The following is a 72,089-nucleotide window of genomic DNA, read 5'->3' as shown; positions in this document are numbered from 1 at the left end:
ATATAAGCATATACATACTGTATATATGTAGAGGGAGACATACATTTATAGTGTACATGCTCACATATTTTACATAACTATATTTTCCACATATATATGAAACAAAAAGTTGATTTCCCTGTACTTATAGTTGAATGTACAAAACTTCTTTGAATCTCTTATGTAATGTCACATTTGTGTGAAATAAATATTTGGGTAGTCAAGACTAATGTAAAAGGATCAGATCAATCAGTCAAAAAGAATAAGGGTGGATCAATACTGTTTTCTCATCGACCTTTACCATCTTTGACCACAAGGTGGCAATCTCTAGATATGTGTAACTCCAAGATTTTTTTTTCTTTTTCTTTTTCTTATTAATAATGATGCTTCAAAATAAAATCCTTCCCCAACCAATCTCTATGGTTAACAGGCCTTCTCAGAATCCATGTGAACTTACAGACACAGCTCGAAAACTGGAGTGGTCAATTTGTCACAGAGATCGCTAACGAGGTGCCACACTTTGTGTTGTAAATGTGTACAGTTCTCAAAGCTGGTTTAGTCAATTTAGGTTGTATTTTGTTCACAGGTGCGTGCATGAGAGCAGATTGTTCATAGAGAGTCCAATTAGTCTCAAAATTCAGTTTCTCTGCTCAGGATTGCTTCATAGGAATCCCTCACCATGTCCCAAAGGATGGAGTTTGTGCACAGAGAAAAGTTACTTGGAACCGTGACTGCTGTGCCCATGGCTCTCAAATTAAACTGGACTTAAAAAAACTATAAATAGGCTACATCAAACATCATCTGAACATCCCTCAATACTGTGCTCCAATTTTTGGAGAAGAAACTTGAATTTGAAGATAATTGCTATTTCTCTCGCATCCAAGTGTTGGTGTAGTCTCTGTCAGACAGCACGCTCAGGACTGACCTGGGGACTTCCTATTCACGGCCGAAGGATGACACCAAAGTGCTTCTCTGGCAGCTGGATGGTAGGGACATATCACCATAACAGGTTCCACTGCTGCCTTTATAGCTGTCTCGGGCAAGGGATAGGCCTTTTGGACAAGACATTCCCATTGAAATCTCAAAAGTACAGTCCCATAAGTCTTTATTTGGCTTCTTCCAGAAGGAATTTTATAAATTCTCTTTTCATCTAGAGGATATTATGAGCTAAACAGTGTGTTTTTTTTTTTTTTCATTTTAGTGAAGGAAGAGTATATGTACACACAGAGACAAACAAACATACACACACACACCACACCCATGCACACATGCACATACATACACACAGGCACACACACACACACACACACACACACACACACACACCACTCTAACACAACTGGCAAAGTGGATGATGATGTTTGAGTAATGCCTACAAATAGCCCCATTGGAATTCTCTAGACATCTTTCATCTGCAATGTTCATAATAGGGAAATAACTGATGGTCACTGTGGCAGGCAAGTATAAGGTAGTTGATTGCATTCTCTGCTTTTTATTTAAGTACAGATAAAGCTTCAATAAAGTCTTCTATTAATATGGATGACACAGCTTGCTCATATTTTAAAACATTCCCTCAGCACATGGAGCCACTGATTAAAATGTCCATACAGAGCCCATGTGTAAAACAAATGTGATGGACCTAAAAGAGGGGGAGCCTATAGACAACCCAAATACAGCAGAGTATGAAAATGAGTGGTGAATGGCACGGCCTAGAAAAATATTAAATAAAATGAAGCTATTGACTTAAAAATATACTAGGCAGAGAAGCATTCTTTAACATGATCAGACAGCTAGTTGTTCCCCTTGTTGTTACTATAGAAATGATGATTGGGAGGGATTATGGGCTTGCAAAGTTGAGTGGATGCAATAAAAAGGGAAGAATTTCTCACTGGGAAGCATCTTTAATACATATGGTATTGTGGAAAGCATTACAACCCCTGCATAAATAACTAAGGACAAGAACACCTGATAGACATTTGCAGGCAGTCATGTAAGTGGAAAGTAAACAGAGGGACTTGATTTGATTTAAAATGAGGAAAGAATCTGATAAAGCAGAGACTATGATGGAAAGGTCAAATTGGAGAACACAAGTTACAGAGCAGGAGGAAATGAGAATGAAGAGACGGAGATGGGTATAGAGAGGAATAAACACAAAATCACCCAGATACTAAATGCATTACATATCAGCTCCTGCTGTGATGAGGAAGATGTGCTACATGATCTCAGGGGATAAGGAACAGCATAAAACACAGCTGTCCTTTAACAAAGATCTTACATTCTTCCTGGGAAGAAAAAGCAGATGCATATTAAAGAGATTAACACAGATACTAACAAGAAAACACAACACAACAAAAAGCTAGAAAATCTACCAAGATAGATCATATTGTAACAAAGGATCTGTCCAGACATTAAAAGGAAACAAATAATTCACCTCAACTTCTTGGACAAAGATTATCTTTATACAACTATTTGACTTCTTATAAGATGTGAATTAATACAATTTAAGGTAAAATGACATGGACATATAGGTGATTTAGCTTTGATAAGTGTAGTTTCCTAAAATTAAACTTCTGTCTTTGAGCTCAGAGATTCAAGAGAACAGCAGCTATGTTTAATGGCTCAGCCAATTAAGCTTTCTAAGTCCTTTGCTTGTAAATGTTTTTGCTGATTAACAAAGAAGAAAGCCTCGCAGGACAAAACACCAGTCTTCACGCATTAATGAATTTATTTTAAATATCAAAGTATTTTAAATTGATCTTGGGTTTCCCAAGGGAAAAATAATTCATTAGATTAAAAAAAATCTCTTTCCAGTGGTCATTAAATATGTAAAATAATTAGTGACCCTTAAAAAACATTTTTAAAAATCCCTTTACATATATCCCTTCAATTTATTTATTAATTTAGGCTTAGAAATTTTGTTCACCAAAGATACAAACTTCTTAAAATTCATTTATTAAAGAATTTCTAACAGCTTGTAGTGATGGTAATGATGATGGTGATTCTTTTATTTGAGTACCAAGGTCATATTTTAATTGATTAATTTGACATTTTAAATAGTCATTCAAGCCATCACATCTTTACAGTTAAGAGTCCATCCATCAAATGAGTATAACATTCCCAAATCTTCATAATTCCAAAATCATTGCTCTTTCTTCAGTGTTACATAATATCTTTAGAGAGCTATGTGGAATGCTGTCACATTATTGATTCCTCTGTGTGTGGTTGTGTGTGTACACATGCATACACATGTGCATGTGCTAGCACACATGTGCATGCAATGTGTGTGCACAAGCCTTCCTGAAAATATTCACTTACTAGAAAATCAAAATCGGTTTCAAGATTTTATAAAAGCTTAAAGTTAGAATCATATTTTTTTACTGCTCCCTAACTATCTTCATCTCAACCAATGAAAGCAGTTTTGTTTGGTGCCTTCTAATTTGTTGTTAGCCACACAGGGGCACCTTCATTTTTGTTGTTTTAGTGGCTACAGCAGTTGATCTAGAGCCAATAGTAAAAAAAAACCTATATTTGAAAACTTCATTCTACAAAATTCTCAAAGAACTAATAAAGATGAGGAAAGGGTATGTGATGAACTGAATGCTGTTAATCTATATGCATAGCTAACTGCTCCACAAATCATACTTGCTCTGTCCCATGTCCTGCTATATGTCTTGCTCCAGACTCCATAGAGGGTTTCATCAATGACATCCTCCCTTTATCAACATGTTTTCAGGTGCCAGTAACACTAGATCATATTTATACTGATTGTGACAGTAAACACATTTAATTGACTCAGACAAATAACATTTCTAAAAGTCAGATTGAGTTTCACAGGAATCTTGCTTCCCAGATTGTTGCTGTATTCCATAGATCTGATTTCTCTCCATCAGACTGTCTGGCTTTCCAAACGTATCAGCTTCATTTCAGGGGTGATTTCCCTCATTGCTTCAAGATAACTCCTGGAAGCTTCCTCATATTTGTATGTGATATGAGAGATTTTTTTTTAATTAATATTCACCCAGACTTGATCAGCTATGTTCCATGTCTATGTCTGTAACAATCATGATGACAGGATAAATTAAAGATGCTGATGGGATTAGATTTGGTTGTGGATTTTTGCTTTAAACGTGGTAATGGCATTACCTTTGTATATCGGTATTCCCTCCAGTAAAAAATTTAAAGCTATTGGGACTGAGAAACATATAGGCAGTTATAAGATAGTGACTAAAACTAGTGCTTTCGCACACACAACTATGGTAAAAATACTGAGACTCTCTCTCTCTCTCTCTCTCTCTCTCTCTCTCTCTCTCCCCTTCCCTCCTTCTCCCTCCCCACATGGGTGCTGATGATGCTGTTATTAGCACCTTCTTTTCTATGCTAGGAGTATCTCATGAGGTTCTTCCTCTTAGTGTTTAACCAAACAAGAACCTCTGTGCGAAATAGTCAAAGTCAATTTTGCTTTCCCTTGGTGCTCAGTGTTAGTTATGTCTTTGCATGCTGGCAGATATATATATATATATATATATATATATATATATATAGATAGATAGGGAAGCTAAGAAAGTCTCCTACACACAGGCTAGACAGTTTAAGGGCTCTTCTGGGTGAGATTTGACACTAATTGAAATAGCTGTGGTCTCTCTGCCACTACACATAAGATTAAAGGGAAGATATATATATATATATATATATATATATATGCTCAAGATATATATATATATATATGTATATGCTCAAGAAAATTTTATTTTAACAACACACACACACACACACACACACACACACACACACACACACACACACGGGACTCTTCTACAATCTATAAGCCTTATGAATTGTGTCTGCCACAAAAGAAAACAGAATTTCAGAGAATAGAGAATAGTCCAACTTAAACACATGAGCAGACTGCTGCTGTCAGGCATTGCACAGTCCTGAAATGGAGCAGTGACAATCTTGACTTACAAGCCATCAGTTATCATGCATCTAAGGATAGAATTCCTAAACCCGGGTTTCAGTAGCCACCACCAAATTCCTAAAATTAAGGAAGAAACAGACGTTTAAAGTAGAAAATGAAAAAAAAAAAAAAACAGGAGAAAATGATGTTTGGAGAAAGTTATAAGAAATGATGCAGAACATGTCTTTGTAAGTAAGAAGGCAGATTTCAGATGTGGAAAAGCAAAGGCCAGACGCAAAGCTAGACTCCATGAAATGGAAGAACTTAACAAAATGCATTAATCAACCAATATGCGATTTGACTTCAGGACCATTCCACCAGAAAGAAGCCATACCTGCACTTTGAGTGACCAAGAACCAAAGACCAGATAGCTCAGGATACTAGGGTAAAACCAAATACTATTGGTCTAAAAAGAAAAGAAAAATAAAATGATTCATAATAACATTCTGCTACACTAATAGATCAGTGCCTTGCTCAGCCATTACCAGAGAAGCTTCCTCCAACAGCAAGCGTGAACAAATACAGAGATTCACAGAAAGACATTATGTAAAGATTGAGAGACCTTGGAACACTCAACCTTAAATAGGATGTCTCCATCAACCCCCCCCCCTTGGTGATAAGGGAACCATTTGAAGAGGAGGCAGAAAGAGTGTAAGAGGCAGAGAAGATGTAGGACACCAGGAAAACAAGGCCCTCTAAATCAACATGATCAAAGCTCATGTGAACTCAGAGACTGAGTTAGCATCCAGAGTGCTTTCATAGATCTACAACCAGGTTTTTTGTGTATATATTATGGCTTCTGGTTTAGCATTTTTTTTTTTAGTTAAGGTTTATTTTCTTCTTTAATTAAGAAAAAATTTTCATTCATTTTAGACACCAAATCAAAGATCCCCTTCTTCCCTACTCCCGCACCCAGTCTCCCCCCAGCCCTCTTCCCCTCCCCCTCATAAGAAGGCACATCAAGTAGAGGCAGATCCAAGCCCTTCCCCTGCCTCAAGGCTGCATGAGGTGCCCCATCATAAACAGTGAGCTACAAAAAAAACCCCTCACGCACCAGGGATGGATTCTGATTCTACCGCCAGGGGGCCCCTGAAGCAGATCAAGCTACACAATTGTCTTACCATGCAGAGGGCCTAGTCCTGTCCTATGCAGGCTTCACAGCCATTGATCCAACTTTCATGAGCTCCCACTAGTTTGGTTTGGTCGTCTCTGCAGGTTTCTCCATCATGATCCTGATGCACTTACTCATAGAATCCCTCCTCTCTTTCTCCTACTGGATTCCTGGAGCTCTGTCTGGTGTTTGGCTGTGGATCTCTGCATCTGCCTCCATCAGTCATTGGAGAAAAGCTCTGTGATGACAGTTAGGGTATTCACCGATCTGATCACTGGGGCAAGCCAGTTCATTTCAGGCACCCTCTCCACTATTTCTAGTAGTCCAAGCTGGGATCATCCTTGGGGATTCCTGGTAACTTCCCTAGCACCGGGTTTCTCTCTATCTCCATCATGGTATCTCTTTCATTGCTTTACAACTCCATCCCTGTTCCAGTTGGACCATCCCATTTCCTTATGTTCTCATCCCACATCCCATACCCTACATTGCCCACCCTTCACTCCCAGTTCACTCATGGAGATCTCATCTATTTCTCCTTCCAGGGCTATCCATGCATCCCTCTTTGGGTCTTGTTAGCTAGCTTCTCTGGAGTTGTGGGTTGCTGTCTGGTCATCCTTAGTCTTCACAGACCTGGTTTAGCATTCTTATGGAATTCCTGAGCATGCAAACCAGTAGATCTCTGTTTCTTGTGCCTTCTCTTAGACACCTTTTCTTCCTTTTGCCTGTTTCGTCCAATTCAAATTTATTTTATTTTATCTTATTTCATTATCCTTAGAAGCCCATTCATTTCCTAGTAAGAGACAGGAAGGGAGTGGATCCAGATGACAGTGGAGTTGGAACAAGGAGATGTCACATAGCTGAGATCCATGAGTTTCTTTTGAGGAGCCATATAGACTGTGGCTTAGTTCCTGAAGCCCAGCTAGCTCAAGTTGTTTTAATCTTAATATTGAGAGATATATTCAAGTGTTTCAGTGTGCATCATATCTAAAACAAAGCTTTAAATATGACTTAAGGTTGGTTTAATATGTTTTGTTAATAGCTTTTAGGTGAAAAACCTTGAAACAATCTAAACTTTAGAAAGGCACATAGTTGAATGAGGGACTTGTTGAGGTCAAGGAACAAGAACAAAACAGCCTGGTTCTTATTTGCTGATGTACCTTTCTTGCTAGGATGGGTTGATTACCAACGGTGATGATTAATTCCTTTTTACCTGTGTCTGCCCTCAGCTTCTGGATGTTATTTAATTAAAAAAAACTGTTGATGTAAGTAAAAACAATGATGTAGCATTGTAAGTTAATGCTGAGACATAGGGATTGACAAACAAAGGGTTAATAAAGCAGAGCAATAATTTGGGGCACTGTGAAATGGCTAGGACAAGTCTTTACTCCACAAATATTTGGCACAAAGCTTTGAGAATTTGATCCTATCTGATTTTTATAAAAAAAATGTGTGCAATGGATATCTGATTAAATAACATATCGTGATTACATCAGATTAAGGTAGCAAATTAAGTGTGAACAAGAAAGGTAATTTAAGAAGTAGTTTGAACTGGTGGTTGATAGTATGTATTACTTGACATTTATATATATAAAATCCCAAAGTATTACTTCATTATTCAGTTTCTACACTGTCACTTGATTACATAGGTATGGCGTAGTGGCACAACTCAATGAGTTAGTGCATGTAAAATTTCAGAGAAAGATTTAAAAGGCCACAACATAAAAGATATTGACTTACATGCAATTATTGGGATAAAGAAAAATTACTGAAATACTTCAGAGCAAGAGACATCAGATTTTTTTTTTGGAACTCAAAGGAAACCATATGTGAAAAGCAACCAAGGGGTTAATTTCAGCACACTGAAAAGAAAAATGTCCTACCAATAAGAAGGGTTCAGACAGGAAGGATTCATCAGATACAGCATGACTGTGGGCACCTTGACCCCATCCATCCAAAGAGATTCTTTTTTTTTTTTTTTTTTTGGTTTTTCGAGACAGGGTTTCTCTGTGTAGCTTTGCGCCTTTCCTGGAACTCACTTGGTAGCCCAGGCTGGCCTCGAACTCACAGAGATCCGCCTGCCTCTGCCTCCCGAGTGCTGGGATTAAAGGCGTGCGCCACCACCGCCCGGCCCCAAAGAGATTCTTAAGCATGTAATTCAGAGTTGAACCATACAACTCAGGGAGAAACCAAAAGTTTTGGCGGGAATCATTTTCTCTTTCACCTACTGCAAGTATTTCCTTGGAAATTCGGAAATGAAGAAGGAATTTATGGAACATTTGAGAAGCAAATGCAAGATGTGAAACCAAGGGACTCTAGTTCCCAGTATTGCTGAATTGTGGGATTGTTTGCTTTGATGTATTTGGAAATAAATCTCCCCCCAAGTGTTTTTATGTATGTCTGTGGTGTGTGTGTGTATGTATCATGTGTGGTGTGTTTGTATATTTATGAAGGTGAAACTGAGAAACAAAACAATAAATATGCTAGGAAGAGAAAGTTGAAACAAAAGTTGATATTACAGACATGTTGGAAGGCTGAATACGATCGCACTTATTATAAAGGGATAGTCCAAAGCATTGGTTACTCTTCTCTTCATAGAAATTCCATGTGGAATTCTTATTGACAGGTGGTGGGAAGTAGAAATTCTAAAATCCTCTAATTTGATGATAATAACCTGGACTTCTGAAAGCCATTTGTCGCAAGGCGACAGTCCTTTCTTCTTATTTGCTTAAGGGCCCATATTATTTATGAGCTCCTACAACCGAGTGCCTAGAGTCACTCTTCCCTTAATTGTGGTTGTGTTGGGAAAAACCTTGGCAAATTCTATCTAAAGCACAGCAGATAAAAAATTCTTCCCACATCCAACCCCCAATTACTAAAATGACTGTATTTCCCAAAGCACCATAAGAAGTAATAGAAGTCATTCTATTCTAGTGAGGTTATTGACACTTAATAAAGGAGGTTCCTATACAGGAGCTTCCCATACAGGTCTCTGTTACTTGCCAGCTGCAAGATAACAGAGAACAGACTATGCAACTCTGGTTGTATTAGATGTCAAGGCATATAGACAGAGCAAGTTCAGAAATGTGCATATGGGGCTCTCAACTAGAAAACATGAACTTCTGAAATATATGCTGGAGACAAATCTTATACATAAAGCTAAAAGAAGGTAAAATGTATGCTTTGAGGGAATCTGCCCCTAGGGCTGGGCTTATAGTCAAGTGGCAGAGTCTGGGTTCTTATTGGGCCTACTAACTCTGGGGTTGTCAGGAATCCTTCAGATGTTTCCTTGAGTGATTAAAGTGTTTCAGCATCTTGCTTTTGCTTAGCCACCAGACCCAGAGTTCTAGAAGTCTCAGCTATCATACAGCCAGTGACAAAGGAAAAACTACCACTCTGTAACTCAGCTGTCATCTCTTTCAGTCCTGCTATTAGTATACACACTATATCCACCTATTACACCACCCAACAATATAGTATAATAATTATTACTTCAAATATTGTATGCTCATTAAATAATCTGAAGAAAGGAAATCAACTATAAATTTATGGTTTGCCATATAACCATTCTAACTTTCTAGTTCTTCTTGTTTTCCTCTGTTTCTCTGGATTCAGTACCACCCATGTCATTTTCATACTTCAGCACAATTTCCCTATCACCTCCCAGTTTTGTGCTTCTGTTGTGAAATATATTAATATCAAGTTTCTGAGTTTCATACACCCCAGGTAAATAATGCAATTTTATACATATTGCATTATATAATTACTTTTTAATCAAGAGGAAAAATGGAATAAATGTGCATTAATATTATCTTATAATTGCCTAATTACCTTTACTAGTGCTCATAATTTTTCTTATAAATTGAGTTTAAAGTCTGGATCCCTTATTTTCAACCCAAAGAAATTACTTTAGTATTTTTTACAAGATGGGTCTGGTAGCAATAAATTTTCATCATTTGTCATATGAGACTACATTCATTTCACCTTCAGCTGGCAAAAATAGTCTACTATGTACAAAATTCCTGGCTTGCATAATCTTTTTTTATTCAAATTTGCTGACTCTATCATATATCAATTTAAATAAAGTCACCAGTTTATGATTTTCTGACTTGCAATCCTTGGATATCAATATACATTATACAGGAATCATATTTTGAGCTTGAAATTTTGGTATTTTTCTGCACATATGTTATAAAATATGATTGCCTTTGGTACAGAGCAGTGGCAGTGAACCCCAGCTCTTTGTCACATGGCCATGATAGTAAACAGGCAAACTATGCATGGACTCGTTGCTAAGTTACAGTGTCTGCCAGGTGAGCTGAATTAAATGCATTTTAAACTTAGAGTATTTTCCATTTATTCTGAGTTCATCAGAACTCCATTTAATCATAAATCATGGAATATCTACAGATTATTGAGTCTCCCTGATTAATTTTATAAATCAGTGGTTGAACTTTTCACTACTAAATTTCCATGTGGGACTAATTGAATTTAATCTCTATCTCTTCACAATTTTTTTATGTTTGATGAAATATTGTCACCATAGCTTCTTTTTATACATTTAAATTTGGATTCCTTAAGCTAGTTGAATGTCTCTATAATGAATGCTTTGAACTTTTATTCACTCCTAAATCTGACATGTGATGTCTCTCATGGGCAGATTTTCTTTTTCCTGATTATTCTTGTATATGACACATTCCTGACTTTTATTTTGTGTTCCTCCTGAGTTTTTATCAAACTGGGTATTGTAGGTAAAGTACTGTACACACTCATCCTTTTTACCCCTTGGAACTTGTAATTTGCATGTTCATTTGATGGCATGTCTGGATGAATTTGAGAAACCTATTCCCCAGAGCATGACTGCTGATGCTATTTCTCAGAATGTGCAGTTCAAACACTGAGGACGGTCAAATTCTATGGTTATACCTAGTTGTGAGTATTCACTAATTGCAACATTTTTATTTTCTTAAATAGAACTCTAAGAAGAAGTGGTTCAGTGGTGAGATCCTATTTAAAGTAAGGGTCATTCATGGTCTCATTAGCCTTGGAAGATGTTTTGATCCTAGGAACTTGCTTCTTGGTGGTGTCCCTGGTTCTTTGTTATTGCACTTCCATGTCATATATGGGTTTCTGGTTTTGTATTGGAATTCAAATATTCAATTCTCCTCTTAAATGTGTATTTTTAATCTCCATTATATCCACCAGTATCTGTATACATGAAATTTCTCAGTTAATTTGACATTAAGTATGCAGTAGCAGAGATCTGAATTCTTTGTTCATAAGGATTGTATTTCCTCTGGATGGAACCTCTGTGCTGCAGTATCTGGGATAAATGATGAAGACAGCAGCTGACTTTTCTTTGACTGCCATCATTGCTAACCCACTAAGGCAATAGGGAAGGAGGTGGTTCTTTGTCTTCCCAAGTTATCCATTTTGCGCTGCACATCCAGTGAACAAGGACACAATGTATACATGTTTGCGTCCAGGATTTCTTGACCCATTTTACTTAGAATACCTTTTCTATTTGGGTGAAAACTAAAAGAAGAAAGGATGATCAATTTTCCTGTCTGTGGCTTATCAGAAGAGTTTCTGTGATTCCAAGCTCAAAGGGTATGGGAGATATTGACACTTCTCTTGTGGTAAATCTGTAGCCTTAGACTGAGACAGGGGGTGTAGAGTAAGATTCATCTGTTTGGTTTGAAGAACAGCTATAATAATCCTCTCATCACACTGAGCTGGAAAAGGACAAAGATAATGTGTCATCACTTAGATACCAAACAGCTTTGATTTTTTTTTTACTTAGATAGAACTGTTTTCCTTAAAGAAAACTACACATTTTATGTAGCCTATGGGAGAACTTCTAAACACTTAAAGGATAATTAACTTATGGAATGTTTTCATTAGTGAAATGACTTTTGATTTTTCTTAGAGAGGGACCACCATACTCCATCATCATAATGCCATTCAATAGTCAAGCTTACTGGTTGTCTTTTATATAAATGCTGTCTTCAAGAAATGAAGTTTCATCACAACGTGTATATTTTGCTTGCTTTCATTTATCTAACTTGTGGAAATTTCTTTCTTAACATGAACATTCTCTTTTGTTTTCAATTTAATGTTCTTAGTATGGTTGACAATGTTATTTGTTCTAAATAATTCCTATTTACTTCGTCTTGAATTTTTGAAGTATGTCATTCAACTCTTACGTCTACATATCTCTCTTATTATATTTTCCTATTAATGAGTACCGCTCTTTTCAAATTTAGCAAATGTGGTGGTTTGAATGTGAAATGTCTCCCATTGGCTCATGGATTTGACTAAGTCTCTAGTTGTTGATATGCTTGGGGGGAGGTTATGGAATCTTCAGGAAGTGGATCCTTTCTGAAGTAAGTATGTCATCGAGGTGGTATTTGAGAGTTTATGGTTTCATTCTACTTCTGTCCACTCTCACTTTTGCTGTTAAAAATGTGTCCTCTAAGCTTCCTGCTCTTGCTGCCATGCCTTGCAGCCCACTGGGAACTCTGTCTCTCTATCTCTGGAACTATAAACTCACATATACTGTTTCTTATAAATGTTGCTTTTGGCATAGTGCTTTATTATAGCATATAAGAGTAATTGATACTTGAGTTGGTTCCAGAAATGGGGATTTTCTGTGAACAACCTGACCAGGTTGCTTTGTTTGATGAACAAGGAAGACTTTGAAACTTAGGACAAAATATAAGCAGAACTTAAGAGTACATCATAGTAACAGCCTGTAAAGGTAGTGCGGAGAGTAATGCAGACAATGAAAGTCTAGTTCCTGATCTTTCAGAGTGAAACAAGGTCCCTATTAACAACTGGACGTAAAGTCATTCATGGTAGTATTTTAGCAATGAGTATGGCTGTTTTTTACCCATGTCCAGAGAATTGATGCAAAGCTAAATTGAAAAACAATGGACTACTTTTTTAAGCAGAGGGGATTTCAAGACACTATGATGTTGAGTTTGTGGTTGACAATAACTCTTATGTAGATCTACAATGAAGAAAGAGCAAACTGAACAGAAAGAAATTCAAATTTTATAGTTTGCGAGGAAAAAGAACACCAAGAATTTTAATATCAAAGCCAAAGCATACTCTGAAACAGGAGATGTAATTTTCATTTAGGAGAGACCTTCTGCTCTTCATTGGAACAATGGGAAGGGTTCCCCTGGGAAAAGATCCCATCTTGATGAGCTTTCAGCTTGTAAAAGGAAAGGGAGTAAAGAGTTTTTGTTCTTAAAAATTAAATGCATGAGCAGGCTTTTTGGAGCCTACCTATGATGGGACACCTCACACAGCCTTGAGGCAAGACAGGGAGAGGGGGCACTGGGACCTGCCTGTACCAAATGTACCTCCCCATGGGAAGCCTCACCTTCTTGTAGGAGAGAATGGGGGGTAGGTTGGAAGGGGGAAGGGGGAGGGTTGGGAGGAGGGAAGAGGAAGATTTTTGATTGGTATGTAAAATAAATACAAAAACTTTTTTAATTAAAAATAAAGAAAAAAAATTAAATGGATGCACCAACCCTGCCCACCCCAATCTACCCAGGAGATCTCTTTTATTTCTCCTTCCCAGGGAAATCTATGCATCTCTGTCCTGCTTTGAGCCCTCCTTGTTATCTAGCCTCTCTAAGGCTGTAGATTGTAGCATGGCTATCCTTTACTTTACAACTTATAACCGCTTGAGTGAGTACATACTTTCTGGGTCTGGATGACCTCACTCAGAATGATTTTTTTTTTCTAGTTCCATCCATTTGCCTTCAAGTTTCCTGATGTCATTGTTTTTAACATCTGAGTAACACTTCATTGTGTAAATATACCACATTTTCTTTAACCATTCCTCTGTTGAGGGACACTAGGTTGCTTCCAGGTTCTGGCTATTATGAATAATGCTGCTATGAACATACTTGAGCAAGTGTCCTTGTGGAATGATTAAGCATCCTTTGGGTATATGCCCAAGAGTGATATAGCTGGGTCTTGAGATAGATTGATTCCCAATTATCTGAGAAACCTCCATATTGATTTCCAAAGTGGCTGTACAAGTTTGCACTTTCACATGCAGTGGAGAAGTTGTTCCCCTTGCTCCACATCCTCTCCAGCATAAGCTCTCATTAGTGTGTTTGATCTTAGCTATTCTGACTGGTATAAGATGGAATCTCAGAGCCATTTTGATTTGCATTTCTCTGGTGGCTATGGATGTTGAACAACTCTTTAGTGTCTCTTGGCTCTTTGAGATTGGATCAGGTAGAAACCTGGTACAAGGGAAACTCCCATGAATCTACAAGAATGATCACAGCTGAGACTCCTAACAATAGCAGAGAGGGTGTCTGAACTGGCCCTTTCCTGTAATCAAATTGGTATCTGTCCCAATTGTCATCACAGAGACTTCATCCAGTGACTGATGGAAACAGATGCAGAGACCCATAGCCAAGCACTGGTCCGAGCTTGGAGGATCCTGTTGAAGAGAGGGAAGAAGGGTTATATGAGCCAGGGGTATCAATGTCATCACAAGGGAACCCACAAAACAACTAACCTGAGCTCATAGACACTCACAGACATCTGGAAAGTACAGTGGCATACAGGAATGGAACCCACCCAAGAGAGAGATGTAAGTCAGAGAAACTGGAGTGATTGAGCCGTATATGCCCTTTGAAACTAAAGATACTGATGAGAAGATAGAGGATTTGAAGTTTTTCTTGTTTGTGTTGCTTTGATCCAGTCTCTCATCACTATTCTCAAAGATTCGCATATTTGATCACTTGGTTCATAGTTATTGACACTATGGGAGGTGATGGAAACTTTAGGAGGTGGAGCTTTGCTGAAGGCAATTCTGTTTCTAGTTCACTCTCTGCTTTGAGTTGCTATTTGAAGAATGATCTTTCAGCTTTTGCTCCAGCATTCTAGTGTCATGCTTCCTCTACCATCATGGACTCCCCATCTTGAACTCTAAGTCAAAATAAAATGCCCCACATGCCACTTTTGGTCATGAGAAAGTAACTAATGCAGCATGTATGATCATCATCTGGAGTGTTGCTTTAAAAATTAATTATTGACCCTCCTCAGAATCTGTGATTTTATAAACCTCATCTTTAGAAAATTTTCTGGTGCTGATGATAGTATCATTTGAATACTGCATTTTGAAATTAATTATTTGATTTTATATCTCTGTCCTCAATTTTAGGCAAGTTTCTTAAATTTGCCCTACAGCTGACAAATCTTTCTTTTTCAACTATGTCTGGTTTACTGTTTATAATCTTCTGTGTTTTAAATTTCAGTGTCTGCTATTCATTTCTAGAAATTCTCTTTCTGTTAAAGCTACCTGTTATCTTTTAATTGAGTTTCATTTTCTTTATCTTTGTGTCCTTGTTTACATTATTTTAGTATACTCATTTTTCAGATACTCTGTCAGGAAATCCAAGTATATCAAGCTCTTTAATTCTATTTCTTCTCATTTGGCTTATCAGTTTTCCATTGGTGGTATTATTTCCTCATGTGTTTAGTTACTTTTTATATAAAATTATTCTTGGCAAAAAAGTATTTGTTCATATGAGTTTTATATATATTGAGTTAGAGTTATTTCTTTATAATGAATGGAATGTGGAATATTTCATTTGTAAAGAGCTTGAAATGCCTAATAAACCTCAGCTTATTGCACTAAGATCTCACTAGATAATTCATACATATATTGTAATGTAGTATAAGCTTAGATAAGGCATTACTACTTAAAGGGGGCTAATTATAATAATTTTATGCTCCACTTTCTGGATAAGTCGCAAATGGAAAGTTTTCTAGACCTCATTTTATTGAATAGAGTATGTGTGTATGTAGATGTCATATATGTTTGTGTGGATAAATGTGTATGCATGTGTGTATATGAATGTGTATCTTTGTATATATGTATATACATGTGTATGTATGTGTGCATGGCTATATGTGTGTATGTGTATTAGTATATCTTTTTCTATTTACCTACTATGTAAAGTCGTCGTTTTAAAGCCAGAGCATCCTATGTAGAGTTGACAACTAAATCATGTTAAAGTACATTGCTACAGTGACAGCGCATTGGATTCCTGATTATTCTCAGAATTCTTGTGATTTGTTGTCTTGAAATTCTCTTACTATTTGTCTTTTAAATATGTAATTAATTAATATGAAAGTTACCTTTATTAATTTTTGTTTATGAAATATTAAGAAGTATATAAAATCCAAGTAAGCCGGGCGGTGGTGGCGCACGCCTTTAATCCCAGCACTCAGGAGGCAGAGGCAGGCAGATCTCTGTGAGTTCGAGGCCAGCCTGGACTACCAAGTGAGTTCCAGGAAAGGCGCAAAGCTACACAGAGAAACCCTGTCTCAAAAAACCAAAAAAAAAAAAAAAATCCAAGTAAAATAACTCTTGAAAGTCTATTTGTGCAACAGGAAAATGAAATCACAAAATAATTAAAAACATAGCATTAATCTTTATAATATAAACTTCTAATTATGTATTATATATTAAACTTTCAGTTATAATATATAATATATACATACATTATATTTACATGCATAAAATATAGATGCACACATGTAATTTTTACATAAGTAGATAGTACAGTTACTATTTTCAATGATGAATGTCCTGTATACGAACTCTATGTCTTCTAGTTATATTAACTTCTCCTCCTTTTTCACTTGTATTGTTGTTGGACAAATAACCAATTCCAAACTTTTCCTGTTTCCCGAAGGCCAAACAATATTTGAATTTTCTATTAATTTTAAAGCACAATAGATTTGGCATACAATTGTCCAACAAGTTAGGGTTCTGGTGCCAATATGATGAAGTTTCCCACTTCTACAGAAACAATTGATATACTGGCAATCCTTGCTGTTTTATTTACTGATATATTTTGGCATAATGGGGGTGTTCAACAAATGACTGATGCATAATTATATGATCTTGTTTATCTACCCCAAACCAAGGACTTGGCTATGGTTTCTGAAATCAGGATCTAACATTCCATATATCTGCCTGTAGGAAAATTCTTAGCCCTTGAATCTTTCCTCCTAGCTGAAACTCAAATGTTAACCTCTGCTTCCTCTAAGAGTGAGAGGGAATGGCAAGGATGGGGATATTCTGTAGGACTATGGTTAATTGTGAAATTTACCACCACTAAAACCTTTTATTCACTGAGATTTATATGCTTTATAATTCCGCAAATGCCTTGCACATTAAAATTAATAAATATCCCATTGTTTAAGTGTCAAGTAGTTGGATAATTGTTTTAACAAAGCCATAAAAAGGTGAATTTTATGCACAGAGATTGATTAATTTGCTAATTACCGAGCTCATGACCAGGGCTGAAGACAGGATAAGAGCTAGTATTGTAAAATATCCCCTCAAAGCCATGGGCATCCCCACATTTCCTGTCTTTGCCTCATAGGGAGATGAACAAAGACCGGCCCCAAGGAAAATCAGCTTTATTCCAGTGTTCTCTGCAAATTTGGTTATAAGACTATATGAAGGCTTTGATCAAGGAAAATTCTCTTTAGCATTTTAGAAGTTTTTAATGAGTATGCTTAGAATGTAATCATTTTTACCACTTTAATAAGATATTCAATGGAGAGTGAGGCAGGGTTAGATCAGACATTGTCAGTTATCTACTAACTTCAAATCAAAGCTTTCAGATCTCCAGCATTCTTTAATTGAAAGGGTTTTCCTTCCCAGTATGTCCATCAAGCATATCAGCACCTCAGTGATAACATCCCCTTTATCCCTAGTGAAATTTAAACAGTGTTTCTCAGAGTAGTATAGCTCATAGAAGACACTAACTGAATTTCAGGGCTCTGACTTACTGTAATAATGAGACCAAGTCAGTGTCTGCATCTAGACTATATGTTTCTGGTGAGCAAGGCCCGAAAATATTTTCAGATGCTCAATAATTGTTATGGCACTGGTGAAAAGCATTCTCAATATATATTTGTTAAAGGAATGTTGGATTACTAGGGTAGGCCAGTTCAGGCACCCTCACCACTATTGCAAATAGTCTAATCTGGAGTCATACTTGTGGATTCCTGGGAATTTCCCAAGCACCAGAGTTTGCTGTCCCCTCATGCGAGAACTTACCCTTTTGGAGTAGGGGATGAGGGGTCGGTTGGGGAGGGGTTACACAGGGGTGCAGGGAGAGGGAAGACAGATGAAAGAGGGACCTGTGGTTGGTATGTAAAATGAATAATAATAATAAAAATAATGTTTGATATCTCTCTCCAGCCTGGTGGTCATCCACAATAGCTCTGAGGAGTCACCCAGCCAGTGACAGGACTAAACTTTTCCCACATGAGATTGTCCATTCCCATGCTATGGAATGCCTTTGACATGTCTCTGTGTGGAAGGTGGATGAATCAAAATTAATAAAGCTAGAATGAAAATATAGTATAGTTAATAAAAAGTGAAAATTTACATACCCAAAGGAAACTAAATCCCCATGAAAACACTCATATTCATTTTGCTACTTAAAATAGTAAAGTGTTCTGTTACAGACTAACCACTGGAACACTCAATGTGTAATTTTCTAATAATTTTGTTTTTTTTTCTTCCAATTTTCCTCCAAGGGATGACAGAGAGAAAAGTAAATATGCTACATTAAAATTTGTCTCTTTTAATCAGTTACTGATATTGAATCACCCTCTTTTACCAAAACAGGGCCTCGGGTTAATGAATATTTTCTCTTCTACTTCCTGGTTGCCATGACTAAAAGTTCTAGGGAGGTGAGAAAGGCTAGGTCATGAGAAGCATGGAAACAACTTACAGTTCTTGAAAGTCTTCTCTCGGGTAAGGTGGAGTTGATTGCTTTTACTCTTTACTTTTCTGGGGGCCCGTCACCCAGCTCCCAAATAAATCACACATGGAGGCTTATTCTTAATTATAAATGTTCCAGCCTTAGCTTGGCTTGTTTCTAGCCAGCTTTCCTTAATTTAAATTATTCCATCTACCTTTTGCCTCTGGGATTTTTTTCTTTTCTTACTTCTGTATATCTTATTTTCACTCTTACTCCATGGCTGGATGTGTAGCTAGGTGGCTGGCCCCTGGAGTCCTCCTCTCCTTGTTCTCTTGCTCTTTCTTCTTTTTTCTCCTAGATTTCTCCTATTTATTCTCTCTTCCTGCCAGCCCTACCTATCCTTTCTCCTGCCTTGCTATTGGCTGTTCAGCTATTTATTAGCTCTTTATCAGGTGTTTTAGCTAGGCAAAAAAAAAAAAAACACAGCTTAACAGAGTTAATCAAATACAACATTAAAGAATGCAACACATCTTTGCATCATTAAACAATGTTCCAGAGCATAAACAAATGTAATACATCGAAAATAATATTCTACAACAGTCAGGCACACTTCCCTCAGTTTTATTGAACTAACAGATATTATGACTCAAATGGAATTAATACATATCTACAGAATATTCCACCCTAACAAAAAAGAATATAACTTCTCAGCACCCCACGTAACCTTCTTTAAAACTGACCACATACTTGGTCAAAAAGCAAATATCAACAGATTTGAAAAAATGGAATAACCTCCTGTATTCTATCAGACCACCATGGCTTAAAGTTAAATTTCAACAACAAAAATTACAGAAAGCCTATAATCTCATGAAAACTGAATAATGTTCAACTCCTGCAGGCAGGCTCACCCAATAAAACCCACCATTGGACCCTGCAATCTACAAGACCCATGCCTTACCCCAATACCCATCTGCCTGCACCTCCAGTAACTTTCTGAGACAGGGAATCTGCCAGCTCTCATTGGACCATCCCTGGTGCATGAATGGGCTTTTTTGAGCCCACTACCTATGGTGGGACATTTTGTACAGCCTTGAGGCAGGGGGAAGGGCTTGGACTTGACTTTACTGGATGTGTCTCCCCATGGGAGGCCTTGCCTTTTTGTGGGAAGGAGTGGGGGTGAGTTGGGAGGGGGAGGCTAAGGGGGCAGGATGAGGGAAGAGGGAAATCTTTGGTTGGTGTGTAAAATGAATAAAAACATTTTCTTAAAAAAATAAAAGGAGTTAGGATACTTCTCAGAAAAAGAAAAAGAAAGAAGGGAGGGAGGGAGGGAGGGAGGGAGGGAGGGAGGGAGGGAGGGAGGGAGGGAGGAAAGGAAGGAAGGAAGGAAGAAAAAAGAAAGAAAGAAAGAAAGAAAGAAAGAAAGAAAGAAAGAAAGAAAGAAAGAAAGAAAGAAAGAAAGGATGATGCACCACCACCACCCACTTAGTTCGTGACATTTTGACAATGAGCATCTTAACAAATATGAGGTCATATTTTCTTGTGGATCTGATTTGAATTCTTCTGATGATTAGTGGTATAGAACATTTTTCATATACCTACTGGTGACTTATATATCTTCTTTAGAAAACAGTGATTATGGTTATTTACCCATTTTTGATAAGTGTTAACTGTTGAGTTACTTAAGTTCATATGTAACTTGTTACTAAAATATTGGATATTAAGATCCATAACTTTCCTATTTGTTGAGCACTTCTTTTGTCATACAATTGCTTTCAATTTGACATCTTCTACTTATTGTTGCTTCATTTCCTGTGATTTTAGTGTCATATCCCAAAATATCATTGTTAAAACCAATATCAAGTAGATAGTTCTTTAGAACTGTTAGAGGTATTTTATATTTTCAAGCTCTTTTTAGATTTATTTTATTATTTTTATTTCTGTGTGTGTGTGTGTGTGTGTGTGTGTGTGTGTATGTGTATGCGTGTGTGTGTGTGTGTGTATGATGTATGTGTAGTATCCACATATGCCAGAAGAATGTGCTGTATCCCCTGGATCAGGAGTTATAGATTAGATGAAATGGACCCAGTACCATCTTCTGAAAAAGAAATTTGAATACTCTAAGAGTAGTAAATGTTCTTAACCACTGAGTCATCTCTCTATCCCCATGGTATAGCCCAGGCTATCTTCAGACTGATGATTTTCTTGTGTATCCTGATGATGTACTCTACTAAAACTGGTCATCTTAAACTTTTATATTTATGTTTTCATATATTAAAATATTCTATATAATATTTAAAAGTCATAAGCCTATTGATGTAACCATCCGTCTTATTAAATAAGAAACACAGAAACAATGCAAAAGAGAAAGCCGAGAGGTCAGAGCTCAGAGCTAAAATCTCACCCTTCCGCCTGCGGTGTCCCAGCTTCCCGAATGAAGGTTCTATTTCCTGTCTGTTCGTCTATTTAAAGTATTTTGTTCTGCCTTCTCATTGGTTGTAAATCCAAACACGTGACTGCCTCGTCACTGTCTGAATGTACAGCCCCCTAGGTCTTAAAGGCATATGTCTCCAATGCTGGCTATATCCCTGAACACACAGATATCTATGGGATTAAAGGTGTGTGCCACCACCGCCACACTCTTGCTATGGCTCTAATAGCTCTGACCCCCAGGCAACTTTATTTATTAACATACAATCAAAATCACATTTCAGTACAATTAGATTACCACCACATATGCCTATGTTAGGAAAAGGGGAAGTAAGCAAGCACCCCAACCCACACAAGGTACTGATACAAGCTGTAGTTTTCCAAAGAAAGCAAAGCTGGATAACTAAGCAGTCCAGTAGGTCAGGGGCTAATCTATGTATTTATTAACTGAGTTCTTGTTCTACAGGATGACACAGTGAAGTCTCCATTGGAGGGAAGTGTCAGTTTCATGAGATGACTATTAGCTCTTTCTTCAGTTCATCTCATTTTTGGATTATCTGTCTATGGGACTTGGCCATCTCTGGAATCCAGGGGGACTGAGTTTAAGACAATGGCTAGAGAATGTCTAGATCATTCTTTAAAGTCTGGATCAGGACATTTCAAATGTTGTTAGAAAGAGAATTAAGTTAATCTCCTCTTTGTGCCTTCAGCCTTGAAGGGGGTGAGGTGCCCACATGATCTTATGCAGACATTTCTTAAGTGATTAACCTGTATGTGTGACATAAAGTTAGATTTGAAGTAAAGGAGACACTTCTAAAATGAAGGCAGATATACCAACTATTATATATATATATATATATATATATATATATATATATATATATATATGCATGAGATAATATATATGCACAGGTGTGCTCATATGTAGAGACCACTGGTCAACACTGAGTGTTTTTCTGTATCTTGCCATCTTATTTTTAAAGACAAAGTATCTCACTGACCCAGGAGCCCATCATTTAGGCTAGACTTGTTGGACAACATTCTCCCCAACTCCTTCAGCCCTGAGTTCTATGGTCCTGGAAGTCCACAACTGTAATGAGCTTTATATGGTTGTTTATATGAAAATGTACTTAGATTCTCATGCTTCTGCAGCAAGGTTTTTATCCTCTAAGCACTCTTCCTACTGCCAATACTGTCATCTGTTGACTCAGAATATATAATCACAAGGTATGGCAGTTCATCCTTGTAATCCCAATATATAGGAGCTGGAAGCAGGAAGATCTTGAGTCTTAAGCCAGCCTGGATTATATATCAAGTTCCAACTTACACAGTAAGACTTTCTTTTGTTTATAGAAAATAGCATTGGCATGTCATGAAAATTCATATCAAGCTGGAGATAACAAATTTGGAAACAAAATGATGAGTAGAGACAGCCTCTGAAAGGTTACCTATGTCCCATTGGATGCCCTGTATGCATGTGCATGTGGGTAGCACCAATTGGACTCAGAAGTTTGTTTACAGGAATTAGAAAAAGGACATGTAGTTGGGAAGAACACAGAGTACAAAGGGAGTTGGAAAGAGGTAGTAGTGGTGGATTTGATCAAAATACCTTATATAAATGCATAAAATTTTCAAAGAATAAATTAAAATTATAGTTTAAAAAAGAGCAAAATGAAAGGAATTGGTTCCTTCAGTTTGAAAACAAATATGTCATTTAATAGAATGGAAATTACTCTCACAATCCTCAAGGTTTGCAGTCTAAAATAATGGTATCACCCAATCCATGATTATATGAGAATTCTCTGGGAGAATCCATCTGTCTCTTACATCTTGAAGTGGTTGTTGGCATCCTTGAGAAGTCATGAATGGTATTTGTACCTCTCTAACATCTCTTCCATTGGCACAAGGTATTTTCATGCTTCTGTGTCGTCCTGTGATCTTCTAGTGAAACTACAAGTTCTTGGATATAAGATTCACTTTCTCAAATAGAATGTTACCATTAAATATATACATATTCCATCTCCAAGTGGGGTCACAATTATAGGGAACAGAAGTGAGAACTCTAGCTTATCTTTTTCAAACATAACTCATAACACTGATTTCCCAATTTCCTATTTATCCTTGATTCTTGCAAGTTATGTTTAGGTTAGTTCTCTAGATGAATTGCTATGTTTTACAATAGATATAAAGCAGACTAACTCTCCTGCCACCTAATCCAAAGGATTTTAAATAAATTACTTCATGGAACAAAATCTTCCATTGCCACATACTTCCCCAAGGCAAGTCTTTGAGCAAATGTAAGATCTGTTCATTAAACAAGTACTGACAGCTGGGAGAGATTCATTATGTATAAAACCACTCTGGTGAAGAAAGAAAGAAAACGAATTCAAGCACCTTAAGGTATACAGAATTTTGAGAGAATGAGAATCTGTCATGCTTCCTAAGAAAGTGCATAGTGGAAATTCTTAATGATTGTTACATGAGCAAGTACCAGCCTGTCTTTTCAAAGTCTCAGCATGATTTGAAGGGACCTGAGAAATATCTCTCATTCACTATTTATATCAGTATTCATTTATTTATAATTTTCTTTCTCAAACAATGATATAAAATGAGATAAAGTTCAGACCGTATGCTATAATACATGTAAACAAAAAACAAAAATCAAATCATGAAGGCAAAAACATTTGGCAGAAAGATCCCTCAGAACAAATACTACCCTCTACACATGATCATTCTGGTGTCCCATCAATTAGTTGAATTTTTCATGCTTTAAATGTGTACTCTAGTGGTATAACTTGAGTATCTTTTAGCTATTTGGATCCAGGTGCAAGTATTTATGATTTCAAGGATGTGAATAAGTTGAGAAATGTTGATGGATTACTTTTCTCTAGACTTCTCTATGCCTTAAATGTGTGCTGCTTGGAATGAAATCTGGTCCCCATACAGGGAAGATTTTCTGCTCACCTTGCCTGGGCAACATGAGGAAACAGCCAGCCATTTGCTGGAAGTTGCTGTCTGAAGCACTGCTCATCGTGTGGTTATACAAGTTAGCACCCATTTCACTCACTGACCAAGAAGAGTAATACTCCAGTTTTCCACCTCTGTTGTCAATATTGACCACACTTGATCTAGGGTAGTGAACAGTTACTTGTTGAGGATTCTTTTATATGTTCCCAGTTATTTTAAAGAAAATGAGGGAATCCATTGAAGTTTGGCTATTCTTTCTTTATTCCCTGTGATTTTTTTAAACAAAATTTAAATTGCTTAAATAATCTTGATTTATAGAAAAATCACAGTGTCCAAAAAGGCATTATCAGTCATCATTCTCAGACCACAGACAGACACAACCCTAAATTACTCTTACCAGTTCAGGGAACTGCACACACTGTACAAAATGATCTGAAACTTATGCTCATAGCATCATCAGAAACAAGCATGATTCCATACAATCAGTGCTAGAGTGAGTGGGTGCAATCTTAGAAGTTTGTTTCTCTGTAGGCTTAACTAATTGAAAAGGTAGATTTGAAATAGTCCACTGTGCTTAAGAAGCACCACATCCTTCCCATAGTCCTCCATCAGTATTTTCTCTCTGCCTAGATTTGAAAGCTGAACTTCTAAGAGGCTATGATCGAAATTCTTGAAAAATCATTTGCATTGAGGCTGTTTGAAATACACAATTAAATAGTGTCTTATCTTTTAATAATCACATATTGAAATTTAAACATTGGTATTAAGAAAGAAGAAAGAAAGAAGGAAAGAAAGAAAGAAAGAAAGAAAGAAAGAGGGAAGGAGGGAGGGAGGGAGGGAGGAAGGAAGGAAGCTAGGAAGGAAGGAAGGAAGGAAGGAAGGAAGGAAGGAAGGAAGGAAGGAAGGAAGGAAGGAAGGAAGGAAGGAAGGAAGGAAGAAACCTGAAGATCCTACCATGGGAATTTGAAGAGGCTCTGTAAACTCTCATGTGAAGCATGTTTGATCTTGCTTTTTTTTTTCAACATAATTTTTTTATTAACTATTTTGAAATTTCATACAATGCACTCCAATCACACTTGCTTCCTATTCCTCCCAAATCCACCCTCCCACCCATGCATCCTCCCCCCAAAAGAAAAAAATGCACCAAGCCCAATTTGTGTTGTCCATTGACTCACTGGAGCACAGTCCAACTCGCAGGGGCCAGCCCCTTAAAGATAACTAAGAGTCCTTCCCCACACCCTTGTCTGAATCCATCAACTGTGAAGAGTTGTACTTCAGCATCTTTATCAAAACTTTTAAGAACTCTCTTCAATAGCTTCCTGTCCGGATCTTGTTTTAAACAATTGAATGTTTTCGCTTCTTGAAGGTTATTTTCTCTTTAAGTATTTAGTCAGTGCATTTGCCAATGAATAAACTATGTGGGAAGAATGGTATGTATTCTGTAAGGCATGCTAGAAAATTTTGAGAAGTATAATTAAAATGTCCCTGGCAGCTGAGACTCTTAATCACCACTGAAAATTTATCTATGAGAGTTTCTACACTTTGTGTCGATATTGGCTGTCTCTGCTGTGATTTCCAAAGATTGTTGATAATATCAGAATCCATCATTCATAATATCATGAATTTTCTGTTTTGAAAAAAATTCAAAATTCATGGAGTTCACAACTTCTTCATTTTTCAAAAATAAAAAAGTTATAGAAATTGGAGTGCTGATGTTGTAAGCTTTTATTTGCAAAGCCTGAAATAGAATCTAAACATCTACATTATCTCCTGCTTCTGTGAATTTGAGGAGACTCCCCTGAGGGGGGTGGAAACGAAAGCTATTTATCTGTGTGCCTTACTTATTTAAGCATCTTTACATGAGTTACTCTCTTTTATTGAAAAAACAAAACAAAACAAACTTTCAAATATCTATCCAAATCTATCAATTTGGGTGAGTTCAAGTGAGTTTTGTTTTTAAGGTTTTAATTGACTAATAAAGAATTATCCAACTAGATTTGATGTCACTTGAAACACTATAACATTGAAAATTTAAAATGCATCATGCTGTGATCATATAAATAGCATACTGCCACAGAGTTCGTTTAATTTTATAAGCGTTTAGTCTGAGGACCAAAGAGACAAAACTAGGCTGTTCTTTGCTTTTTACTAATAAAGGAGAGGAGCTTGTGGTCAGGATGTATTCTATGAGAGAAGAATAAATAAAAAGAAAAAAGAAAAAAAAGTTTTGTCTGGTGTGCTGGGTTGTTGCTACTTCCACATCTCAGGGTAGAATTAGGTAGATTTGAAAGAGAATATTTGGCCTGCACAGGACACAGTATTTACAATCTGACCCTTTAGGGAAAGTGTTCACCAACTCTTGCTGTAGAGACTATGAACACTGCTCCTTAAAGTAAAAACTCAGTAAATTGGAGCCTGTTCCTTTGTAATGTTAACAAGGAGATGTACTTTAAGAGTTATGCTAAGATTTTTAAATAGACAACTTATTCAATACCTTCCAGAACAATCAGTGATGTTTTTCTTGTTGTTTTTGTGGTACAGATGATTCTTCTTATGTCTTTGAATATTCATCTTTCCTGAGAGCTGACAGGTAATTATAAATCGAAATGACTCATCCCATATAAACATGGATGCATTTCTCCTTTTAAATGTGAGAACCTGGAGATATAAATGTGCCTTTGATTTGCAAATTGACATTTGCAAGCCTTTAATGAATTATCTAGAAGAAAAATAAGAGAGAAATCAACATCTGCTCTGAAATTACTCTTGAGTTTTGTGCCAACTCTTCTTCTGAAGGAAAATAGTGAGGTGATGAATTTGCTTTCCTTTTTTGTGAGTATACTCATAGAATTACTTTTGTCATTAATTTTTAAATTCTAGGAATATTATGGAGAGATTTTCAAAAAATGTAATAAACAAGCAATAAATACCTGTGAATTATACTTTTAGCCTTTTCTTACCAATTCTCTCTAAGAACACTGATTTCACTGAATATGTTCATGAATATTTGTTTGTTAGTAATCATCTTTTATGATTTGCCCAGTATCTAATAACCATCTTGATGAGACAATCCTTCTCCTGTATCATCCATTACTACACATTATAATTATTTGTTTTTGTTTTGTTTTTTCTTAAATCTCTTCCACTTGACTATATATTTTATAAAAATGGCTTAATGGTGATATGCTTTTCACCACTGCTCTGCCTAGCACAGTTCCATATTAGGCCTTTACGGCAGCAGCTGTTGAATCCTAAAAAGTAGGGCAGTATGAAGCATCTTTTGTAATTCCTCCTAGAGTTCATGGTATAGATCCTAGTATAGGCATGGACATGTACAAATTATTTAGAATAAATCACTGAGTAAAGGAATAACTGAAGGATATTAGTACTAAATCAGTCATATTTAAAGGTATTTTTTCCTAATTCAATAGACACAAACACCTTCTCCCACCCAGCAAGACTTGACATTAAAAGGAATAAAATGAGACAGTGTATAGTTTAATACTCACCCATTTATGGAAAATTATATCACAGATAATAATGTGTATTAATGAAAGACTAAAGTTGAATTTCTTATCGTATTGTGATGGTTAAAAATAAATGTAAATAAATTTTTTGAGTCTACATGACAAGATCTTCCCAGCGGTTTACCAAAGCCAATGCAACCTTCTGCTCTGGAACCAGGACTACCACCCCGCATTTACTCCCTTTATTCACTGAAGTTCTTGTTCTTTGATCATGACAGACATTTTTTTGTCCTCTGAAACTGTATGTCTTTTCTTTGCCTAGAGAAGACATGACTTTCTCTAGGAACCACATGCTTCTCCTTCTCCAGAGAACTTACTTCCTATGCTACTATTCTTTGACTCCATTAATACCCAAGCACTTTGTTGATTTTATGCTTGCTTTATTAATTCAGAAATGTATTTACGTGGTGGTATTGTGTTCCCCAAATATTGTGCACCCTAATAAACTTATCTGGGGTCAGAGACAGAACAGCCACTAGATACAAAGCCTAGAAAATGGTGGCACTCACACCTTTAATCCTAGCACTCCAGAGGTAGAAATCCCTCTGGATCTCTGAGTTCATGGCCACATTGGAAACAGCCAGGCATGGTGACTCCGGCCTTTAATCCCAGAAAGCAAACCTTTAATCCCAGGGAGTGGTGGTAGAAAGCAGAAAGGTTTATAAGGCATGAGGATCGAAAACTAGAAGCATTTGGCCTGGTTAAGCATTTGGCCTGATTAAGCATTCAGGCTTTTGAGCAGCAGTTCAGCTGAGACCCATTCTGGATGAGGACTCAGAGGCCTCCAGTCTGAGGAAACAAGACCAGCTGAGGATCCGGCGAGGTGAGGTAGCTGTGGCTTTTTCTGATTCTCTGATCTTCCAGTTCACCCCAATACCTGGCTCAGGTTTGGTTTTATTAATAAGAACTTTTAAGATTCCTGCTACATACTTATTTAATTTTTATTAATTCATCTATACACTAATTTGCTATTTCACATGTATATTATTTTTTACTTCTTTAACAAGTGATTTAAGAAGAGATATTTTCGTGTTGTATGAGAAGCTGAATTCTAACAACATGAAAAAACAATGGAGAATGCTTTAAGAAAATGCTAATTCAATGCTACTAAAACTATGAATATTGCAGGGTATTTCCATGAGATCAGGAAAATAAAGTCCTCAGTTTTTTACTAAAGAACTATTCTTAAGGAAAGCTGCTTTAAATGTTCATACAACCATTGACAAGTATTCTATGAATTATCTTTGTCAAATTGAATGATGTAATGAAAAAAATGATTCATGCTTAGAATTCCCAAAGTCCTAAGCAATGACTTTTTCTTATGATAAAAAAAGTTTAAGTGGCTATGCTCAGTACATTTCTACATAAATATTGTTAAGCACCAAAATAATTAATGAGTACTTGTCTAATTGCAGAAGTGACTCTGGACATTTAAAAAAGAATTTACTAAATCAAGTACCAACACTCTCATTGTACTACTTCAGTGCTGGCCAGTTTTATGTAAACTTGGTTCAAGCTGGAGTTGACTAAAAGGGGAGAATCTCAACTGAGAAAATGCCTCCTTATGATCCAGTTGTAGGCAGGCTTGTAGGGATTTTTTTTAGTGATTGATGGGGAAGGGCCCAGCCCATTATAGGTGGTGCCATCCATGGGCTGAAGATTCTGGATTCTGTAAGAAAGCAGGCTGAGCAAGCAACGGTGAGCAAGCCAGTAAGCAGCACCCCTCCATGACCCCTTCATTACCTTCTGTCTCCAGGTTTCTGTCCTGTTTGAGTACCTGCCCTGGCTTCTTTCCATGATGGTTTACAATGTGAAAGTGTAAGTAAAAAAAAAAGCTGTTTCTCCTCTAACTTGCCTTTGGTCATGTTTTTTTTTTTTTTTCATCACAGCATTAGTAACTCTAATTAAGATACCTCAGAAAATATTCTGAAAGGGATTGACCCAAAGTATCACCTTTGTCAAACCTAAAACCATTAAGTCAGGCATGTAAGTATAAGACAGTGCCCAGGATGTTATTCACATATGGAATTACGTGAGACAAACACACTTTTTTAGACAGATCTTGTTTTCAGTATGGAGTAACATGTAATATTTTGTATATAAAAAGACCACAAGTTCAAAATTGCAACTCACTACTTTTAAAAGGCAAGGAACTAACTCAGAGGAGGCGAGTACAAGCTGGTATTCATCAGGTCAAGAACTGTCTGTAATCTGCAGACCAGAAAAACAGTGTGGCTTTAAGGGGATGAGAAAACATGACATTCAGATGCAGAAGAGAAATTGAACTTCATTGTTAGAAATTAACCACTTAGAAAATAATAGTGATAGTACACATCTTACAAGGCCACAGCCTTTGTCAGGACTGTATTCTGAATAAAAAAAAAAAAAGGTTTTGTCCATAATATTAAAATAGTCAAAACCATTGAAGAGGTTATAAGTTTGATAGGAGGGATTCTCTAGGGGAAAGAATAAAACTTTAACAATTTCTTTGAAGGTAATAATACCTTTGAAAATGTGATTTTTTTATGTAGAAGAATATTTCATTCAGAGCATGTGTGCATATTTATAGCAATATTCAAAACTTCTTACCATTGTTTATTTGTACTGTCATACCATATATTTCTGAAAATGTTATTAAAATGTTTTCTTGTTCAATGCCACTGTTAACTTCCGAAGTATCCCTAGATGTCCCATGTTGAAGCCTCAGGTTGATGCTGAAGGTCAATAGAATTCACTAATCAAAAGATTCATGGTATGTTTGCAAGCAAAACCATCAGAGTTCTCTATGAACTTCTTGCGCAGCTTCATTGGATGCAAGAATTAAAGAATAGAATCCACAGAGATTCTGGTATCAGAATCTGGACTTTCAGATACCCATCCCTGGTTTTGAGAGTAAAACAACTAGAGAACACAGAGGGTATCTAGTTGCTCTTTATAGATTGGTATTTTGGCACAACTGTGAGCTTTCCACTCTTAGTTTAAAGGTTTGACTTTCCTTTCTTGTCATTTTCTTCCTTTGGGAAATTAACTCAGCACTTCATGTTTTACCTTGAGTACAGATCTCTCTTACCAAACAAATATTAATTGTGGATTGGTAAAAGCTGTAAGCTGGATTTTGCCATGGATTATAGAACTAGAAATTGAAGCTATTGTTTTCGAAATTGTACTATGTACTAAAGCCTTTTTTTTTATTTTTAAGCTGCTTAGTCTGAGCACATCTGATCAATGATTAAACCCAGACTTAGGATCCAATTACTTTAACAACCCTATTTGTCTATAAAAGGTAAGGTAAATTCTCATCTTGGAACTGCACCTGGGTATCAGCCCACTGCCTTACTGCCTCTATAAATAGAAGCCATTGATATTTTAACTAACATGCTATAAAACTATTTTCTATGTTTCAGGAAAGTCCACTTTGCTTTTTCTAAGGAGACAGAAATACTCTTCTGTCTATATTGTTATCACAGAGTTGATGTGGAAGTAATTGTAATTATGGATGGAAAACAATGTGGTGTCCACTTGTGGTTAAAATTATTAACAGGATATCAAAGTCTTGGGCTTAGTCTTTAAAAATTCTACACATAGTTTGAAGCTAAACCATCATTAGCTGGGCAACCTTTCTAAAAGTTCATCTGCCCTTCTGCCTGAAGAAGTCAGAGAAAGGTCAGATCCAGCTCCAAATTCCTATGCCTATAACCAAGAATGGAAACAAAAATCTGCAGATTAATAATGTGTCAAAAAAGCATTGTCTCACTTGTGCTCTTGTATCTGTTAAGTAGGAATGATGGTATGTGACATAATAAACAAATGACTGGGGTTACCTTTGCCAAAAGTACTGTGAACGAACAGGTCATGATAACCATAGTAAATGTAAGGGAAGATGTGCTATATCTCAGGGCACAATGTCATTTCCTTCTTCAAACACAGAATTAACAGGGAATTAAAAAAACCACTTCTATTCCAGGAAAAAGGTATTTTATACTCTTATCCACTTCAATAGAATTGTCCAACTAGGGAAATATTAAAACATGGCAATCAATATGGTAGGCACTCAGGGTTTCCTTGTGATCCAGAAGTGTGACATAGGTCTGGAAGAACTATGTACAGGACAAAGAGGATATTTAGATCAAATAAGATTTCTAAGCTCATTAAGAAGTTGGTTCTGTAGTTTAGGATGTATCATATTTCTACTCTTCTATGAACATCAAAGCAGAAAAAGTAAATTTAAACACAACTGTGTAGCTATTACCTTGTACGTCTTATATTAAGTAACTGCTTGTTTTGAATTTGTTGTTGCCTGTGTTTGGTGGGGAGGCAGGTAGAGTGCATGATTGTTGATGTGTGAAGACCAAAAGATGATATTGGCTAAACTGGATCTTCCTCCAATGGGGTTGCAGACACTTAAAGAGAGACCTAATTTTACTTTTTGTCTTATGTGGATGTTGGAGTTCCCAGCTCAGTTTCTCCTGTTCACACAGCAAATCTTGTAAGGGTGGTTTAGCATGTGAAGAGATCATATCCCAGCTCATAGATTCATAGTATTAGTGCTTACCTCACTTTGTTTGAAATAACTTACATGTCAACAGTGGAAAGGGAAGTATTAAAACTGAGTTGAGTTCCCAATGTTTTCTTATTCCCCTCAGAAGAAGGACAGATCCTTATTGACTGTTTATAAATAGAGTTGTGGTCAGTGGCAGGTGGGACACGTGGGGCAGGTAGTGGATCGGTGACGGCTCTGTTTCTTTGTCTAATTGCTGTTAGAAAATGAGTCTTGCCCTTGGTCCTCTCTATTACCTCCTCATCTTGCTTGAGAAAAAGAGAAACCCATGCATAGAAGTACCTTTGTGACTCTCATTTCATCAGGAGGGCATGGTTAGGAAAACATCCATCCTTTGTGGAGGACTGAACCCAGCACTCTTCTCCCTGTTTCTTCCCAATCTGCCCATGCAGCCAGATGGGCAGCTGTGTAGGCAGCCTCCACTGCCCCTGTAGGCAGCTTGTGCCTATGCTCTGGATCTCCCCCAGGCCATTGCCTTTACTCTAAAGTAAGTATGCATGAGTCAGACATTCCTTCTTATCATCTGAAGTGCAGAATTCTTGTTTCAACGATCCCAGATTAAAGCAGAGCTTCCTTCTGTCTCTAGTTCACTTCCTCATTTTAACATGTGACCTAAAAATGAAAACAGTTTACTACATGGTATAGTGTGTGTGAAACATACTATGTGTGAAACACTTTCCTTTGGCATTTGAAACCAAAGCCATAATTTTAAAAATTATTTTTCATTCAATTAAATTCTTTCCTGGAATTTGTGCATGTGTGCTTATAAAGATATATTGAATACCTCTTCATTTAAAATATAGTACTTCCTAGTATATCCATCATGATTTGAAAAGATTACTATGTAAACTTCATTTGTATATACCTAACCAGCTCAGGAACAGAGTCTTCTGTAAAGCATCAATTGATTGCAATTGTGATTGTGAAGGTGACCAAAAATGGCAACTCATGTTACTGTCCAGCAGAGTAGCAGCAGCAAGTCTGCCGTGGGGCTGGAAGGTCAAAACTCAAAATTCTATGTCCAGACTCTCCTGAGTACATCCATTACCACAGTACCTTAAAGTGAAATATTGTTAACTAAACTGCTTTGTTGGAGATTGACATTATTTTCATAGATTAGTGTTAGTATGCCTGAGAAAAAAAAGTAACAAGTTCTATAAAATAAAATAATTTCCAATTAAAATGTTATTTATATAATTTACAAGGTTGCCAGTTACTTTATTTAATCTCAGATGTTAACTACAAATCCTTGACATTTAAAAGGCTGTGAAGTGGTCAACCAGCAAACAAGTATGATTAAATTTTTACTGTAAAGAGCCAGAAGGAGACAAGTGCATAGATTTAGAGGAAACAAATGCATTAGGAAATCAATACATAGTTTTAAGAGCATTTCAGTGAGTTTTCCATCAAACACTGAAACATTTTCTATAAGCATTCTATCAATATGCAGAAAATAATGTTTTGAGATTCATTTACAACTTTTTTCTTAAATTAATAGACTGTTCTTGGAAATTATGCTTTAAAGATAACTTTTGAGGTGTATTGTATTTTAAGTGTGTCTATTGTATTTTCCATGTTTTGGTTTTCAGGATGTTAGTTTTTACTGGTGAAGAGAGCAAGGGAAATGGTTTCGTGCTTGCCATGTAAGCATGAGACCTATGTCTGGATCCTTAGAACCCAAGTAATAGCCAACCTTACCTAACTGTGGAGAATTGCTCTCATAAGGATGCCTGGAACTTCCTGTCCAGCTAGTCATGCCTAAAGAGTGAGCTCCAGGTTCAGTGAGAGACATGATCTCAAAAGTAAGATGGCTGGTTTATGAGATGTCATGTCAAGTGGCACTTGCCACCAAGCCTGACAATCTGAATTAGATTCCCAAGATTCACATAGTAAAAGTAGAGAACTGACTTCTGCAGGTTATCTTCTGATCTCTGTACATATATCTCTGTATATTCCCCACCCCAGTCCCACACACATATATAATAAATAGATGTAATAAAAAAGATAAATAATGCAGAGTTATAGAAGTCATCTGACACGGAGTCCTAGGCCCCACACACGCATATATACACTTTAACACTAGACACATGAACACACAACATGCCCACATATACACAAAGTTATACATGGGTAAGGAAGAAAGGAATTGACTATTGGCTGGGGAAAAAAAGACATTTAAAATTTTTGTTTTAATTAATGTTATTTATTTTGTTATCAACTATCTTACACAGTTGTAAGAGCATTTCAGTGTGTTTCCATCAAATATTGAAATGTTTTCTACATGTATCCATTCTATCACTATGTATAAAATAATGTCTTGAGACTTACATATAGACATTTTTTCTTGAATGAGTAGTCATTTCTGGAAGTTATGCTTTAAAGAGATCACTTTAGGTGTAATATCTATTGTTTTCCCCATATTTTTATTAAATAATTTCTCTGAGGAACATCAGTCATGAGAAATGTTTTCATGAAATGCTCTGGAAGCTATGAATTTGAACTGCATTGAGTGATATTGAACTGCATTGAGTGTAATGAGGAATATTAAAATTATTTGGAGGGATGCAGTCAAATTTGAATAATTTGTCCCCTTTGAGTTGACTGGTATTTGTTTGAAGAGCAACATATCTATTTTCTATATATGTTACATATACACACATTTTCTTTTGAGTCAGTCTTTGCTTTCTGTCGCTACAAAGTGTTCCCAGCTGTCTTTAATATTCCTTGTTTCATGCTGGGAAGGCAGCTCTTTCTCATAAAGCCTCATTTCCTCACTTTAGATGATGAAGTTAGAAATCAAGACTGAAATGCTAATGTTTCCTTCCTGTGACAGGAAGTAAAGCAATCAAAAGAAAAATGATAGAAATGAAATTCAAAGAGATTCCAGATTCTAGAAACGGTGTGCAACTGTCCACCTTCGGCATAGTTCTAATTTGGGCATGGCAAGGACAGACAAGGAATGAGAGAGAGAGCAGAGTTTCCCTTGGCTATCTATGCTCCAGAATTCTTTGTTGAGAACCAAGTACAGATCTTGTGCTCCTGGCTGAGGAGCACCCTCAAGATTTGTTGTGTCCTCTTAAACTGTATAAGCTGAAGTCAGCAGAGCATTCAGAGCATATTACAGACATCATCATGCCTATAAATTGAACAGCTCTAATGAAGTCAACATTTGATTTCCAAATAACGTGTAATTAAAGTGATAGAAGAAAGTTTTAGAAAACTGATGTATAGCTGATAACTGAATGAAGCCATATCTCATCAAAACAAAACACACATACCCCCCCACTCACAGGCACAGACACACACACATGCACATGTACAGACACACACACACACACACACACACACACACACACACACACACACAAAACTTGTGGCTGTAATGGCTTTATGGTAAATTTTACCAAACATTTCAATCACAAAAAAACATTTCTCAAACAAAAGAGAAATTTACTATATAACAATCTAAGAAATATATAGAAAATATTGTCACTTGTGAGCATGAACACAAATTCACAAAGAGAAAACTGAATATTTTATCATCGTCTATAACCAAGTGGAGTTTACCCCTACAGGATAACTCAGTTTGATATTCAAAATATATTAAAGTGATTTTTTTCTCAATAGATAAAGACATAAAATATGATTTTTATGACATATGTGACAATAATTCTTAACATTCATGATAAAATTGTAGGTTAATAAACTTATGATGTGAGGAAAACTTGGTAAATATTAAAATAATGAGACAGTTTTCTTATGTCCTCCCTACTTGCTCTGCCAAACAGGCAGTTCCTTTCCAGCCTTTCTCTACTTTCTGTCACCTTTTAGAACACTGTCTCAAAAAGGTAGAATTTCAGCACAAGGACATCTGATAGCATGAGTCTTTGTGGTTAAATACATACTGAATTGTCCTTAAGTTGGGAATATTAGGAGGTATACCTAACCCTTACTTTTATTTCGATAGAGAGTCTGGCTTCTTTAATTTGTGTAATGTTTGAAGATTCATTCACACTGTTTCATGTGTTTGCAATCCATTACTTTGATTGCTCAGTATTAGTTCAGTGGGCAGAGATGGCATAATTAGGTTATACATTGTTAGTTGATAGGCATTTATAGTGTGTAGCTCCTATGTGCACTACAAGCTGCTTTCAGACGGACATTTGCCATTTCTATTGGATAAATACTTAGGGATGGGACTGCTCACCAATAGAGTGTTCCTTTAAATATGTAGGAAACAGAACTCTTCCAAAATGTCATCTCCATCTTTTTATAAAGATTTATTTATTTATTATGTATACAGAATTCTGCCTACATGCATGCTTGCAGGCCAGAAGAGGGCAACAGATCTCATTACAGATGGTTGTGAGCCACCATGTGGTTGCTGGGAATTGAACTCAGGACCTCTGGAAGAACAACCAGTTCTCTTAACCGCTGAGCCATCATCTCTCCAGCCCCTGTCATCTCCATTTTTAATGTACACCTTTCTTGTTCATTTTGTACTTTCCACTGCAGATTGCTTTAAAGAAAGTGTATACACTATGATTGTATCTTCATTTCCTTCCTGTTAGAAAAACTTCCTTCTTACTTTCTTCTGAATCTTTCTCTCTCAAGCCCTGTGGACTATTTAAAATTTTCCATGGCCTATTTAAGGGTGTGCTGTTTAATTTCCAGGGATTGGAAGATTTACCTGTTGTCTTTCTGCTATCGATTTAGTGTTAATTCAATTGGTTAAAGAATATGTTTGTGTATGCTGACAATTTCTTTTATATTGCTAAGGCTTCTTTTATGAATCATAAACTAGCTCTTGATGAATATTGTATGTGCCTCTAAGAATAATGAGCATATTGCTGTCTGGTGTGAAGAATTCTATAAATACCAAGTAGAATTCATTGTTTAGTTCTTTCATGGCTTTGCTGATTTTTCTGTCTGCTAGCTCTAACTGACTGATCAGGAAACCCACTACTTTGTAATCACAGGATTTTATTTCTATTCTTCACTCCCTTCAATTTCTCTTAATGGTCTGACATTTTCTTTTTCATGTTCATATGTAATTACTACTATTATTGTTTCTGGTGAGTTCACAACTCTTGATTCTATTGATGACAATATAAATTATTCTTATAAATTTTTGGCTAAAACAGTAACAACAAAATCCAGCTTTCATGACCTTGTGCATTCATTGAAGAGTTAATTTAGGGTATGTGATGAGAAATAGGATTAAAGGCTGGTTATCTTCAAGTTTTTTAGATGCATGTTTGTGTATTACTGTCCTTAATGGCTGTACAAATGTACACACCCCTGACTCAGCAGCTTGTAAATTTTAAGGGTAGAGTAGATTATATTACCAGGAGTGTGCTCTCCATTCAATTCCTTGAGATTTTTATAATGTTCTGATACTTTTTTAATGTTTATATGTAATTATATTTGTTTTTATTTCTGGTGGGCATGTGTGTGTGTGTGTGTGTGTGTGTGTCTGTGCGTCTGTGTGTGAGTGTGTATACACACACAGTTAGGCCAAAGGGAAGCCTCAGACACTGTTTGTCCAAATCCATCCTCTTATTTTTCTTTTTTGACACTGGGTTGCTCATTGAGAACTTTGTGGGGCTCATTCATTAGCTAAGCCAGCCTGTGATGAACCACATATCTCTGCTTCTCCAGTGATCCAATTATAATTGTGTGTCACCACATCCACTTCTTTTTTATTTTGCATGGGTTTTGAGAATTGAGCTCATGTTTTCATGCTTGTGTAGCAAATATTTCATAGATTCATCTATGTCTTCAACCCCTAGTTCACTCTATTAGCCAATGTGTAGCTTAGGTTTTTGTTTGGTTATTTGTTTGTTTGTTTGTTTTTTGTCAACTTAACCCAACCTGGAGTTACCTATGAAGAAGAAATATCAACTGAATAATTGCCTTGCTATGGGTCTTTCTGTACGCTTTGAATATGTGTTGGTCTTAGTGGTTGATAAATGAGGCTCTTTGTCCAATAGTGAGGCAGAATAAGGTTAGGCAGTAGATTTGAAGTGGAGAGAGAGAAGAAAAAAGAAGAATGGGGCAGATGCTGCGAACCCCTTCCAGGAGAAGCAAAATGTGAAAGTACTGGTAAGCCATGCAGCCATGTGGCAATGCATAGATTAATAGAAATGGGCTGAGTTAAGTTGTAAAAGCTACCTATTGAGAAACCTGAGCCATTAGGCTATACAGTTTGTAAGTAATATAAGCCTCTGTATATTCACTTGGGTCTGAGTGGCTGTAGGACACAGGAAAACTTCCCACTACATTGCTTTGGTCATATTGGCCTATGAGCATGTCTGAGGAACATTTGTTTTGCTGGTGACCAGTGTGGGGAGGCCCAGCCTACTGTGAGCAGCACCATTCTTAGAAATTTAGGCTTGTGTTATATACAGAGGGTACCTGAACATGATCACAAGATGATACCAAAGAACAAGCCAATATGCATAATTCTCCAATGATTTTTGCTTCAATTTCAGCTTGAATTCCTGCTCTGAATTCCTTCAAACAATGGATTATTACCTGACAACATAAGCTGAAATAATTCTCCTTTCTCCTGTACTATCTTGCTTGAGTTTCTTGTAGCTAGCACCTGTTAGGTTCTATTTCAACATTTCATTGTATCAGCTCCTCTGTTTTAGTGCCTATGCTTAGATCACTCCTCAAGTCAATCGGAAACAGCCAGATGGTTTTGAAAGTCAGTGCTTCCTGCGTTCCCTGCAGTTCCCTGGTGCCTGACTTCTTTGTCCTCTGCTAGAAAGATGGAGCTTTAACTAAGCTGTTCTGAGTCACTTCCCACAACTATGATTGTGCTAACCTTAAAGTCACACATTGAGGGAGACACATTTGTTGTCAGAGACAGCAGATGAGTTGACTACGGTAGCTGAGTAGAGCGTGAGGCTGAGGATAATACAGAGACGGAAGACTAGACAGAGACAGAAAATTAGTGCTGGGAGGGTTTCTGGTCAGAACCAAGCAAGCCCTGAGTTTATTTCACAACTATCCTACACACAAACAGAGAGGCTAAAGTAGAACAAAGCACAGCATAGGCAGTCTAGCCTGTTCTGGAATCAAGGAGCAGGCAGTTTCGTTCTATCACTCATGTGCCACCCGCTGACATCAGCAGCCTGCCTAGAATTGGGCATTTGCTAATAATTAGTTCTTTCCCACGAGCTAATCAGGACTTTCTCACAGCCCCTGTACTTCTAGGAGCCTCATGAGAGGTTTCTCACAGCTTCTGAAGAGACTAGAGCAAGCAAGCTTTGAACTCTTTTGGGTCAGAATGAACTTCAGCTTCAAGATGAGTCACTGCGGGAAACTGAGTCACCATGGGCTCCCACAATTTTCTTACTGGAGAAGGAGATTTTTTCCCTTAAAGTTGATAAATCCATTGTCTTTTTAGTTAACAGTGATTCTAGTTAACAGTGATTGCCGAGAATCACCTGAACAAAGAAGCTCTGGTGAGTTGTTTTCCTTATCAGGTTGGTCATTAGACATGTCTATGCAGGATTGTCTTTTTATTAATTGATGGAGAATGGAATGGCACACTTTGGGCAGCACCATTCCCTGGGAAGGAGATTCTGGGCTATAGAAGGAAATTAGTGTGTGAGCCAGAAAACTAGTCAGTAAGTAGCATTTCTCCATGGTCTCTGTTGTGGGTTCCTGCCTCAATGATGATGACTGCAACATGTGAACAGAAATAAATACTTTCTTCCTTTAAGATGCTTGTGGTCAGGGTATTTTATCACAGTGACAGAAGGAAAACTAGAATGTCATTATGGCAGTTGGGATGATATAGTTCACAAATCATTTCATACATTTTTTTTTATTTTTAAAAATTAAGAAATTTTATTTTTATCAGAATAATAGCTGTCCTCTGACACACATACCTATCACCAATGAGTTCAGAGTGGTTGCTACCTCCACTCACTTGGTCCAGTCAGCATATGTAATCAATACTGTGCACTGGTATGGTATTGTATTCCCCCAAATATTGTGCATGCTAATAAACTTATCTGGGGTCAGAGACAGAACAGCCACAATATTAAACATAAAGGATAGGCAGTGGTAGCACACGCCTTTAATCCTAGCATTCCAGAGGCAGAAATCCATCTGGGATCTCTGTGAGTTCAAGGCCACATTGGAAACAGCCAAGCATGGTGACTCACACTTTTAATCCCAGAAAGCAAGCCTTTAATCCCAGGGAGTGATGGTAGAAGGCAAAAAGATATATAAAGCATGGAGACTAGGAACTAGAAGTATTTGCATTTGGTTAATTAAGCATTTGGCTGGTTAAGCATTCAGGCTTTTGAGCAGCAATTCAGCTCAGACCCATTCTGGATGAGGACTCAGAGGCCTCCAGTCTGAGGAAACAAGACCAGCTGAGAAGTTGGCCAGGTGAGGTTAGCTGTGGCTTGTTCTGTTTCTCTGACCCTTGCAGCATTCACTCTAATAACTTGCCACAGGTTTGATCTTATTAATAAGAACTTTTTAAGATTCATGCTACACACCGGTGTAATATTTTGTAGAAGAGACAGATGATCTAGATCCCTTCAAACTAAGTTATGACACAGTTATCTCTGAGGCAAAACAGTAAAGGTATACTGCTGGCCTTGCCAACTAAGAGCAAATTGCTTCTGGGTACTTATGGGCAGGTACTGAGAAAAGGGCATTTGCAAGATCAATAGGTGCATACCTTGTACCGGGAGATGTGTAGCAGGAATCTTAAAAGTTCTTATTAATATAATCAAACCCGAGGCCAGTTATTGGGGTCCATGCTGGTAGATCAGAGAGACAGAACAAACCACAGCTATCTCACCTCACCAGTTCCTCAGCTGGTCCTGTTTCCTCAGACTGGAAGCCTCTGAGTCCTCATCCAGAATGTATCTCAGCTGAACTGTGTTGCTCCGCCTGAAAGCTTAACCAGCCAAATGCCTAACCAGCCAAAAAGCCTCTAGTTTCTGGTCCTCACGCCTTATATATCTTTCTACTTTCTACTTTCTACCACCACTCCCTGGGATTAAAGGCTGGCTTTCTGGGATTAAAGGCGTGTCACCATGCTTGGCTATTTCCAATGTGGCCTTGAACTCACAGAGATCCAGAGGGATTTCTATCTCTGGAATGCTAGGATTAAAGGCGTGTGCTATCACTGACTAACTAGTGGCTTGTCTGTTCTCTGACCCCAGGTAAGTTTATTAAGGTACACAATATTTTGGTGAACACAATACCACCACAGAGATGTGTTAATTTGCTCAAGTAAGGACACTACATCTGGTATAGCAGCTGCTGTCAGGGTTACTACCAGATTGAGTTTTCCATAGTCAACTATCATTCTCCAAGATCCATCTGTCTTCTGCACTGGGCAGATAGGAGAATTAAAGGGAAATGTAGCAGGCACCAACACTACTGTATCTTTCAAGTCCTTGAGGGTGGCACTAATTCCTGCAATTTCTCCAGGGATGTTATGCTGGTTTTGTTTCAATATTTTCTTTGGCAAAGGCAACTCTAAATGCCTTTCCAACCATAATAGCCTTTACTCCACAGGTCAGGGAATGGATGTGAGAATTCTGCCAAGTTCTAAGTATATCTATCCCAATTATCCCATCTGGAACTGGATAAATAACCACAGGATGAGTTTGGGGACTTACTGAACCTACTGTGAGTCAGATATCAGCCAAAACTCCATTAATCACCTGGCCTCCATAAGCCCCTACTTTCACTGGAGGGTCACAATGTTTCTTGGGATCTCCCAAAATCAGCATTCCTAATTCAGAACCAGTACCTAAGAGACCCTGGAAAGTCTGATTGTTTCCTTTCCCCAGTGTACAGTTACCCTTATAAAAGGCCTTAGGTCCCTCTGGGGAAGAACTGGAAAAAGGCTAACTGTAAAACTTTTAGGTGTCTTATCAGGATCTTTCCTCAGGGGAACTCAAGGAGTTCTCGGTCTGCAAACTGGCTCAAGTCTGGAAATTGATTCACTGGCTGAGACTGCCTTTTGCCATGACCCAATACATCCTTTCTTTCCTTCGTTTGAGCATTTTTCTGCTTATACAAATCAAACAGAAATGCAGTAGGCTTTTTATCTGTTTCATGCCTGGAAACACCAAGATTGATTAGCCAGTGCCAAAGTCCATTCGAGTCATTCCACTATAAAGTTCACTGTGCCTATGCTGACCATTACAGGTTAGGCCACTTTGAACATTGTTTTGCCTACATTGCCCATTATGATAACTATGATCACCTTTCCTCTGGCAATTCAGTGCTGCCACCTGGCCCTTGCTACTTGGGGGCCCAATTAAACCCATTGCATTCAATTTGCCCCGTTGAGCAGCAAGACCTCCAACTCTAAGGATCTGACACAAGGAAAAGGACAACAGAAAAACTTTTCAAATGTGCTGGTGTCCCTCTTACCATTTTGCATATAGGATTCATGAAGGGCTTGTCGTCTGGGCCTTCCCATTGTAGAGGATTAGGTTTCACACAGCACACCCATAGCATTGCAATTCCCCTGAGCCTTAAAACCCCTTCATCAACACTAAGCCAAGGGGTATCAGGCAGCTCCAACTCCTTTTCAGTAGGCCATAAATGCTTCAGTCAACCATTCAAACAAGCTGTTTCACACCTTTTCAACTGTGCAAGCTTCTAAATTAAACCTAGAGTCTCCATTCAAAGGGCTCATATCAATAAATTCAACCTGATCTAGTTTTATGTTCCTCCCACCATTATCCCACACTCTTAAAATCTGTTCTCACACATATTCCCCAGACTTTTGCTTGAATGAATTAGCAAAATCATTTAGATCCTTAGTAGTGTAGAACAATTCCTCATAGACTAAATATACTTTCTACCTCCCCTCTAGAAGCCTGCTTTGTCTTGTGTCTGGCTATAGGTCTAAGGGCAACTATTGGTGGGCCTTGAGAGACATCAGTATTATCTTCAGATGTGGCATTTCCTTCCAAAAAGTCACTACTGGATTAGCAGACACTGCAGGATGAATTTCCCCAGTGAAAGGTGAAAAGGGCAATATTTCAAGGGATGAGGCTGAGGGTACTACTTCCTCAGGTGGGTGTGATAAACCCGTAAGAACCTAAGGGTTCAAAGTCCTTGACTTCAATAGGGTCTTCCCACATATCTCCATCCCAAGCTGTAGGATCCCAATCTTCACCAACTAATGCCCTTACTTTAACACTGAAACCCTATGAGGCTGAGACTTGAATTTTCATTGTAGTTAAGCTAAACTTTATAATGAGGGCTTCAGTTTGATTTTCTGTAACTCAAGCTCTATGGCTGCAAGAGAGAAGATTCTCTTCTAAGACACACTTAGAAACTTTAGACTGCTTTCTTGCATCTGGAGCCTGTCAATTTTATTGCTGATTTCATTGTTGTCCTTCACTCTATTCTGAAGTTTGTTAATTTTGTCATGGAGCTCATTCCTATCCTTTAGCAATTTATCCAGAGATACTAAGAGCAATCAACCAGAGGCACCATTTTCCTTATTTCCCCCTAAAACTGTCAAAAATTTCAAAAATAACATCACTAAATCCATTGCCACTCACTATTGATGAGTCAAGATAATTAAAGGCATATATGTCTTTAAGTTTGAAATATAGTTTACACCATGGGTACATTCAGTACTTTCTGAGCTCCCAGGAAAGGAAGTGACTGGAGAGGCTAAAGGTGCTGGTGAATTAAATAGCCTATTCCAGATACTTAAAAGGTTCATCTTTATACTTCTGTTTCTCTAGAACCACTCTGGCACTAAAAATCTGTATTAGTCAGTGTTCTCTAGAGTCATAGAACTTAGGGAATGAGTGTGTGTGTGTGTGTGTGTGTGTGTGTGTATGTGTGTAAGGGAATTTATTGGGAAGATTTATAGGCTGCAATCCAACAATGGCTATTTGTGAGTGGAAATTCCAAGAATCTAGTAGCTGCTGAGTTCCAGGAGGCTGATTGTACCATCTGGAATTGATGTGCTGACAGGCAAGTGTGAACAGGAGAAGAATGAACCCTTCCTTCTTCCATTGCTCTAATATAGGCTTCAGCAGAAGGGGTGGCCCAGGTTAAAGATGTGCCTTCCAGCCTCAAAGTCTAGATCAAAAGTGTGTTGTCTTTTTGCCACAAGAACATGATTACAAGTGTGCCCTCCTTTCTGGATCATAGTTTTTTTCCAGATATAGTCAACCAAAAATAGCCATCACAGAAGTCAATGAATTTTGATGGATTTACATACTCATATAAGCACCACTGTGCTCAAGATTCAATATATTTTCATTACCCTAAAAAAGTTCCCACATGACCTTGAATTCAATTACCCTCCCCCACAATATCTGGCATTAAAGGATGTATTTTCTATCCATATGGATTTGTATTTCCTTTACTGTCACATGAAGAAAATTATAGTGTGAAGGGTTTGGAGTTTTGATGATGCTCTCATTCAAACCCCTTTTTAGATTTATCATTTTTGTTGCACATAGTAATATTTTCATTCTTTGAATTCATAGTGTTTCTTTTTAAAGACATTATTTATATCTGATACCAATTTTATATATATTTAAGTTAAAATATTTGTAACTTTTCCATTTTCTTTTTTTTTAATTTTATTATAATTAAAATAGTATTGCAATATTTTCCCCTTCCCTCTCCTCCATTTAATCCCTCCTATGTCCTCTCCCTCCAATTCCTCCTATGAGTCCCCTTATTCTATATCTACATGTACATACATACACACACATTAACACATAAATATGTAAATATAACTTGCTGAATCTGCTTAGTGTTGCTTAGGTGCATATAATTACAGGGCTAACCACTGTGTATTGGATAATCAATTAAGGGTCTACCCTAAGACTAATTCTCCCTCTTTCAGTGGTCCTCAGTTGCCTATAGTTCTTTTTCGAAGGGTGAAAGTCCCATGGGAAATTTTTACTTTTATGTTGACAAAGTCACCTCCTCGCTCAGGTCTTGTTAGGGAACCATATTGTTGAGACTTCATGGGTGGCTTCCTTGTCATTTGAAGGAGACAGGAATGCACAGCAGGCTTCTGGTTCCTCCAGCTCTTACAGTCTTTCTTTCTCTTCCTTAATGCTCCCTGGGCCTTAGGAGAAATGTTAATTTTTAAGGATCATCGAGTCAAAGAAGGTGGTTTTTAAGCAGATATGTGCTGGAATTTCATGTGGCATTTGGTTAAAAACATTGGCTACTTTAGATTAAGACTATGTTGTGAATGGAGATGTGAATGGAGGCTTTTTTTGTCATTCCTTTTTCTTTTGTAGACTTCTAGTGTTTATTCAGGCAATGATCTATGGCATTGCCATGTGTTTTACATGTGATAAGTGCAATCTGATGTGACAAAGTGAATCTTATTGTTCAACTGAAATCACTTGTGAACTACAAAGACCCACAATGACATCGTTATGTTTGGGAAATTCATCTGTCCCTTGAGAAAAATTTTTACAGGGCAGAAGGAAGAACCATTAAAAATTTCATAATTAATATTATTACCTTAATCCAAATCATCAATGTCTTTCTGTGACTCTCTTTACCAATGGTCATCTGCCTTTTAGTACGTGAGCCTCACTTCCACATTTTGCAGCAGTATTGCTGTTGTTAGTACTGTGGATAACAGAGTTAACATTAAGTATTAGAAAATGAAAGAGGTATTTCTAAATATTTCCCATGCATTCTCTCACTTAATGATCATTACAGTTCTGAGGTTAACAGGAAAGTTTCCACCATAATTCATGATACCAGTGGGATAACCAATATGACAAGGAAATTAGCTATTATGTTCAAAGTTACCAAAGTAAGAGGAGGTCAAGATGGAATTAGAAGCCACATAGTAATCTTTGTTTAGAGTTTTAGTGTTTCCTTATGCTATAGTATAATATACTATGCAATTTGAAAATAAAAATTCTGAACTAAAAAGTATCCCAGATTCTAGACTGAACTCCATGTCAGCTGTGTGCCTTAGACAAATCATTGAATTTATTTAAGCCTCAGTGTGCTAAGCTGTAAATTAAGATGAGAAAGACACACAATTCTTATAAGTATTTGTAAGGATTAAAGATGTTTATTCGTGGGCATGGAGGACAGGATAAATGATCAGTAATTGTTACCTGTTACCATGACACCCACCACTATTTTTCTGAGAATGTTATAAATGTTTCTACAAATAAACTCGTTGAGTTCCCTGAAGAAGTTCTGCCAAAGTCTTATCTGAAATAATAACAATAAAGAACATACTTAGCAAACTGTAAAAGTTTAGTATGCTTCAAGCCAAAGACAAGAGTTCCTTCAAGAAAACGTTGTTTTAAATCAGTACTGAGTTCTTTCTTTTCCTTTTTTTTTTTTTTAAAGGAGAGAGTTCAATACCATCATCCTAATCTTCACCAACTACCATATGTATGGTCAAAGACAAAGAAGGATATAACACGGGTGCCCCAATCAGCAAAAAAAACAGTATCCTGCCCCTCACACACAGCCACTGACTACACACACAACTCCAGGACTGCACTCTTCAGGGACCCTTCTTTGTCCCAATCACATTCATAATCTGTGTTACAAAACTGAGGAGTTACTTATTCAAGACATGTTCAAATTATTTTTGTAAGGTATTGTATGGATTTTCTTAATATCAGTAACAACAAGAACAACAAAAAAGCTATTTACCCCCTATAAAAGACTCAAGAAGCAATACAGCCTTAAGGAATATGAGGAACTGAAAAATACTTGCTTGAAAGTCTAAACAGTCCTGAGTAAATGTGTTGTGTCTGACATAGATACAAGTATTTCCAGGACCCAATGCCTCAGACCCATGGAAATGGCAAACTCTTTCCTGGATGGATGAGGTTTGGAGGAATGGCAAAGCTGTCCTCTGATTGTTATGTAAGTGTTGGCAGTGTGTGTAAGTATGAGGTATTTAGGGACAATTGATTAGTGTGTCCCCAAAACAGCTGTAGCTAGAGTTTTCCTGCCTTGCCCACAGTCAGAACAAATCTTTGTCACCCGCCAGTCCCACAGCCGCTCAGACCCAACCAAGTAAACACAGAGACTTATATTGCATACAAACTGTATGGCCGTGGCAGGCTTCTTGCTAACTGTTCTTATAGCTTAAATTAATCCATTTCCATAAATCTACACCTTGCCACGTGGCTGGTGGCTTACCGGCATCTTCACATGCTGCTGGTCGTGGCGGTGGCTGCAGTGTCTCTCTGCCTCAGCCTTCTGCTTCCCAGAATTCTCCTCTCTCCTTGTCCCACCTACTTCCTGCCTGGCCACTGGCCAACCAGTGTTTTATTTATTGACCAATCAGAGCAATTTTACATATAGACCGTCCCACAGCACTTCCCCTTTCTTTTTTTTAAAAGGAAGGTTTTAACTTTTACACATCTCCAAAGTCAGCTTGGTATATTTGGGAATTTGGGCATAGCTTCTCTTACTACTTCCTGCTGGAGGGGGGCGCTGTATCTTATGGGGACACAATGAAAATTTTAGGATCATGAAGTAGTCCGTGACTTGAAACGATTCTGGATGTTGGATCATCTGGGCCATGGTGTCATCGGAGACCTTTCAGGGGGTCTTGGCTGGTCAAACCTGATGTGTCTTAATCTGGAACAAATCCATAGTCTCTGGCTTTCTGTGGAAACAAAAGCATAGCCTCCTTTCCAAAGCAACATATCCTTACATCCAAATTTTGAAGTTAAGGTACCTTTAAAATATACATTTTGGCATAACTCAACAGCTTTTGCAATCAAATGTTTCTCTTCAGTTATGAATATCAAAGAGAACATAATCCAGATTCTTTGTGTGGTAGCCATCTTTATGTGGCTTATTTTTTATATTACCTTGAGCCTATTGCTTTAAACTGCAGCCTTCTAAGCCTGAAATGGCGCTGTGGCTGCTGGCTCCTCCCACTTCAGCTTCCCAACATGGCAGTGGTACATTTTCCGCCAGCTCTGGGAGCCATCGTGGGTCTGTTCTTTTATCCAAGCAGCGTGTAGCCCAGAAACCTCTTTTTGTTTTGTACTAGTAAAGGCTAAATCCACCACGTAGCTTAATGTGCCACTTGCAGAGGCCTCATTCCCGCCATACTGCAGGTCAAGCGCACACGCCAGGAACCCGCCAGGAACTCAAACAGGCAGCTGCTGCTCATTTGAGAGAGACAACTAGGAAGCTGTTTTTAGTTCCGTTTTAGAATCTTTTCTCAGGTTTTAGGTAGAAACTTTTGCCAACATGTTGGGCGCCATTTGTAGCTTGAGTTTTTCTGCCTTGCACATAGTCAGGACAAATATTTCTCACCCGCCAATCCCACAGATGCTCAGACCCAACCAAGTAAACACAGAGACTTATATTGCATACAAACTGTATGGCCGTGGCAGGCTTCTTGCTAACTGTTCTTATAGCTTAAATTAATCCATTTCCATAAATCTATACCTTGCCACGTGGCTGGTGGCTTACCGGCATCTTCACATGCTGCTTGTCCTGGCGGTGGCTGCAGTGTCTCCTCCAAACAGCCCCTGCATCTTCTGCCTCCCAGATGCTTATAGGCTGAGGCTACCCTTAACTCCTCCCTCTGTGCTGTGCATAGTAAAAGTTCCTAGGCTCAGGGCTGTTGTTTCTGTGGTGTGGCTCCATCCAAGTGCTCACTGTCCATCTGAGCCCAGTTCTTTCTGTACAAGTATCTCTGTGACTGCTCTTTCTTCCTTCCATCTCCTCCCTGGGCAGGGTTCCAGGTCCCAGCCAGGAAGGGCTTGAAAAAGAAATATAACTTAACTTTAAAATCCATTTTAAAAACTGTTTCTCTTGTTTTTGAGATTATAACATAATTGCATCATCCCTCCTTCCTCCCTTTCCCCTCCAAACCCTCCTACACATCCTTTCTAATTTTCTTTAGAATCTATGGTCTCTTTCTTCTTTAATTGTTTTATGGTGTTTATTGTACTAAAAATGTTCTCCCATTTCAAAGAGGTTCACAAATCTAAACCATTTCTCGCATATTTTATAATTTTGCAGTAAATTAATTTATTCTTTAAAAAATTCCTTATTTTGGGATACTCAGTTAAAATACTTGTCTCAAATCACATTGTTCTGTGGGCTTTGTTAGTTTCACATTTGAGTCTCCCAGGGCAGAATACTGTAGAGAAAATAATATTGTAGTCATGGCATGGTGCCTTTTCTCCCCCAGCACTTTCTGTAGTTCCTAAGTCTCTTAATTTGCATCGTGTTGTATTGCCTTTCTTTGACCCTTACATTCTATGGCTCTCATCTAAGTATATCATTATGTATCAGCAAGTGCATTATGGTTTTTAATGATAGTCTTTGTTTCTTTTTATTTTTCATTTTTATTAGTTCTTTGAGAATTTTATAATGTAATTTCAATATATTCACCCCCATCTCCTTCCAGATCTACCTCACTTCCCAACCCATTCAACCTTGTGTCCTCTTTTTTACTTGTTACCCTTGTCAAATGTATGAAGTACAGTTTATACTGCCTATATACTAACTCTTCTAAGTATGGCCTTTCACTGAGGCATGGTCAACTCACCAGAAGCTGTACTTTTAAAAAGATTGACTCTCTGGCCGGGCGGTGGTGGCGCATGCCTTTAATCCCAGCACTTGGGAGGCAGAGCCAAGCGGATCTCTGTGAGTTCGAGGCCAGCCTGGGCTACCAAGTGAGTTCCAGGGAAGGCGCAAAGCTACACAGAGAAACCCTGTCTCGAAAAAGCAAAAAAAAAAAAAAAAAAAAAAAAAAAAAAGATTGACTCTCCTCCCCCAGAAGCTGTCAAGTACAAACAGCTAATTAGCAAGGGGTGAGACTTGGTGCCCACCTTTCCTCAACACACTAGGATTTTGTCTGGCTTGAGTGTGGACACATCTTGTGCATACTATCACAACTGCAGTGAATTCATATGTTCCACTTCCCTGCTGTGTCTGGAAAACACCATTTCCTCCTAGTTGTCTACTGTCTCTGGCTCTTACAATCTTCTTTGATCCCTGATCCTTGGGAAGAAGTACTGTGATACAGATATTCCATTTAGTGCTGAGAAAGCCATGGTTCTTTAAAGGCAAAGCAATAGTAAGCCATTTAAAACTAAAAGTCTGGTCAGGCAGTGGTGGTGCATGCCTTTAATCCCAGCACTCAGGAGGCAAAGCCAGGTGCATCTCTGTGAGTTTGAGGACAGCTTGGTCTACAGAGCAAGTTCTAAAACAGACACCAAAACTACACAGAGAAACCCTGCCTCGAAAGCCAACAAAACAAAACAAAACAAAAACCTAAAAGCCTGATTTCAGAGACCTTTGCAGTAGAGGGCTAACAAGCAACTGAGTGGATAGCATTGGCATCTCTCATCCTTATGCATGTTGTCCACTTAGACAAAGATGTTCCACTAGAAGGTCTCTTTACTTTTGCCATTCATGGAACCTTGTTTTTCATGTTGCTGAGTGCAAGTATAAAAGACTTCTCAGCTTTGATTGGTGTGTAAAATGAATGGAAAAAAAATTTTTAATAAAAAAAGAAAATACTTCTCTGATCTTTGTTAGTGTCAATATACAGTTACAAACAACTGCCATGAATGATCATGACAGGCACTTTCCTGCATAACTCTATTCATGGAGTACTGCCACATGCTAAGAAACCTTCACATCATAACAAAACTTTTGTATTAACACTGTTTACAGAGAAGCCACCATCCACAAGGGTTTTAGTAGCTATAGACATCATACAGATACCCTTAAGTGTAGGGTCCGAGGAAATGCTAAAGGAAGACCCCAGAGTCAAATAGTATGTAAGAACAAAGAGCATTTATTATTCTGCATGGATGTGGGGTCACATACCTGTACAAAATGGCGATGACCCCAAGAGGAAAATGCGAGCAAGTTCCTTTTATGTACAGTTAAGGGGAGATTCAGGGACAGTACCTAATCAGTTAGTATATTTCTAGTTAGTTGAGCTTTAGTCTCATCCTTTTTGGGCACATCTGTACAAGCTTGGCTGCAACTCAAAAGGGGGCTGCTGGGTTGTCCTTGAGACACCGTGAGGTCAACTTAGACCCTCTGTGTTTGTTCTCTCCGTCGATCCTGAATGTAAGGGCCTTGTAGATAAATGGCTCCTTTGTTCAAAAAGACACCTGTTTGTCCTCAGAGAACTGGAGTCTAAATTCAGTTGTGTAAGTGGGCGAGTTTAACCCCTTCATAAGAAGAGAGATTGAACACTCAGCTTCAAAATGTGTGGCTCTTTTTGCCGTTATTTTGCTGAGTCTCCACTCTCCCCATCCCTGGCCTGGGCTAGGAGGGAAGAAGGATCATGAGCTAATGTTTCCAACTCTGGAAAGGTCTTTTAAATCATTGACAAGTAACAAATCTCTGTTCTTATAGTTCTACCTCCTTATTTCCCTTCTACGTGAGTTTGCTCTTTTCTGATCATTCCAGTGGTCAAACTCAATGATATTGTCTCTGTATTTATCACAAATAACTGATGATTGGCCTTTGGCTCACCTTGGATGGAGTTTTTGAACAGGCACAAGACAGTTCCCTTGCTGGCATTTTTTAACTCTTTAGCTCCAGCTGTCTGTCTCTGCTCTCTAACCCAGAGATTTATAGTTCCAGGCAGTAAAGACTGGAGAGGTAAAACTCCAGGCTCTAAGAATTAGGGACTTGTAGTTCCATGTGTTCAGGTCAGAGCAAGCTCCAGGCTTTCAACACAGAGGCTTTGAATCTTGAGGCTTACTGCCTGAAGTCTTCAAAGCAGGACATTTATAGATACAGGCATTCAGGTCACAGAACAAATGTTTTGGACTTTTGTGCCAGTGACCCATCACCTAGCAGCTAGTATCAGAGTTCCTCTGCTTTAGGCCTTGGTATCCTTAGCTCTGTATGCTTTGCAGGTCTCTGGAATTCTTCCAACAAGCAACAGTGGTTTTCAGATTTTGCCATTCCAGTATTTGCAGCGTCTTGCCTCCACAATTCTAGCATTCCTAGCTTTCTTTTACTAGTTACTTCCTTGAGTTCTTCAAAAGTCTTACTGTGAATACTGTTGTCATAGCTGTTTCTGTCCCTGATGTAGCAATGGTAATCGTAGGGGTTAGTTTGCTCTCCATACAGTAACCCTGCTCACTCAACCAGTGATAAAGACAAGACGACAAATAAATTATCACTCAGGACAGACCTCTGTCAGGGCTTAATAGTACCAGAAACGTACACAAGGGATATACAACACAGGAGGGAGTCCATCAGCCTGATGGGGAAAGACTAAGAAACTGCTACTTACATAGACAGAGATGGGATGTGACTTTCCTGACCATATTTTCCGGTTCTAACTATCACAAACCTTGAATGTGCACCATTTAGGAGTGCTTTGCTGAGTTACAGACACTTCCCTGCCTGGAGTAAATGAGGACAACCCTAAGAGAGGAGAGTCATCCTGATGATATTGAGGTTTGTCCTCACTGACATGATGTCTTCTAAGCTGGTGCCAGCTGCCCAGAACAGTCAATACTGAAGAATTCCTCCTGAAGCACAAGTATGTGTTTCACAGGTAGCTTAGCTTTTAGTATTTCTTAGAAGGGAGTTTCTTTGGGCAGTGTTCAACAAGGCTGCCCTGATGAAAGTCTGCCCAGGTGTCAAGCAGTTGCCTGATTGACGGTTCTCCATCTAAGTCAACCAGGCACAAAAGAGAGATCTGACAGCTGTCTATCAAGTGGCTAAGCAGTTCAACCATGACAGCTTCAGTCATTTAAATTGGAGCAAGAGCAGAAGTGCTTACTGCAAAGACTTCCCACGGGATCAGCATGCTCAACAGTACTTCAGAATGCTTAGCCAAAACCTCTTAGGGATGGTTAGGTCTCCTTAATGGTATCCTATTTATCTTCTTCTTGTTGTTCTTTAAAAAAATATATACTCTGGCTCAAGCTGTTTTGTAGACCATACTATTGAGCTTCTGTTTCAGCCTCCCAAATGCTGGGACTACAGGTATGAGCCACATACCCATCTTCCATTCATCTTCCCTCATTCCTCAGAATAAGTAAACAGAATCATTTTACTTTTACTGTATTTTTGTCTTCCTGCCTTTCACCTTTTTGCAAACGTCCCTTAGATTGTGGGAGATCAAGTCCCTTTGTTGGTAAGCATGTTTTCTCTCTCGCTTGCCTATCACATGTGTTCCTTCTCTACTTTCCCTGTGGATACTGGAATGTCAGGATCTCCTATTTAGAAACATCAAAATCTTTAAGCATCTTATTAATTCCTGTGCTCTGATGAGTCTCTGACTTTCATAGAGAGAAGTGGCCTTTCAGCTCTCAGATTTGGCACAACACAAAACAAACCACTAAGTAAAATTGATATCAATACCTCAAATTGTATGTCTTCTAAATTTGCAAAGTACCATGTCTCCATTTTACTCCTAGTTACATTTTAGAATAGTAGACAGTTGTACTTAATGATTTTTACCTTTTATTACTTACGCACACACACACAAGCTCAGGGAGTTCTGTTATTCAAACATGTCTTTGATTTGTTCATGTTTCTTGAGCCCCACTGCCACTGCTACAGGACACCATCAATTCCCTTCTGGTTTACAACAGTGCCCTGTTAGCTGATTACTCATTTTCTTAACTTTCCCAGATCAGAATTCTATATAGTTTCTGAGAAGTATTTTGAAAATAAAAATCTTGCTGTGCCATGCTCCTCTGTCAACTATTTACCTGATTGCTGTCACTCGTAAAGATTATAGTATGATCAGGCCCATGCCTCAGGTCTGACCTCACTTCTTCCTGTGGCCTTCTGTCTCTGAAATGTAGTCTACATTTCAAGCAGTGCTGCTTTATTCTCTTTTACCATTTTTTCTTATCTCAAATATCATTTCCTAAAAGGTCAAATGTTTTCCTAATTTACCTGTACTTTTTAAACTTCTTCCAATTAGTTCTCTAGCCTATAGTTGTTAATTATTTTTAATCTTTGTAATTTGTTTTATTGTTATTGAATGTATGCTTATTTAACCTAATTCCATTTCCATTTGGAATGTGGGCACCTCAGAAACAAATACCTCCCTTTTTATCTTATTCAGTACTTTAGTAGCTGTGCAAGGACACTGTCAGAGACATAATATTTTTCTTTGTTTTCTATTTCTATAGCAAAATATCCAAAACTGAATATTGCATACTGAAAAGGGTTATTAAGTTCATAGAGATTCAATGTTAGTACCAAGGTTGCTTATAAAAATCTTCTCACATCAGTCTGTGAGAACTGAAGGTCTGAGGGAAAGCACTGATTTATTCATAAGGGAAGACTCCCCCATGTCTTAATTACCTTCCAGTGGGATGGGTGATCTGTTAACAGGTCTATGGTTGAACACCAGCACACTGGAAACCTTGCTTCTAACAAGACAAACTTAGGAGGAATAATAACATTCAAGCCATATCCTTCTTCATCAGTATGTATTTGAAGAATGAAAGAGGGTACGAATTTGATTTCATCTTTCACCCTTACTGAGTCTTGACTAAGTATCTTGAAAAATAATTAGAGTGTCTCTATTTTCAGTCACTCCTTTAGATTCTTGATATGGCCTAATTTGTACAGAAACTCTCACCAGAGAATATAATTGTGGCTATGGATTTTCCAATCTGATTAACTAGACATTTTCTCTCAGGATAAAGACACCTAAAGTCAGATTGCTCTGGACTACAATAATCTACAGCCATTGCCTTTCATATGCCTCAATGTAGGCCTTGAACTATAGGAACCATTGAGACTGTACCAGTTCCTCAGAACAGTTATTCCACTCAAGACATGAGAGTGATGGGGATCAGTTCTCCCTGCCTCCCCTGGTCCAGTAGGGTTTTTTTTTTTTTTTTTGGCATTAGGAAGCACAACTAAGAAGTAGGGCATGAAATTGAAATTTTTGGTAGTAGTTTTCTTACATGGTATGCCATCAGAGTGAAGACATGGGAAAGGATTTATAACCCCATTGGTATTAATTCATTCCTGTACACTGGACAGGGAAGTCTTAATCTTTTTCTAAATGATGCAATATAACATTGCTAAAACAGAAGGATAGAGCAGACCATGGGTAAATGTGTGTGTAGCAGGAGTAGGGGCAAACAAGGAGGAGAGAGATATGGACAGAGAGAGAAACAGAAAGCAACTGAAATAGAGAATTCATAAAAATGAATAGCAAGGATGATCAGTCAATTAAGATTCCAACAAACTGGACTGGAATAGATATAGGTTTTTCATATGGAAATTAGCTGTGATCTGTGATACATGTTCTAATTCCCACTTGGAAGGGATAGGGAGCTTTAGGACTGCAGTAAATAGAGACATTCTTCCCATTCTTTTCTCATCTAAGATAACAGTCTGTTTTAAAGTTCCTTTTGAGTGGAGCTTGAATTTGAACAGTGTACATAGGCTCAAAAGTCAGTTATCATGGAGCAATGAATTTTGACCAGAATGTAAGTTTTGTACAGATATCTCTCTTGATTGCTTAAGATTATTCTCAATTTGTTTTTATTAATATTCTACTGTGCTGGTTAGTTTTAAGTCAATTTGACAAAAACTAAAGTCATCTGAGAGTAGGGACCCCCAATTGGAAAAAAAAAATGCCTCTGTAAAATCAGGCTGTGGATTAACATGTGTTTAGGGTATTTTTTTTTAAATTATCAATTGATGGAGGAAGTCTGATCTTTTATAGGAAGGGACATCCTGGGAATGGTGGTCCTGGGTTCAGTAACACAGCAGACTGAGGAAGCCATGAGGAACAAAACAGTAAGCAGCACCCTCTATGGCTTCTGCCTCCTGCCTCCAGGTTCCTGCCCTATTTGAGTTTCTGCCCTGACTCCTTTCAGTGATGAACTGTGACATGGAAGAGTAAGTGAAATTAACCCTTTCTCCCCCAGCTTTCTTTTGGCAGTAGTGTTTTGTCACAGCAGTAAAAACCAAAACTAAGACACCTAACCAATGAGGATTCTAGATTCTTAACTGTTACCATATTTTTGTTGTTGTTGCTTGGGTAATGATGGGATCATGAACAGAATATAATATAGTAATAGTATTCTAAAAATGTGACTAGTGTATCATTTTTGTGGAAGTAAACAAATTTTAAGACTCTTAAGTGTTATGATACATGTCCCTTTTTCTATGCCCACTTTCCCTCTTGAGACCACACTTATGGTTATAATTTTTATTTAGGAACAACTGGCCTAAGGCTGTAGGATTACAAACAGTGATGACCCTCAAAGAGAACAAGGTCAAAGGCAGCATCACTGTTTTAGTGTCCACATGGACTTAGAGGGAAAGCATCTTTATCTCAAGCTTTTACATCTGTTTTTGCTTGTTTGTTTGTTTTATTTCTTTTCAAATATAAAATGGATTCAGTCTCCCACAAGAACAGGAAGTGGCGGTGCAGAGAATGTCAACTATGCTTGTAAATGAAATAAGGTGTTTTAAATATTGAAAAGTCATGAATGTGAGTGAGTGATTAACTGTAGCTCAAAATTTTCACACTAAATGGAATTTTGGACCAGAGTGTGTGGTGGTACTGTGTTTCCCAAAATATTGTGTACCTTAATAAACTTATCTGGGGTCAGAGAACAGAAAAGCCACTAGATACTTAAGATAGGCAGTGATAGCACACACCTTTAATCATAGCATTCCAGAGGCAGAAATCCATGTGTTCAAGGATACAGCCAAGCATGGTGACTCACACCTTTAATCTCAGAAAGCGAGCCTTTAATCCCAGGGAGTGGTGGTAGAAAGCAGAAAGGTATATAAGGCGTGAGGATCAGAAACTAGAAGCATTTGGCCTGGTTAAGCATTTGGCTGGTTAAGCTTTCAGGCTGCTAGCAGCACAGTTCAGCTGAGAGCCATTTGGATATGAGGACACAGAGGCTTCCAGTCTGAGGAAACAAGACCAGCTGAGGATCTGGCGAGGTGAGGTAGCTGTGGCTTATTCTGTTTCTCTGATCATCCAGTGTTCACCCCAATAACTGGCCCCAAGTTTGTTTTTATTAATAAGAACTTTTAAGATTCATGCTACAAGAGTGTGGGATAGAAGCAAAGAAATTGTTTGAAAATGACAAATATTATAAAATTGAATTTTTAGAAAAACATGTTCTAGCATACATGAAATATATACTTTTGAACAAGGAATTTTCTGGCATACACAATATTGTTTTAAGCACTAGCATGTACAGAGGAGAAAACAGAGAATGTTGCTTGGCAAACATCACATGACTTCAGAAATAACTTGAGGTAAGGAGAAGAATCACAATTGAAATGGCATTCTCGGCAAAGTTCACACACTCAAAAAAATGTGTAGGGAAAACTGTTTTGTAACATTGTATAAAAAGTTTTCTCTGAAGCAGTGTAAATCCTACTTTGTTAAAAGGAGAAGTCCCAAATGAAGTTTCCAGTATTGGGTTTGGTTACATCTAGTTGAGTTGTTGGCCAACAGAATCCCATATAAATCCCCAAACAACCCAGCCTGTTGCCAAGATTGTAGGTTGCTCTCCACAAACTGACTGCAAGGCCCCATTGTTAAAGACAATACCTACATAACTGAACACAGAGAAGTTGAGCTGGTGCCTATGTATAGCCTTCTTCCGTGTGTACTAGCATCTATAGTATAGCACTCTACCAAAGGAGAAATGGAAACACCAATCCAACCACAAACCCTTCAATCTATAATGGCATCCTGCCTGTAGGATATTCTAGTGCAATGGTAGCACAAGCTTGTGGGAGTAACCAACCAATATCTAATTTGACCAAAGGCCCATTCCATAGATGGAGATGGAACCCACACCTGAACTGCTTGGGTGACCAAGAGCCTCAGACTAACTAGATCAAGGACCTATAATAGAACCATATATTACTGTTCTAAAAAAAGAAAAAAAATCCACAAAAACATGTAGCAATAAAATGACTACTAATGATATTCTACTATACTTATAGATCAGTGCCTTGCTCATCCATCATCAGAGAAGCTTCCTCCTGTAACAGATGGGAACAAATATAGAGACCCAAAGCCAGACATTACACTGAGAATAAGAGACCTTGGAACATTCAACACTAAATGAAATGTGGCATCTCCATCAAATCTTCCTACTCAGGACTCAGGGAACTCTGAAGAAGAGGAGGCAAAAAGATTATAAGAACCAGAGAAGATGGAAGGCACCAAAAATACAAGGTCTTCTAAATCAGTAAGATCAATGCACATATGAATTCACAGATACTGAGACAACATGCACAGGGCCTGCAGGGGTCTGCACCAGATGGGTCCTAGAGCTCAAAGGAGAAGTAGACACATGTCTTCAACCCTAACTCAGAAGCAATATCCAACTAATAGCCACTTGCAAATGAAAATTAGTTTCCTTCAAGGGAGTCTCATAGGGAAACAAACTACTCTTAAGGATAGGCTGAGTGTCTGGAAGTAGATGGCCAATAGCAAATGAACTCAGGGGTGTCTTTGGAAGATTTTTGTCTCATACTGTATGTCATGAATTTTCCTTTAAAAATATTATATATATTTCTTTGTGGTGATATTTTATTTGTGTTAAAATGTGGCGATATTTTATTTGTGCTGAAATGTGGTGATACTTTATTCGTATGTTAATAAATAAAGTTTGCCTGGAGATCAAAGGGAATAGCAAGCCATTTTAAGGTAAACACAAAAGTCAGGCAGTGGTAACACATACCCTTAATCCGACCACATGGCAGGCAGAGTCTCTGTGTTCAAGGACATACTGGGGAATGGCCAAGCATGGTGACACATGCCTTTAATCCCAGTGCCAACCATAGAGACCTGGAGGTCTGTACAGACAGGCAGTAACAAGAAAGTGGGGTAGCTGGGCTAAGAGCCAATGAGAAGGCAGAACAGCAAGGCAATAAAAGCCTTGTTCATTCCGTCTATGATGATTGAAAGTTTTGCTGGGTATATTAGTCTGGGCTGACAACCATGGTCTCTTAGTGTCTGCATTACATCTGTCCAGGTCCTTCTGGCTTTCAAAGTCTCCATTGAGAAATTGGGTATTATTCTGATGGGTTTGCCTTTATAGGTCACTTGGCCTTTTCCCTTTGCTGCTCTTAATATTCGTTCTTTATTCTGTACGTTTAGTTGTTTAATTATTATGTGGTGAGGGGACTTTTTTGGGGGGGATCTAGTCTGTTTGGTGTTCTATAGGCTTCTTGTATCTTCATAGGCATGTCCTTCTTTAAGTTGGGAAAGTTTTCTTCTATGGCTTGTTGCATATATTTTCTGTGCCTTTGAATTGGTATTCTTCTCCTTCTTCTATCCCTATTATTCGTAGGTTTGGTCTTTTCATGGTGTCCCAAATTTCTTGGACATTTTGGTTCATGATTTTGTTGGCTTTAGTGTTTTCTTTGACTGATGAATCTATTTCTTCTACTGTATCTTCAACGCCAGAGATCTTCTCTTCTATCTCTTGCAAAAAAGCCTTGGTAGACAGGAAGTAGCTCTCTTAGGAAGATAAGCGGTATGGTTAGTCAAAGCTAGGTGGCGGCTCTCACTATTTTCCTGTTCTCTAAGGCTTTCACCCCTATATTTGGTTCTGTGTTTCTTATTTAATAAGACCATTTAGAAATCCATCTATATTTCTTCTCTCTTTTTATCCTACACTTCCTTTGGGTATACATTGTAGCTTCCAATTTAATGTTTCTATGGAATTCCTGAGTGTGTGAACAAGTGAGTCTCTGTTTCTTGTGCCTTCTCGTGGGCTCTTTTTCTTCTTTTTGTTTGTTTTGTCCTATTTTTATGTGTTAGTTTTGTTTATTTTGTTTTATTATTATTCCTTAGAAGCCTGTTTGTTTTCTAGTGAGAGATAGAAAGCATGTTGGTCCAGATCAAACTGGAGGTAGAGAGGAAATAGGAGGAGTAGAGAGAGAGAAAACTGAAATCAGATTATTCTGTGAGGGAAAAAAATCTATTTTCAATAAAAGAAAAACAATAAAAAATTTAAAAAAAAAGTCTGCTTATGAGGCAACAGAGAACAATACTATGCCTTTCTTCCTTTTGTTTGGTAGAAATCCCACACTCTTCCCTTTGTCTGCATTGAGAAGAGACACTCGTTTCCATTAAATGGTTCATCCAATCTGATGATGTCAAAGGCATTTATTATAAAGGAAATGACAACTTTGGAGACAGACACTCTTATTTGGAAGTTACTTAATTCCGGAATTGGCAGGGATTTTCTGTTGTGAGCCTGACAGTAAATATTTTCGGTAGCCTGGGCATTTGGCTTTGCTGGAGCTATGTGACTTTGCTATCCAGAGAGAAAGTACATGGAATATTAATGGGTACAAGTGGGCAGCCTTAAGTTCCAATAAGCTTATGTCTTCCACTAAGGCAGGTAGAGAAACAGATAAAGACTCTAGACCTGTTTGTAACTTTTGAAGAACATTTGCCCAAAGAATCTCTATTTAAACATTAATGAAAAACAGAAAATAAATGAAAACATCTTTGGTGCAAAGTTTATAAGACCTATTTTTTCTCTTCACTGGGACTCAGTGCAATTCCTTCACTTAAAAATAATCCTTGCTGGGCAGTGGTGGCGCACGCCTTTAATCCCAGCACTCAGGAGGCAGAGGCAGGCGGATCTCTGTGAGTTTGAGGCCAGCCTGGTCTTCAAAGTGAGTTCTAGGAAATGCACAAAGCTACACAGAGAAACCCTGTCTTGAAAAACCAAAATAATAATAATAATAATAATAATCCTCATATAGCATGCACCATGTATGTGTTACACATATATACATGGAGAAAAACACCCAAACACATAAAATAAAAAAATAAATACATGTTTTAAAATTCAATCTACAAAATGATCCCATTTCCAAGTTTTAATATCCAGCTTAAAATAAAAGAACACTCACTAAAATGTAAATAAATAAAATAATGGGGTATATGATTTGAAAAACAAGTAACAGACATTTATATCTGATCTAAAATTTTTAGAGCTATAATGAAATGAGATTTAAAAACAGAACTTTATTATCTCAATTTATTATCCTCTTATGAAAGACATTGACCATAATGTGACAGCTTTCCAGTCAGTCTTCTATTAGGACAATAGAGATTTTTCTCTGAACTTGTTAAGAATTCTTGTTAGGTGCGATAACTTAAAATCATGACTAAGTTAAAACAAATTTGCTTAATTTCTAAAATGGGTGAAATAGAGGCAGCCAAAATTGTTATCCATCTGCAGATGTGGTGTGTGTGTGTGTGTGTGTGTGTGTGTGTGTGTGTGTGTGTGTGTGTCTTAGTTATGGTTTATATTGCTATTAAGAGACACATAGCCATGGCATCTCTTTTTCTTTTTTAAGAAAATATTTTTATTCATTTTACATACCAATCACAGAGCCCCCTCTTCCCTTCTCCCACCCCTTCAGCCTCTCCTCCCCAAACACACCCCCTATTTCCTCCTACAAGAAAGTAAGGCCTTCCATGGTGAGTCAGCACAGCCCGATACATTCAGTAGAGGCAAGTCCAAGTCACTCCCCCTGCCTCAAGGTTGCACCAGGTGTCACCTCATAGATAGTGGGCTCCAAAAAGCCTCCTCATGCACCAGGGATGGATTCAGATCCTACAGCAATGGGACCCCCCAAGCAGATCAAGCTACACAATTATCTCACCATGCAGAGGGCCTAGTCCAGTCCCATGCAGGCTCCACAGCCATTGATCCAACTTTCCTGAGTTCCCTCTAGTTTGGTTTGGTTGTCTCTGCAGGTTTCCCCATTGTTGTGGATATCGTTCTATATAAATAAAACACTGATGGCCAGTGACCAGGCAGGAAGTAGGTGGCCAGGCAGGAAGTAGGTGGGACAAGGAGAGAGGAGAATTCTGGGAAGCAGAAGGCTGAGGAGGGAGACACTGCAGCCACCGCCAGGACGAGCAGCATGTAGAGACTCTGGTAAGCCACCAGCCACGTGGCAAGGTATAGATTTATAAAAATGGGTTAATTTAAGATAAAAGAACAGTTAGCAAGAAGCCTGCCACGGCCATACAGTTTATAAGTGATATAAGCGTCTGAGTGATTATTTTATACGTGGATTGTGGGACTGCGGGGCTTGGGGAACCTAGAGAGAAGCCCTCCAGCAACAAATGGCGCCCAACGGCTCGAGTTTCCACCTTAAACCGGAAAATATTTAATAACCAATTCTAAACAGAGCCAAAACCAGGTTCCTGCTTCTTGTCTCATACTGGCAGCTAGACAGCACAAAACGCAGGTTTGAACACTGGCGGGTTCCTGGCGTTTGACCGGCAGTATGGCGGGAATGAGGCGTCTGCCAGCGGCACATTAAGCTGTGTGGTAGATTTAGTCTTTACTAGTATTAAAAAAAAAAAAAGGTTTCTGGGCTACACGCTGCTTTGATAAAAGCTTAGACCCACTATTTCTGAGACTTGATGACTCCCAGAGCTGGCGGAAAACGTACCACTGCCATGTTGGGAAGCTGAAGTGGGTGGAGCCAGCAGCCACAGCGCTGTTTCAGGCTTAGAAGGATGCAGTTTAAAGCAATAGGCTCACAAAAAGACTGATTCAGATAACATCGTTTACAATGTGTGTAAAATATACGTAGGCTTGAAAGAGACAAAAAAATTAATGTAAAAAGCCACGTAAAGATGAATATTACACAGACAATCTGGATTGTGTTGTCTTTGGGATTTTTAACTGCAAAAAAACATTTGACCAAAAAAGATGTTGAATTAAACCAATATGTATATTTTAAAGGTAACTTGACTTCAAAATTTAGATTTAAGGATATGTTACTTTGGAAAAGAGGTTTTGCTTTTGTTTCCACAGAAAGCCAGAGACTGTGGATTTGTTCCAGATTAAGATACATCAGGTTTCACCAGCCAAGACCCCCTGAAAGGTCTCAGATGACACCATGGCCCAGATGATCCAACATCCAGAGAGGTTTCAAGGCAACTGGTTCACACAATACAGCACACGGACTACCCCATAGGCCTAAAATTTTCTTTGCGTCCCCATAAGATACAGCGCCCCCCTCCAGCAGGAAGTAGTAAGAGATGCTACGCCCAAATTCCCAAATATACCAAGCTGGCTTTAGAGGTGGAATTGGCTCACTCCCCCTCTAAACCCAGACATATTGCTTTAAAAAAAAATGGTTAAGAGATTCTTGTGTCCCAAATCAGAAGAGCCCTCTGGTGTGGGACAGAGAAAAACCAATATTTTTATTTAAAACAGGTTGATTATAAATGTGATCTCTTTCTAAAAAAGAAAAGGGGATATCATATAGATATATAGGAGGATATGTAGATGATAAGATAAAAGGGTAGATTAATGCACCTACTTTTAAAGAACAACTTGGTTAAAATGTTTTACATTGGTATAGATTTTAGTTTATGTTTAAAATGTTTTACATTGGTATAAATTTTAGCTCATTGATACAAACTTGAAGTTAATTTTATTATACTGTGTATATATATATTTCTATTCTTGTTTGAGGTATTATGTTTATATAACTCATTTAAAATTGTAATGGATAATTAAAAAATAGATTAATAATTATTCATCTATGATAATCATATCTGTAGCCATGTTAGTTAAGTCTTCTAGGTATACATAGATATATTTCAGATGGATAGGTAATCTTCAAACACTTCATAGACCTAGAGAATATGGCATTTAAATAACTTAAAATTCTGTTGACATGAGACACAATTGCTCCTGGCTACACTAATTTGATCCCGAGAGAATGTTGGGCTTCTAAGACATTTCCATTTGGAAGTTTGTCTTCTTGGTACAAAATGGCCTACTGGGCAAAGAACTGCCCTTGCCTTGATGGCTGACAGTACAATGCAATGCTGTCCTTTCTGGACAAGCGGGACACAAGGAAAGCGACCACTGTACTCTGCCAAGACAGGGTAAGATGGTCTCTTAAAATTCCTGCTTCTAAAAATGGTCTGTCAGATACTCTAGGCCTGTAGCCAATTTGAATGCACCAACAATGCTGAGAAACATTAGGTGACTGTCCAGGCTGCCAGCTGTCTTGGTCTACTCTTGCAAGATTCCCGAAAGTTGCTTACATCCATCTACCATTTCTCAGGTACCATTATGTTCCTTCTCAGGTCTTTGATGTGGTTGAAGACTAGATAGTCGTAATTTCCTCAGTTATGATAAAAGATAAGTTAGCTATAAAACCTTAAACTCACAAATATAAGATAGATAGGACATCTTCTTTAATATTATAACTATAATTCTTGCTCGGTAATTGTTTTGTTATATGTAATTTTACCATGTTAAAGTTAAAACCTTACTTTTTAAAAAAAGAAGAAAAGGGGAAATGCTGTGGATATCGTTCTATATAAATAAAACACTGATGGCCAGTGACCAGGCAGGAAGTAGGTGGCCAGGCAGGAAGTAGGTGGGACAAGGAGAGAGGAGAATTCTGGGAAGCAGAAGGCTGAGGAGGGAGACACTGCAGCCACCGCCAGGACGAGCAGCATGTAGAGACTCTGGTAAGCCACCAGCCACGTGGCAAGGTATAGATTTATAAAAATGGGTTAATTTAAGATAAAAGAACAGTTAGCAAGAAGCCTGCCACACAGTTTATAAGTGATATAAGCGTCTGAGTGATTATTTTATACGTGGATTGTGGGACTGCGGGGCTTGGGGAACCTAGAGAGAAGCCCTCCAGCAATACTCCATCATAATCCTGAATCACTTGCTTGTAGGATCCTTCTTCTCTCTCTTTGCTTGTATTCCTGTATCTCTGCCTGGTGTTTGGCTGTGGATCACAGCATCTGCTTCCATCAGTTACTGGAGAAAGGCTCTATGATGACAGTTAGGATATTCACTGATCTGATTACTGAAGTAAGGCAGTTCAGGCACACTCTCCACAATTGCTAGTAGTCTATGCTGGGTCATCCTTGTGGATTCTTGGAAACTTCCTTAGCCCCTGGTTTCTCCCCATATCCATGATGTCTCCCTCCATCATGGTATTTCTTTCATTGCTCTTCCACTCCTTCCCTGTTCCATCTTGACCATTTTGTTCCCTTATGTTCTCATCCCCCACCCCCTACCCTTTATTGCCCATCCCTTGGGGACAAAGGATTTCTTTCATCTACCAGCTTATAGTCCCACTGAGGGAAGTCAAGGAAGGAATGCAAGGCAGAAACTTGGAGGCAGAGAAGCAGACACCAACTATGAATGTTACTTCCTAACTTCCTGACAATAGGTTCTTCAGCTTGCTTTTTATACAACCCAGGACCACCTGCCCAGAGTTGGTACTGCCCACAGTGAACTGGGTCTTCTGACATCAGTCATTCATTAAGAAAGCATCCCACCTAAAGACTTGCCTATAGCCCAATCTGATGGAGGCATCATTTCAATTACTGTTCCCTCTTTCCAATGACTCTAGTTAGTATCAAATTGACAAACACTAATCAGCACACCTGGCAAGGGCTTTACCCATCTCCCTAGCCTACTTCACTCTTTCAAGCAAGATCATTTCATTTAATTGACATTTTCCTAAGTATCTTCTTACCAAAGCATCAATTTGTGATTATTGTGAATTGGAAAGGGGAAGATTTGCAAAGCAAGTTGTAAGCAATATTAAGTACTACAACATTCTAATGCAAGTATTTAAAATAGAGTAATATTAACACAGTTTAAGCCATGTCTTAAGTGTGACAAAGGCCCTATTTCAGTGAAAAAAAAAGAATTGTGTAAGTTCCACCAATGTAAGTCACATCTTCAGGAGCTGCTTAGATTTTAATTGAAAGATGGTCCATGAGACAATGGATACAAATAATGGAGGAAGCAACTGCCTCCTTAGATACTAGTGACAAGGACTAGACTTCTAAGCAAGTGAGTTAAGTGGATCCATAATAAGACCACCATCCAGTGAATGAAGGACATATAAAAAAGAGTGTAAGATTTTTTTTCTAACTGAACATTGGAGGATGCTAGCTTCCTTGAGGTCTGGAGACGGGGGAAGCTCTTTGGTTTTAAAATTCAATGCACAAGTTGGTATGATAAAAGCATCCATTAAGTCATATACCCACCATGAAGACTTACAAAGATATACTAGAAAACATTTGTGTTTTGTTGCTTAAGGTTTATTTTCCCACTGTAGAAATAGGAACATGGGTGGTCTCCTAAGTAAAAAAAAATAATCCCAAGATTATAGAAACTAATTATCCTCTCCTTAAGGTTTGAAGAAAGAAAGGGAACACAGCAGAATTTTTTATTTCAGCTACACAGGGCAGCTTTTGTGTTCACCCAGAAACTATAGAATTGCTTCAATTAGTCACAGAATGCTAGCACCAAGCCTCTTGCCAACTGTCTAAAGCACACATAGGCAACCCACTCAGACCTGGAGCAGCTGTGCATACTTCTGAATTATGCACTGAGGCTTTAAAGTCGTTGGCATCTTTCTTTCTATAGCAACCTCAGTGAGGATGAATACGCACATTTTTTTCAACCTACACCCTGATCTAAATGCTTTCTCTTCAGTTCTTCCATCATAAAGGGTGGATTTTATATGACATAGAACATACAACATAAATTAACAGTGGAGTAACAAATTAAAAGACTCTTCTAGAAAGCCCTAATCACTATTTATGGCTCCCTCTGGTATTATCTAAACGTGCTACAACACAAATAATTACAAGCTCCTTTATGAGTATGTGGGTGCACATGACTGACTAACAACAGATACACTGAGTGGTGTATTACCTTCTAAATTCTGAGACATCAAGTTAGCTTATTAACAATGCCCTTTCACTCTGACAAATCACAAGGATGGAATTTTCTAAAAAGTAGCCTGCATCTGTTCTTCTTGAAGATATACCTTCTCCACCCTGCCATTTTATTAGTATATAATACAGATACCATTTTAAAAATGAACAGCGTATTGGTTTCATTTTTTTTTTGAGACAAGGTCTTGCTATGTAACCCGGGCTGGCTTGGAACTCTCTATGTAGGCCAGGTTGGCCTGGAACTCACAGAGATCCCTTTCCCTCTGACTCCGGGGCTGAGATTGAAGGCATGCACCAACTGGATCAGGCCCCCTGAACGGGTGAGACAGTCATTTGGCTTGATCTGTTTGGGAGGCAGCTGTGTGTTGGTGCTGGGTCCTGGGCTCGTTGCATGAGTTGGCTGTTTGAATCCTGGGACCTATGCAGGGACGCTTGGCTCGGTCTGGGACGGGGGGGACTGGACCTGGCTGGACTGAGTCTACCAGGTCGATCCCGGTCCTCGGGGGAGACCTTGATCTGGAGGAGGTGGGAGTGGGGGGTGGGGTGGGGGGAGGGGGAGGGGGGCGAGAGTGGGAGAACAGGGGAATCTGTGGTTATTATGTTGAACTAAATGATGTTGTAAAATAAATTTACTAAAAAAAAAAATCATAACGGGGAAATATACAGAGACAACCAAACCAAACTAGTGGGAACTCATGAACTGTGGACCAATAGCTGCAGAGCCTCCATGGGACTGGATTAGGCCCTCTGCATAGGCAAGACAGTTATGTAGTTTGATCTGCTTAAGGGGTCCCCTGACAGTGGCATCAGGATCCATCCCTGGTGCATGAGCAGGCTTTTTGGAGCCCACTGTCTATGGTGGGACACCTAACAGAGCTTTGGTGCAGGAGGAGGGGCTTAGATCTGCCTCAACTGAGTGTATCAGGCTCTTCTGACTCCCCATGGGAGGGAGGCCTTGCTTTGGAGGAGGTGGGAATGGGGTGTGTGTTAGGGTGAGAAGGCTAGGGGTGGGAAGAGGGAGGGAAGGAGGATCTGTGGTGGGTATATAAAATGAATAGAAAATTTCTTTAAAAAAACATAAAAAAGCAACAAGAAGCTGTCTTCAAAGAGAATCATTTAATATGTCTTTCTTAACTTTTGAGAGTGAACAAAAGCAATTGGTAATTAAAGCTTGTGTAACATTAAAAAAAAAAAGAACAGCAATACCCATCAAGACATTATACAGTAACTTAATTTGATGGACACCATTGACTTTCATCTTGATAGGCTATAGAATTAATAAATAGATAAACAATCCCCTGCATATGTTTGTAAGGGACTTTCTAAATTAGATTATGTGAGGTAGGAAGACCCACCTGAAATGTGGGTGGTACCTTTCCATGGACTGAAGTCCCAAACTGAATAAAGAAGGAAAAGTAGGCTGAGCAAGCATCCATCACTCTGATTGTAGATACCAGATTACCTGCTCTCTCTACCTCCTGCTGCCATGACCTCTCAACTCTGATATGTGTCTGGAACTATGGACCAAAATAAATGCTTTCTTCCTTACTCTGCTTTTCTCAGATATTTTCTCCTAAAATTAAGGAAAGTAACTAATGTACTAAGCTCAAGAAAAGATTGCAGTGTGTCTGTTATTATGTAAGTAAAAAGTTTAATGGAACTATTTATAGGTAAAACATTTGTTTTGCTAAAACTATGAAGAGTATTTTGATTATTGTTATTGTCATTATCACTATTATTATTTTATATCAAGAGGATCTTTATTTAGCAAAAGATTCTTTAGTATATGACATTGAAAACTGACAAATAAGGAAGAATTTGATATATTGTTTATTGTTTATTGAGCATATACTATCTGTGCTGGTTAGTTTTTTGTTAGTTTGATACAAGCTAGGGTCTTCTCAGGAAGGCAAACATAAATTGAGAAAATGCCTTCATCAGATCAGTCTATAGGTAAATCTATGTGACAGATCTTGATTAAGGATTAATGTGCAAGGGCCTAGCCCACCACTGGTTGGCAATACTGTCCCTAGACAGGTTGTTTCGAGTTGTATGAAAAAACAAATTGAGCAAACCATAAAGAACAATCCAAGAAGCCCTGTATGGCCTCTTCTTAGGTTCATGTCTCCAGGATCCTTTCTTGAGTTCCTGTCCTGACTTTCCTTCATGAAGGACTAATAAAGCTTTGATAAGAAATAAGCCTTTCCTTTCTGGGTCACTTTTGTTCAGGGTGTTTATCACAGCAACAGAAGAGCAAACTAGAACTCTGTGTTTCAGCTATTGTATATACTGTGGAACACAAAAACTGATGCACTGTGTTTGTTTTCTATAAATACCAGAGAAAGTGGCATAAATAGCTCTACTAAATGATAAAGAGGAGGCTAAGTAGCCCAAATCCTGTCAGTGTGGTGTTGAAGGAGGGAAATAGAGATCCTGAGTAGATCTGAGAGCTGTAGAGACAGGGTCAAAATCAAACTTGAAAATCTAAGATTTTCATGTCATGCCAAGGGTACATCAGGTAAAACAGTGACTAAAAAAAAATCAAGATGATAACATTAATGAAAATACATTTTATACATGACTAGGAATCATCCAGATTTGTTATTTGGGCAGCTATTTGATGGGATGATGTCAAAGAAAATGTTAAAGAAGCGTGATTACTGTTTTCATGGTGCCTACAGAATGAAAGCATCCATTTTGCACATCAGATATATTTGCCCACACAGTTTGTGCAGTGACAAGACACAGATTTTGAAGTATAACAACTGCTTCTGTCATGTCTGTTTAGTAATCTAAAAAACAGACTTATGAATTCTTAAAATGTAAAAACTGCCATCATCCTGGCATGACTTGCATGCTTACATTGGTGATTAGTTTTGAATTGTCAACACTATCTAGAATCACCTAACATGAGAATTTCAATGAATTATTGTCTGGAGCAGGTTAGCTCCTGGGAACATCTGTATAGGATTAACTTGATTACTCTACTTGCAGTGACAAGATGCATTCTAAGAGTGGGTGGCAACATTCCCCAGGCAGTGTATAAGAGTCAGTCAAGTGAGCTGACCACTAACACAGGTGTTTTAAAATGTTTCTATCTTTTCTTGACTCTTGACTCTTGATGTGATATGACCAGTTGCTTCAAGTTGCAGCCACCGTGCCTGACCTATAGTGATAAGAGCAATAAGCTGGACATATAAGCGAAATAAACTTTTTCTCTCTTAAATTGCTTCTGTCAGGGTATTTTCATTGATGCAGCACTAAACAAAATAAGGTATATATGATCTACCAATTATCCTGAATTATCCATGATTCACTTCCCAGCCACCCAAAGGAAATACTGAAAAATATAACTCATAACAGCCATTTAGACTTACACTCAGCTCATCACATTTCCTGACACTTTGGAAGCTATGATGACATCATACTTCATCTCAGTGTGGACCCTGACAATTACGAAGTATAGCCAGAGAGTTGTCATTGAGTTAGTACCCACATAGTAAAACTTGTCTCACAAGTTGAGAGCCTCAGCTCCACATCTCTCAGTGAGGAGGGGACAAAAGGACAGCTATCAGTCTTTGCAACCCCTTTCTAATCTTTAGACAGAGTTCATCTAAGTTCATGCATCAGTTTCTTTTTTTTTTTTAAAGATTTTATTCATTTGTTTATTATGTATTCAGTGTTCTGCCTGCATGTATGCGTACACACCAGAAGAGGGCACCAGATCTCATTATAGATGGTTGTGAGCCACCATGTGGTTGCTGGGAATTGAACTCAGGACCTCTGGAAGACCAGCCAGTGCTCTTAACCTCTGAGCCATCTCTCCAGCACGCATCAGTTTCTAAGAAGAATGGAAAAGATGCCAAAGAGATGGTCTACATAACTCATGTCCCTGATTTGTAATACTAGAAGCCTGGTGAATATTGCTTGAAATTTTAGCCAAGCACTTTTATGTGAATTCTAAATGATTCAGAAATATTAATGTAGTTGGAAAGTCCAATTATTCCAGTTAAATGTGTACTGAGCAGAAGGTCTCCAAGATCCAACCAGAAAAAAAGTCTTTCTATTTGTATATGTTAAATTATTTTCTTACTTTCTGGAATCTGGTAGTTACTTTAAATATTAAAAGATTAAGAAGCTTTGAAATGATTGTCAAGGGCTCACCTAGATGAGAAAACAAAAGAATTCATCAGAGAAAGAAGAAAGTTTGACGTAGAGATAAGATGACTAGAAGGTAAAGAATAAAACAAACATAAAAAGAGGGATGGAAAACTGATATCCACCATGTACAAAACTGCAGCAAATGTGACAGAGTATTGTATTGGTTGAGTTGATGCCTACAGGTTATATATTCTTAGTGGGAATTGTAGGAAAGTATCAGATGTGATGTGAAACAGAAAAGCACAGTAGCAGTTTATTTCACATAGAATAGTAGGGTCAATGACCAAAGGACCACACATTTTAAGTAATGAAAAAATAAATTGCACACTCTTTAAATGACGTCAGTGTCTTTGTTGTAACCTTCATGGATCTGTATAGACAAGATCTTGATGGTTTTCTGCATTATTTCCATTATGGGCATTAGTGTGCTTGCTTAATTAACAAGCAAAGGAGACAATTTTATAGCAAAGTAATATGGGAGACAATCTCCAATCTTCAATGTGGATTCTTTTGCATGAGATCCTTAGGAAATATTTATTTGAATAAGTGTAATAATATTTCAGTGTCTATTACTTCAAAATGCCACATGTATTATTATTTCTAGTAGACAAGAAATAGTTTGGATGCCATAAAATTAAAATTAATAAAGTTGATGGTCAAGAGAATATCAAATTGTTTAAAAATATTATATATGTCCTAAAAGTATCTATCCTCTGTTGCTGAAAATTTCTTGTTCTGACAGTCATCTTCCTTGTTCCTCCTCCCCATCTTCCTCCCACCCCTCCTCTCTATCTTACCTCTCCTGTCCATCCTCCTTATGTTCCTCTGCTGTGGGATGTCTTTCTGTATGCTGTGAATATGTGTTGTTCTGATTGGTTGAAAAATAAAATGCTGATTGGCCAG

Source organism: Peromyscus maniculatus, chromosome 1, assembly GCF_049852395.1.
Source record: "Peromyscus maniculatus bairdii isolate BWxNUB_F1_BW_parent chromosome 1, HU_Pman_BW_mat_3.1, whole genome shotgun sequence".
Lineage (NCBI taxonomy): Eukaryota > Metazoa > Chordata > Mammalia > Rodentia > Cricetidae > Peromyscus > Peromyscus maniculatus.
Note: the sequence above shows the minus strand (reverse complement) of the source record.